We start from the raw sequence: 72,089 nt of genomic DNA on the forward strand, positions 1-72,089 counted from the left end.
AGTTCCCTGTAATTTTTCCAGAACCAAAATCTCATTTTTCATGCCATTTTCACCAAAACCGAGCTAGAAAACCCTAGACTCGTTTTACCGAAAAGCATACTTAGACTTCTCCAACGGATCTGAAATTTTGTGTGTGACTTTTATATGTTATAAAAAGCTTATCTGGAATTTTCCAGAAGTTTTCATGATGTTTAACTATTTTTCATCATTTTTAGCCAAAACCAAGCATTAAATTCACCAAATATTCATCCTTTGTCCAAAAATTACCAAATTTTCACAGATCTCATATTTTCATGTGTAGATCATCTCTGTGAAATTTCATGACCCAACTCTAAGTCTATCACAATCTGTCCAAATCATATAAACCATACGAAAAACCGAACTACCTTGTGTTTCTAGCTTTAGATCGCAAAGATCTTGCTTTCTAGCATTTGCTAGCAACTAGATATAACACCTACAAGCACAATAACACCACACCAAGCAAGTTAAACCCACAATCAAGCCAATTCTTTCATGGTTTCGGTTATGATATAGAAACAAAGATTTTAACCGTAAAAATTCGTGTTTGACTCTTTTAACTCCTTTCTTGGACCAAGATCCCTTGTATAACTTGTATACATCACTTGATCACGCAAGAATCGGTTCCATCTCGGGTTTTCACCCATTTTTCACTTGGAACCTCATTTTCTTGTAAAAACTCAAGATCATGGAATTGAAACTAGAATTTATGCATTTACAACATGCATTTACCTTGTGTTCTTGGTGTAAATCAAAGGAAAGTTGGATGAATGTTTGAAGGGTTGAGAGAATTGTGGAGTTGGGATGTTAGAAAAAAGAAAATGAAATGTTAATCCATATGCATGGACCGATCGGTCCTCATAATGGTGTGGGGTGGGGCCCACACCTCAAATCTTGGCCACACATTCGGATTGTGTAATCCGGATAATGTTGTGGATAATCTGGTTCAGTTCGTTTTTCGGTTAAACGTTTAATTCCGCTCAAAACGAGGCCAAAACGGTCGTATTTCGGCTTAAAAATAAAATTTCTATAAAACCGATTTAAAACTTTAAAAACTTAAACCATGACATTTATTTACTTGAAACATCATATTATTAATAATTGTGCATCTTTTTCGGCTTGATCGATCATCTCTTGCTTGGTTTGGTATAAAAGATTTCGTTTAACGTACCAACGTACCATTAAATCGAAATTCTTTTCTGTGCTTTATTTCACTTATCCCGAAGCTTTAATACTTCGTAAACATCACTAAACATTATATATTTCGTCTATAATGTAATCCCCGATTCATTCGGGTTTCAATAACCGTCAATCGGTTAACCGTACTTCCAATACGCTTAACTGTATAATCGAGTATAATTCGTACCGTGAATCATACATACTCGTATAAATTCATATATTCAATATTAAATGACACATAAATAGTATATACCGGCTAGGGTATACCTGAATTTGCCGGAATCGTTACACATTCATACACATAAGCATACATATCATACTTACTTTATACTTAGCGTTACAACCTGACAGTACGTGCAATATCCGAAGATCGTTCACGTACCGTCAAGCCATCATTCATACATATCACATCATTCACATAAGGCATACACTTATCTCTTAGGATAAGCGTATTAACAAACATATCGAGTATGCACACAGCCCCGAAAACATAACACATAAATGGGGCTAGAAACTCACCTGAACACGGTTACGTTCACCGTTAATCGTAATCCCTTTCTTCAGTTGTGCACGGCTGACTGTATAACAAGTATACATATCAATTAACTATCACTACTCATATCATCTTTCTAGTCTTAATTACTACCCACAACGAACGGGGGTCCGAGGGCAGCGCCCCTGGCAGCGGGGTCTAGGGGCGGCAGCCCCTAGCAGGGTCCAAGGGGCAGAGCCCCTGGCTGGGGTCAAGCTGCCAGGTCAGCTTGGAAAAATTTTATTTACATTAACTGTCTTAACACATTTTTCATTAGGTTTTTAATTTATTTTCTAATCGAACTTGACTTTAGGCGAAGTTAAATCTTAGGCGAACTTAGCTTTAGGCGAAGTTAAACCTTAGGCGAACTTAGCTTTAGGCGAATTTGTCATCAGGCGAACTTAGCTTTAGGCGAAGTTAACCTTAGGCGAACTTAGCTTTAGGCGAAGTTGTCATCAGGCGAACTTAGCTTTAGGCGAAGTTAACCTTAGGCGAACTTAGCTTTAGGCGAAGTTGTCATCAGGCGAACTTAGCTTTGCAGGCGAAGTTGTCATCAGGCGAACTTAGCTTTGCAGCGAAGTTGTCATCAGGCGAACTTAGCTTTGCAGGCGAAGTTCATCAGGCGAACTTAGCTTGCAGGCGAAGTTGTCCAGCTGCGGTACTGTTCGTTCTTAAATCCCTTAATCATCTTCGTTTCTTAACCAAATAACTCGATTTAGGTATCCACGGAATCGTCTTACCAGCGCCTACAAACCCCAACCATCCAATCGACCTAACATCGATGTTTAAAGGGTGCGATTTAGGCATATAGGTTACGGGTTCTTTTATCAATCGATTAACCCATCAAATCATAACCATTTTCAGTAAGTTTAGCTTTGTTGGATTCGTTTTTACCATACAAACACAGATCTATCATTTCTATACTAATCCAAACCTAAACGAACAAGTTCTCGATATAAACGTACCGTAAATGAGTCGAACTACGAACACGAGCTGGTCTTGTTGCTTTGGTTCGTCACGACGATCTAGCACCAACAAGCTCGGGTCCTCGCCTTTGGATCTTGGTTCGGGTCGTGTGTGTTTTGGAGTGCGTTAGAGAATAAGATGGAAATGAATGATGGTTTAGGGTTTAGGGGATATTTATATCCCTTAAAGCCCATGGACCTAAGGCCCATTCTCATTTAACCCATCTCAATTAATCTAAGTCCATGATCCGGTCTTCACTCGATATTAATTAATTAATAACGAGAAATCACTAAACGTAACTTTCTTTATTCAACATTATAAATTTTAGGATGTTACAAGTCTTCCCTCCTTAAAGAGGTTTCGTCCCCGAAACCTAACTATTACATAAACAGACTAGGGTAAAACTTGCGCATCTCATCCTCGGCCTCCCAAGTAGCATCTGATCCCTTGCGGTGTTTCCATATCACTTTTACCAAAGGTATAATCTTGTGACGAAGCTGCTTATCCTTGCGGTCAACGATCTCTATCGGTTGCTCGATGTAGTTTAATTGTTCATCAACCTCAATGTCCATCAATGGTACGTGAGACGTGTCATCAGCTAGACACTTCCTCAGATGAGAAACATGGAAGGTTGAATGAATTCCTTCTAACTCATCGGGTAAATCCAGTTTATAAGCTACTTCACCCACACGATCTACAATCTTGAACGGTCCAATGTACCTCGGACTCAACTTTCCTCTTTTCCTAAAACGGATAATCCCCTTCCAAGGCGAGACCTTGAGCATCACATAGTCACCAACGTTAAACTCAATTGGTCGTTGCCGCTTATCTGCATAAGACTTTTGTCTGTCTTGAGCGGCTTTCATTCTTGCTTTGATCTGATCGAACTTTGAAGACGTTTCTTGAACCACTTCTAGGCTTCCCATTTCTTTCTGACCAATCTCACCCCAACACACCGGGGTTCTACATCGTCTACCGTAAAGCATCTCAAGCGGTGGCATACCAATACTTGAATGGTAACTGTTGTTATAGGAGAACTCTGCCAGATGCAGATGATCATCCCAACTTCCACCAAAATCTAAAACACAAGCATGTAGCATATCCTCAAGGGTTTGGATCGTCCTTTCAGACTGTCCATCGGTTTGAGGATGATACGCCGTACCGATGTTCAACCTCGTCCCCATAGCTTCATGGAATTTCTTCCAGAACCTAGAAGTAAACCGTGTATCTCTATCAGACACGATTGATAACGGTACTCCATGCTTAGCCACAACCTCTTTAATGAACAAGTTTGCTAATGTTTCTGACGAGATAGCCTCTCGTATGGGCAGAAAGTGAGCACTCTTGGTCAAACGGTCCACAGTCACCCAGATGGTATCATGTTGCTTAGCTGTACGAGGTAGCTTAGTTATGAAATCCATGGTGATGTGTTCCCATTTCCACTCAGGTATCTCTAGCGGTTGCATCTTCCCATAAGGCTTTTGGTGTTCGGCTTTGACTTGTAAGCAAGTTAAGCACTTACTAACATAATCCACTACATCATTCTTCATTCCTGGCCACCAGTAATCTCTTTTCAAGTCTTGATACATCTTTGTAGCTCCAGGATGTATTGAGTACCTTGACTTATGAGCTTCATCTAAGATTCGACTTCTAAGATCACCATGGCGTGGGATCCACATACGGTCGAACCTAGTCTTAACTCCATGAGCGTTTTTCACTAACTCATCTTGCTGGCCATAAATCCTTTCTTTCTTTACTAACCCTTCATCTACTAACACCTCTGACTGCACCTTGATGATTTCTTCAAAAAGACTTGGGTTCATGATCAACTTGTAGGACTTCACTGTTGCAAGGACTTCCTCATTCTTACGACTTAGCGCATCAGCGACCACGTTAGCTTTACCGGGGTAATACTTAATCTCACAGTCGTAATCCTTTATCAATTCTAACCATCTTCTCTGCCTCATGCTCAATTCTTTCTGCTCGAAGAAGTACTTTAAACTCTTATGATCTGTATAGATAGTACACTTAGTACCGTACAGATAATGCCTCCATATCTTAAGAGCATGCACTACAGCTGCTAACTCCAAATCATGCGTCGGATAAGTACTCTCATGGACCTTCAACTGTCTAGACGCGTAAGCTATCACCTTCCCTCGTTGCATCAACACGCAACCTAACCCTTGATGCGAGGCATCAGCACAAACAACGAAATCCTCGTCACCATCGGGTAGAGCAAGGATTGGAGCTTGCGTGAGTCTCTTCTTTAATTCTTCAAAGGCTTCTTCTTGAAACTTTCCCCAACTGAATACTATCGACTTTCGGGTCATACCGGTCAGCGGTGCGGCTATCTTGGAGAAACCTTCGATGAACCTCCTATAGTAGCCAGCTAACCCTAGGAAGCTTCGTATATCAGTCGGATTCTGCGGAGTCTTCCAATTCGTTATCGCTTCAATCTTAGCTGGATCCACGGTAATCCCTTCAGGATTAATCACGTGACCTAAAAATTGCACTTCTCTTAACCAGAACGTGCACTTCGAAAACTTGGCATACAACTTCTCTTTCTTCAGAGTCTCCAATACCTCTCTCAGATGCTCAGCATGGTCAGACTCGTTCTTTGAATGAATCAATATATCGTCAATGAAGACGATAACCGACTTATCCAACATCGGCCGACACACCCTATTCATCATGTCCATAAATGCTGCAGGAGCATTTGTTAGACCGAATAACATTACGAGGAACTCGTAGTGTCCATACCGCGTTCGGAATGCTGTCTTAGGGATGTCTGCCCTTCACCTTCAGCTGATGGTAGCCTGATCTGAGATCTATTCGTGAGAACCAACTTGAACCTTGCAGTTGGTCAAACAGATCATCAATTCTTGGCAAAGGATATCTATTCTTTACCGTAAGCTTGTTCAACTCACGATAGTCTATGCACATTCTCATACTTCCATCCTTCTTTTTCACGAACAATACTGGTGCGCCCCACGGGGAAACACTTGGTCTTATGAAACCTTTGTCGAGGAGTTCTTGCAGTTGGGACATCAATTCTTTCATCTCGGACGGTGCTAGACGGTAAGGCGCCTTTGCGACAGGTTGGGCTCCTGGTATTAAATCTATCTGAAATTCTATCTCTCGCTCCGGTGGCAACCCCGGAAGATCCTCAGGGAATACTTCTGGGTAGTCGCGCACAATAGGAACGTCTTTCATTTCTTTCGTCTCGGCCGTAGCGTTGACGACATACGCCAGGTAGGCACAACACCCTCGCCTTAGCAAACCCTCGGCTTTTATCATCGAAATGACATTAAGCCCAGAACTTTCCGTATCACCATAAACTGTTACCCCACTACCATCCAAGGACTTTAACCTTATTATCCTACTCTTACATACTATCTGAGCCTCAAACTCAGACAACCAATCCATCCCCAAAACCACATCGAACCCTCCTAAGGTCATAACATACAAGGTAACAGGGAACTCATGTCCCTCCAATTCTATCCTACAGTTCTTAACCATTTTTGTTATTTTAACCGAAGTGTCACTAGCAGTTTCTACTATAAGAGTCTCAGACACTCGGCAACATTTCATTTTAGCTAGTTTACTAAATGGTGTGGCTACGAAACTTTTGTTTGCGCCCGAATCAAATAATACAGTAGCGGAAACACCGTTCACTAGAAACGTACCTGTGACAACATCCGGAATCTGCTTGGCTTGTTCTTGGGTCAGCATGTAGGCTCTAGTTCTTGGCCTAGCTTGATCGGCATCCTTCCTTCTACTACCTCCAGCTTCACTCTCGGTACACTCCCTAGCAAAATGACCTGTCTTACCACACTTGTAGCATGCAGGCTTAGAACTGCACTCATGAGCATAATGACCTGCCTTCCCACACTTGTAGCAAACATTCGACCCAAATCTACATTCTCCGGCATGTATCTTTCCACAATTATGACATGTATCCGAACCCTTTCCCCACCTACACTCACCACTGTGTGCCTTGCCACAAGTCTTGCACGACTTGTTCTCCCAAACTCTCGGCTGCTTGTTCTTAGGGTTCCACATCTGGGTACCGGGTCGTTTAGCAGGAGCGACCCATTTCTTCTCTTTCTTCTCGTCTCCCACCACCACATCATCTGCAGCCAAGTCTGCATAGACCATTTCTGCGAGTTCGACAGCAGAATCGAAAGTAGCAGGTTTACTTGTCCTGACTAACATGCGGACTCTCTGTGGTAATCCCCTTACGTAACACTTGATCCTTTTAGCCTCAGTGTTGACCATATCGGGCACCAACCTAGACATTCGATTGAACTCGGTGGTGTACTCACGATATGTCATTGTCCTAGCTTTCAAGTTTAGGAACTTCATCTCTGCCCTTTCAACCTCGGCGTCAGCACAGAACTTCATCATCACTAACTCCTTCAGATCATCCCACTTCATCTCTTTGATCTCTTCACGGGTCTTCCTCTGCTCCACACTCTCCCACCAATACATAGCCTCATCTTCAAATGATTGGGTGGCATAACCGACAGCTTGGTCAGGACGACACTCGCTGATTCGGATAATTTTGTCCATGGCGGTTATCCACTGAAGAGTAGCGATTGCGTCTCCTAAACCAGTCAGCTTAGGCGGGTCGCAACCTTTGAAGGACTTATAATTGCAACCGCCTCGGCCCCTCTTCCCATCATCAACTTTCACAGACCTCACCTCACTTGAATCACCCTTTTCCCTCTCATCATCTTTCCTACCATTACCACCTGCCCCTTCAACAGTTCTTTCACGGCTTCCAGCAGACCCTCCCAGAGTAATATTTTTCACAGCAGTGGCTACAGCTTGAACAATAGCTGCTTGAATTGCGGGATCCAGTTGAACTCCTTCATTGTTTTCCGGGTTTCTTCCAGCTGCGCTTCCTTCAGGTTCGGTGTTGGAAGCTGTCTCAACCGAAGGTTGCTGGACACGACGAGGCCTGCCGCGTCGTCCAGTGCGACCTCCAGCTCCAACAATGTCTCCATCTCCAGCCATCGTATTCTAAAAGGGAAAACACAAACATCATCACTCAAGGAACTATTTAGTACAAGGATAGCAAGGCTAACAGGTAATAACAGTGGCCAGCTGTGACTAGCTGATCACGTTGCTTTCCGTGTCCTATACACTTCCCTTTATGAGTCTATTTGTGCTGGTTCTACTTAAGCAGTTAGTCAAATCAAACAATCAATTATTCCTATCCCTGTCGTTCACATATCTTTTCTTTCTCATTAACATATATCATTTAATCATACAATTTACCTTTACTGATCTTGCTTGAGCGACACATGACATTCTTGGACTGTCATCTTCTTTCCTTTCTTACTTAAATCCCATTCTCTGTTCGAGTCTAAGCATGTAAGATGCTTAAATCTCTCGAACTTTGCTCTGATACCAACCTGTAAGGCCCCGTTACCGGTAGCCCTACTTTCGTGTTGGATTTACTCATAAACGCAGTTCTAAATATCAGAGTTAATTAAAACCTTCGCGGAATATAAAAGCTTTTATAAAACATTTCATAACAAAACACGTCTTGTCTTAAAACATCATTTTGTCTTTCAAAATAAACGAAACATTAAACTTAAACGTCTTGAGTCTTCCGATGCCAACCTCTTATTCAGTGCCACGTGTCTCCTCAAGCGAGCTGCCTCATCCTACTCACCTGCGTGCATACTAAAAGTCAGTTACGCTGAGTGAGTTCTAGTTAATCATACACTATACAATACACATAAACTCATATTCTTACATTCATACTTTCATACTTTCTTTTGTATTAACTTACTTTCATATCATACGTTATAAAGAGCATTACGCCCTACCTTCCTCGAGTATTATTAGGGCTCGGTACCCTCCTTCCTCGAGTATTATTAGGGCTCGGTACCCTCCTTTCTCGAGTATTATTAGGGCTCGGTACCCTCTTTCCTCGAGTATTATTAGGGCTCGGTCCCTCTTTCCTCGAATATTAGTAGGGTTCGGTTCCCTAGTTCTAGAATATTAGTAGGGTTCGATTCCCTCTTCGTTACCATACAACCATCATTTCCTTCTTTTATTAACTTTATCACATTCATACACATAAGCATACATATCATACTTACTTTATACTTAGCGTTACAACCTGACAGTACGTGCAATATCCGAAGATCGTTCACGTACCGTCAAGCCATCATTCATAAATATCACATCATTCACATAAGGCATACACTTATCTCTTAGGATAAGCGTATTAACAAACATATCGAGTATGCACACAGCCCCGAAAACATAACACATAAATGGGGCTAGAAACTCACTTGAACACGGTTACGTTCACCGTTAATCGTAATCCCTTTCTTCAGTTGTGCACGGCTGACTGTATAACAAGTATACATATCAATTAACTATCACTACTCATATCATCTTTCTAGTCTTAATTACTACCCACAACGAACGGGGGTCCGGGGGCAGCGCCCCTGGCAGCGGGGTCTAGGGGCGGCAGCCCCTAGCAGGGTCCAAGGGGCAGAGCCCCTGGCTGGGGTCGAGTCTGTAATGTAATTAGGTTTTTGTTAGGTTTTTGTTGGTACATAAATGTCAGTAGTTCATAGTCTAGCGTTTGTAATCGAGTATGTAATGTAATTATGTTTAAGTTTATGATTATGTATGTAAGCGAAGTTGTCAACAAGTTCGCTTAGGCGAACTTGTTGAACAAGCGAAGTTGTCGACAAGTTCGCCTAGGCGAACTTGTTCAACGAGCGAAGTTATAGACAACTTCGCCTGAGGCGAAGTTGTCGTGTATTTAAGTAACCTACGGGTTTACGGTTTAATAGTTAGTGTTTTGGTTATTAACGAGTGAGGAGTCAGTTGTTGAGTTCAGTGAACGTGTCGAGAGTCTGTAATAGACGTGTTTCAAGTTATAATACATAACGTGTTCGTTTGTATCGCGTGTGTTTGGTTTACGTATTCTACGCTCGTAACTACCTACGCAGGGATTCCGCACCTACGTAGTTAGCGATATCCCGTGTAAAATCCGTCCGGGAACCTACAATTGGTATCAGAGCATTGGCTCGATTGTGTGGTTCGGGATTTCACGCGGGTGTAGAAAACGTCTCGTTTGACCTATTCGCGGGACGCGTTTTCGTTGATATTGTGTTATACTCACCTTATACAGTCATATTCAAGCCGTTACACCGACCGGAAACTGTTAAATCGTCGAAAACAGATCTGAATATTTTCAGTGTTCTTCGGGCGAAGTTGCTGTTCTTCAGGCGAAGTTGCCGTAACTGGAAGTAGGGTTTCGGCGAAGATATAAGGTTAAGCGAAGTTATCCACAACTTCGCCTACCTCATAAGTTCGCCTAAGCGAAGTTATCCTCAACTTCGCTTACCTCCTAAGTTCGCTTACCTTAAGCGAAGTTATCCTTAACTTCGCCTATAGTACTGTTTGGAAGAATTTTTGTTTTTGTTTTTTTCAGGTTTTTCGTGTTTTCGAGAAGATGTCGCCGATTAACATCTCAGAGTTAGTCAAAATGGAAGTTGAAGCGGGGTCGGCTACTAAGGCCCCAAGGTTGATCAAAGGAACCGACTTTGTAGCGTGGAAAGATAGGTTCATTCAGTAAATTAAATACCAGGATGCAAAGATGTGGGTATGCATCCAGGATGGATATATTCCACCGACAATGGAATACGAAGGTAGGCATGTGATAAAGAAGTATAGCAAGATGGAGGAAGAAGAGAAGAAGATGTATGAGGCCGAGAGCAAGGCCCATGCTGCAATTACTATGGCTCTTCCTCAAGAGATTCTCCATACATTCCGGAAGTACACTTCTGCACGAGAGCTTTGGGATGCTCTTGAGAATAGATTCGAAGGGAACGTGGGTATTCGTGCCTCGAAGATTAAGCTGTTAAAGACCCAGTTCTCTGTCTTCAAGTATTTGAAGAACGAATCGCTCGATGATATTATCACCCGATATTATCATCTAATGACAGAGCTGAACAACTATTCTATTGCTTACAGAGAGGAGGAAATAGTTGAGAAGCTTCTCGATGCTCTCCCACCAAAGTGAGAAATGTACACTGTTCTAATGAGGGAAGACAAAGACTTTCCTAATTACGACTTGGAGACAGCAGTAAACAAGCTCAGAACCTTTGAGCTTAATATGGTTCGTAAAGAGACACCAACGGATCAGGTTCAAGACCCTGGTATGTATGGTGCCAAAGTTAACTCAGGCTCAAGTTCGAAGTCTGAATCTGCTGCTTACTACTCCAAAGGAGAGTCAGGTTCTAACTCTTCTCATGAAGGAAATGTGTCAGTAAACATGAACGGTGATGTTTGCTTTGTTGCTGGAGGATCAAGTGCTTCGAAACCTCAAGCATCCAAGAGTAGTTTCTCTCCCAGTGCTTCAAGCAATAACTACACTAAGATGCCAATGAGTGTCAAATCTGCTGAAGAGCAGTTTGCACTCTATGCATCTTTTATTGCTTCTTACGAGAACTACATATAAGGGAAGATTGTGGACCCTGCTGTTTTGGAAGAAGACTATGACCAGATCGATCCTGATGATCTGGAGGAGATGGATCTGCAGTGGCAGATGGCGATGATAGTCAGAAGAGTGAAGCGTTTCATGAAGAAGACTGGCAGAAAGTTCGTAGGTGGAAAGCCAGGATTTGATAAGTCAAGGGTGAGGTGTTACAGTTGTCAACGAAATGGACACTTTGCAAAGGAGTGCACTAATGCACGTGTAGAACGTAGTCAGGGGAGGACTGCACAGCAAAGTGGAAATAACAATGGGGATAATGCCATGATGTCTGATGCTGGTGAATACAACTGGAACATGTTCTCTGGAGAACTCTTTGAGCAGGCACACATGGCGAAGGTTGCAGCTGAAGAATGTATGAAAGCTGCTGAAAATGAAAAAGCTTTCATGGCTAATGACCAGAACTCCGAGGTATGTACTAAACTTATCTGTACTAAATGTGAGAACTTGTATGAACAGCTTGCTACAATTACTGATCAGTGTGTTAAGTTGGATGCCGAATTTAAAACCTTGAAAGAAGATCATCACTTCACAAAGACAAGAGAAAATAATTATAAAATAAAAATTAAAGCTTGTGAAAAAGACGTTAAAAGTTTAAAAACAAAATTAGCTGAGAAAATTGATGTGATCGATCTAAGCTACGAGGTTTTAGAAGAGAAAACCAAGTTAATCGCTGAGAAAGAAAAACAGATTGCTGATCACCAGGTAAAAGTGGTGGAACTAAATAGGAAACTGGAGCAATTCCGAAATTCCTCTGCTATTCTTGATCACCTCGTTAGTGATCAAGGTTCCTCACCTAAGAGGGGAGGAATCGGTTACCATGAAGTTCCACCACCTTATAACCATAATTATACTTTCAATTCTAGTGTTCATGAATCTGTTAATTTTGTAGCTGATCAGACAGGTCCTGCTAAGGAAACTGGTAAAGTACCGGAAGTTAGTAAAGGCGAAACATGTTCGCCTGTCTCAAAAGTTAAAATTTCTATTTCAAGTCCAGTCTCATCTGATTCGGATAAGTCATCCGAGCCGGGTAAGACAAAAGAGAAGGAAGTATTACCCACTAGTGGAGAAAAAGTTAAATCAACTAAAAGTAGTACTCCACTCAACCCATATGTCCCACCTTATGTGAGATGTACGGTTGGTAATACTGCCTCCACATCTAAAACATCTGCTGAAAAGAAAGCTGAATATAGGTGTTGTTTTAGATGTAATCAAATAGGGCACCTTGTTGCTGATTGCCCTCTGAAGCAGCGTTTCAGAGAGGTGAGGCCCTCGAAAACTGAGACTAAGGTTTTTGGTAATCGTTTAAATGTTAAAAATGAAAACCATTCAAATTTGAGAGCTAATACAGGTTTTCAAAGAAACACATCTCGTTTTTACACTAGTAATAACCAAACCAAATGCTATAATTCTTTTGATTCTCTTAATGTTCGTCGGTTTGGTTGGCCTCACTATCAGTCTCCAAGGAGGTATCTTGTTAGGACTCGTGGAAATTTTTCTAATGCTAACTTTGGTCAGCCAAGTTGTATGAGTTCTGTTAAGAAGGTTAATCGACCCAAGACCAAGAGGTCTTGGGTCCCCAAATTTTAATAATCTCTTTTGTTTGTGCAGGAACAGTTGAACAGGGCTTCCAATAATCTTTGGGTTGTGGACAGCGGCTGTTCCCGGCACATGACTGGTAACAAGGATTTGTTACAAGATTTAAAACCTGTTCAAGGAGCAAGAGTCAGTTTTGCCGGTGAGAGTGGAGGCAAAATAACAGGAAGGGGTACGGTAACTAACGGGAAGATGACGTTAGAAAATGTGAACTTTGTTGAAGAACTGAAGCACAATCTGCTGAGTGTGTCGCAGATTTGTGATAAAGATTATACCGTACACTTCACGAAGACTGATGCGATTGTGTTGAAGCCTGGTTTTCAAATACCAGAGGAGTGGATAGTAATGAAGGCTCCACGTGATCGACATACGTATATGATGGATTTAAGTTCAACTGAAATGTCAACGGAAGAATCGTGTCTTTTGACAAAAGCAAGCGAATCGGAATCTGAACTATGGCACAGAAGAAGGGGGCACATTCATCTTCGGAAGATGAACCATATTGTCAGACATGGGCTTGTGTTGGGTTTCCCTTAAAAAGTTTCAATTTTGAAGACAAATGTCTTGCGTGCAAAAAGGGAAAGCAGCACAAGAAGTCCCATCTCACCAAGAAAGTGAATTCAATTGCTAGTACACTAGAGCTGCTTCACATGGATCTCTTCGGTCCTGTGAATGTAAGAAGTCTAGGTGGTACAACTTATTGCTTGGTGATCACTGATGACTACTCACGATACTCGTGGGTATACTTCCTGAAATCAAAGGACGAAACGGCTCAAATGGTGAAGAATCTAATTACCAAAGTTGAGAACATTATGGATAAACGAGTGAATTTCATCAGAAGTGACAATGGTTCCGAGTTTAAAAATTTTGAAATGGAGATCTTCTGTCTGTCAAGAGGGATTGAACACCAATTCAGCGCTCCGTATACTCCGCAACAGAATGGAGTGGCTGAAAGGAAGAATAGAACTTTAATTGAGGGAGCCAGAACTATGCTGGCTGATTCGAAGCTTCCGGTGGTGTTCTGGGCTGAAGCTGTTTCTACAGCCTGCTATGTACTGAATAGAGTTTTAACGGTAAAAAGACTTAATAAAACATGCTACGAGCTTATGCATGGGAGAAAGCCCAATTTGTGTGGACTTGAAGCTTTCGGGTCCCCGTGTTCAATTTTAAAGGCACATTCAAAGTTTGGTGAAGCAGCCGTTGAAGGAATCTTAGTCGGCTATGAAGTTGGGACTCCCAACAGGCGTGTCTTTAATACAACGAACGGCAAGGTTGAGGTGGTATGTAACACCGACATTACGAGTTACAGATCGCCAAGACCGAGCATCGGACCTCCTGGGATTTTCGACTATGATAGGCTCTTCAAGTCTTTTAACATACCTGATTTGTTTTGTACAGAAGAAGAAGAACGTGTTGCTACGAAGATGATTCTAGATGAGGAGGAAAATTTGGCACATAGACAGCTATTTGATGATTGTCAACCTTCCTCATCAAATTCTATCGATTCCCCTGCTGTCTCTCCTGAAGAAGAGTTTATCAATCCTTTTCACTCTCAGCCAGAAACAACCATTGATGAGCTCTCTTCTAACTTAGAAGATAATTTGCATGTCGGTGCTGTTCCGACCACGAGAATTCACAAAGACCACCCTTTGGAGAATGTTATAGGTGATGTGTCCTCCGGTGTACAAACCAGAAGTAGCTTGAATGAGCACACCTGTGTTTATACGAGCATTAAGGAAACGGGTATAATGAACGAATGTTTGTACTCATGCTTTATTAGCCAGATTGAACCGAAAAATTATTAAATGGCTCTTAAGGACAGCTCGTGGGTCGAGGCCATGCAAGAAGAGTTGGCTCAATTTAAGAAGATGGAAGTTTAGACCTTGGTTGAAAAACCAAGGAATGTGCATGCGATAGGCACAAAATGGGTGTTTAAGTGCAAGAGAGATGAAAAGGGGATTATTATAAGAAACAAGGCGAGGCTGGTTGTTAAAGGTTTTAATCAGCAAGAGGGGATAGATTATAATGAAGTGTTCGCTCCGGTGGCCAGGTTGGAAGCGATAAGATTGTTTTTGGCGTTTGCTGCTTTTAAGAAGATGAAAGTGTTTCAGTTGGACGTGAAGAGTGCGTTCCTCAATGGGAAAGTTGATGAGGTTGTGTATGTTGAGCAACCTCCGGGTTTTCCTGACCCAGACTTTCCTGATCACGTGTACAAGTTGAGCAAGGCGCTGTATGGATTACATCAGGCACCTCGTGCCTGGTATTCAACGTTATCGGACTACTTGCTAGAGAATGGTTTTGAAAGGGGTTTGATTGACAGCACACTGTTTGTGAAGAGAGATGGAAGTGACTTCCTGCTAGTTCAAGTCTACGTGGATGACATCATATTTGCTGCATCAAGAGTCTCCATGTGTCAGGAATTTGAGGCCGTTATGAAGAAAATATTTGAGATGAGTGCTATGGGTGAACTAACGTTCTTTTTAGGATTGCAGGTTGATCAAAAGAAGGATGGGATGTTCATTCATCAAACAAAATATGTTCATGATGTCCTCAAGCGCTTCAAGATGGAGGACTCTTCTCCATTTGACACTCCAATTTACGTCAACCACAAGTTGGGAGCTGAAATAGACGGTGACGCAGATGTGGACCCAACTCAGTATCGGGCTATAATAGGTTCTTTGATGTATTTGACTGCTTCTAGGCTTGATATAATGTTTGCTGTTTGTCTTTGTGCTCGTTTTTAGGCAAACCCAAAGGAATCTCACATGAAGGGTGTGAAGAGGATTCTGTGGTATCTCAAAGGCAAGCCGAAGCTAGGGTTGTGGTACCCGAAGGGAGGAGACGTGGAACTGGTCGCTTATACGGATTCTGATTATGGAGGGTGCAATCAGAGTCGGAAGTCGACAACAGGAGGATGTCAGTTTCTCGGTGGAAGATTAGTTTCCTGGCAGTGCAAGAAACAGACATCAGTCGCAATCTCTACGTGCGAAGCTGAATATATGGCAGCATCCAACTGCTGCTCTCAGGTTTTGTGGATTCAGCAACAATTGCGCGACTATGGTCTGAATTTCTTACTCACTCCTATTTTTATTGATAACACTGCTGCCATCTCAGTAATTAACAATCCCGTGAAACATAGTAAAACTAAACATATTGACATTCGTCATCATTTCATACGGGATTGTGCTGAGAAGAAACTGATTAAGGTCGAAAAGGTCGATACGCTAGAAAATTTCGCTGATTTATTTACAAAAGCATTTGATAAATCCAGATTTCAAAACCTAATTGAGCTGAACGGGATGATCAATCCCGAGTAACCACGTTTTTTTGTGTTTATTAAAAAAAAAAAAAAAACGTCACTATTGCTTAAAATCAGTCGGTTACCTCAGTTTGATGGACATATTCTCGGATATGTTTTGGTCCTCGTTTCTACTTGTAGAGAATGAGGGTCGCCATTAACCAGATGACTGAAAGTGACCGGGGCGGTTATGATGTGTTTTCTTTCTGTCGTTGAAAATTAGTCGGTCATACTTAGTTAGAAGGACACATACTTGTATGTGGTCGGTCCAGTTGATCCATTGGATCTTCAGGATTGCCGTTTACCTGAAGACTTTGACGTGATCGGGGCGATTGAAGTCAAAATTTTTAAGGGAAATGAAATTGCTTTTCAAGTCTGTTACTTCGTAAGAAGTTAGTTAGCTATGTTGAACGGAAAATTGATCCAACCATGGAAAATGATAGATATACTAACTTTGTGTGCTTAACTAGTGAAGTTATTAGGCTTAAAAGGCTTTAGGACAATCATTGTATGTCATGGTAACTTTTGATGGTGCGTAAAAGTAGATGTGATACAAATTAAATTTTACTTGATTTTATGTGGAAACTCCTTAAGAGTTTTGCGTGTCTTCATGTATATCTTTCCGAATGATAGGCAGAAAAGTGATTACCCAGTCATACACGAACCCATGTGTGTTCTGATTCCCGTGAAGAAAGCGTTTCAAGACACTGCAGTGATCCAGATTCGGGACTTGCAGTTGTTTATTACTCTGAAGTCTATAAGTATGTTCGTTTAAAAAAAAAAATTTTTTTTTAGTACTTATGAAGTTATTGTAACATTTGAGAGTTCAAGATATCGAGACTTCTCAATCATGGAGTAAGAATGAGTACGGGAAGCAGAAAAAGAATACTTACAAGTTAATCAGACACTATGGGTCGAAGTCAATTCGGGGTGACTTGGGGAAAGCCAAATACGCTTTGAGGATAGATAGGAGGCATCAATATTTCTGAGTTGTTGCCCACTTAAATTTTAAGAATTAATTGAACCTAACTCGTATCACAGAAACGATGAAAACCATCTTAAGGCATATTACCTTCTTACAACCTGTCTCTATATGTCATAATACAGCTAAACACGAATCTATGTGACAGTCACGTAGTTAGTATGATTCCTGTTCGGATCTTTTCTAAAACGTAGCAGTCCCTATCGAGACTGAAATTTGATCCCTTATACTTTAAATTTATTACGTTTTTGTACTTAGATAGCTTTATGATTTTTTAACTGGTTACTTAGAATTGATCATGTTATTTATTTCTTAAAGGACAATTTTTAACTTAATTGACAACTGTTAAAATCTTAAGGGTTAAATTTTGAAATTTTAGGCGATGTTGTTGAACAGGCGAAGTTGTGAATAACTTCGCCTAGGCGAAGTTATCCGTAACTTCGCCTGTATAACAGAGCCTCTATATAAAGGATTTTAAGGGTCAAAACTGTTCACAGAAAATCCAGCGAACTTATCCGAAATTTCCGGTGAAGATATATATTTTACGGCGAACTTGTTTCGTTTCTGATTTCGATCCTTTTTCTCAGTTTCGTTCATAGATTCAAGGTGTGTGTTATCGATTAACTGTATACCCAAAGACAGTGATGCTTTTCATAGGTCGTTTTGAACGGTTTCGTGACCTCGGTCCGGTGACCTTTCAAAACCGCGATTTACAAACTTGTATTACGTGTGCATGGACGATCTTTTCATCTAACCATCCGTAATATCATGTGTTAGAGCCTCCTGGATCGTCAAACTTTGCCGAATCATCGGATTCCGGCTGTTAGAATCCTAACAGTCGCCGACACAGTTCAGGCGAAGTTAGGGTTTTCGGCGAAGTTATCCTCAACTTCGCCTGACGATTAATTTCGCCTGAGGCGAAGTTATCCGCAACTTCGCCTGAGGCTTAAGTTCGCCTAACCCTTATCTTCGCCTGAGGCGATGTTGTGAAGAGGCGAAGTTATCACTAACTTCGCCCAGACCTTTTTACTTAAAATTAATTAGACGAACTTAAAGATGAAGCGAAGTTGTTCCCAACTTCGCCTAACCTTTAACTTCGCCTATACAGGTTTGATCACAACTTCGCTCCTGGTAATCAAGCGAACTTGTGTACAACTTAATCGTTTATCTAACTTGGTTCGTTTAGTGCAGATATGGCTGCTGTTGGAGGTGCAGGAGGTGCAGGTGATGACGGTGATGATCAGAGACAATTCTTCCCAGCTCATAACCAGTTCATAACACTTGATCCAGATGCAAAGGGCGTGGAGGACTACAGGGAGATAATTACTTTTCTACTGCGCTCAAGGATTTATCATGCAATAACAACTACCCTGCCTATTTCGCTACCGAACATTGAAGACTTTTGGCAGACGGTAGAGTACGATTGCCGGGATGAGCCCCCGGTTATGCGAGCCACCGTAAACGGTCAAGTTGTTCGGTTTTCTTCTGAACATATACGGGTGGCGTTGCAGTTTGGTGAAGAGACGAGGGATGACCCAACGGAGTTTGTTGCACCATTCCGTGATGGGGCGTTCCTCAGGATGGGATATTCTGGTCTCTTAGGGGACACACAACGAAGGAAGGGATTCCTTTTAGATCAGTGGCGCTTCCTTATGCACGTCATGATCGTATGTATGTCAGGACGGAAGGCAGGCACTGATGGTATGGGTGCGACAATGCAGTCTGCTATGACTGCGTTGACTTATAATAAACGATATTCTTTCAGCCAGATGATCTTTTACGAGATCGATAGGCAACGAAGGGCTGTGGCGCGTGAGCGGTTTACAATGTATCCTCGATTCCTACAGATGATTTTCAATCATGTGGCTCCGACGTTGCCTCAACGACGCCCTATTCGATACGTGGAAAGTGTGACAAAACGTATTTTTGCACAGTGTCGCACTTCCAGCGCACGAAGCAAGCCTGAGATGCGTCCCAGGCATACTCCGCTCTTTGGGTATCTTATAAACCCGGAGTATGTGCCTGCGGCAGGGGACGCGTTCAGAGACCCAAGACCACAACAGGCGGCAGCACCCCAGGCTGTATCAGCTGCGCCTGCTGTATCTGCTGCTGTGACAGCTGCTGAGATTGATCTTGATGCCATGTTGGGAGGCCACGGAATGTTTGATATGGACCGAGTTGATCCTCAAGAGAATATTCAAGTCTCGGGTCCACAGGCTGACTTTGATGATGTGATGGAAGAGGCTAGACGGATGATGGTAACGCATGAGAGAACAGTTGGGAAACAAAAGAGAACTGTTGACGACGACGACGAGGAAGATGATGAAGAAGAAGCTGTGCAGCTGGTGAGAAAGCGTTCACGTAGGGAAACGACAGGTATGGGTGTAGGAGCTGGAGAGACTTCACGGTTGGTACGTTTTGCTCCACCTGCCTTGTCTGGTATGTCCTTTGTTCCTACCTCTGCGCAGGTATCGAGTACAAGCGCTACGGTTGTTCCCGTAGTGGCTACATCATCGGCTGACATTCCACCGATCACAGCCGTCCAGACGTCGTCTCCAGCAATTGTGTCTCTACCACCTCAAACGCTTACTCCAGCGGTGGTAGTAGCACGATTTGTCGAGTCTACGGTCACCACTACTGCAGGGTTATCGGGTACGGTACCACCTGCGGACACGCCCACTTCAGACTCGGAACGAATAGCTTCACTAGAGCAGATTGTAGTTGAGCAGTCCAAGACTATTCAAAGCCTAGTGGAAGCAAATCAATTGCAGGCATCCCTCCTGGCTGAGCACGGGAAAGTAATAGATGCCTTGAAGGTGTTCTTGGCATCTCAGGGGGAGATGAGCTGTAGAGGAGATGAGTTGAGGACCAAGCGCCGAAACGATCAAGACGATGATCCCAATGCACCGAAGGTGCAGGTGGTGAGTTGCCAAGAACTACTATAGCTCTTGGGGCTTCCACAGCTGAGGGGGAGTCTGCATCTGGTGATGATGTGGTAGCTGTTGGTGATGATGTGGATGTGGATTGTGAAACTGCTGAAGCGGTCATGGAGGATGAAGATGAGCAAGAGATCATGAGAGTGTATGATCCTATGCACTTAGTCAATCTGTCTCAAGCTGACTTGCAGGTACTACATGCTAAGAAGATTTTCTACATTCCTGCTTGGAAAGAGGAAGCTAAGAAGTACCAGAAGTTGGTTTCTGTATGTGTTAGACAGGGAGTGCATGCTTGAAGAGATGAAGAGAGAAGACGAGAGATTACAAGACACAAGCTTTGAAAATCAAGATATGAAGCTACTGCCAAGGGGGAGTCTGTTGGTACATAAATGTCAGTAGTTCATAGTCTAGCGTTTGTAATCGAGTCTGTAATGTAATTATGTTTAAGTTTATGATTATGTATGTAAGCGAAGTTGTCAACAAGTTCGCTTAGGCGAACTTGTTGAACAAGCGAAGTTGTCGACAAGTTCGCCTAGGCGAACTTGATCAACGAGCGAAGTTATAGACAACTTCGCCTGAGGCGAAGTTGTCGTGTATTTAAGTAACCTACGGGTTTACGGTTTAATAGTTAGTGTTTTGGTTATTAACGAGTGAGGAGTCAGTTGTTGAGTTCAGTGAACGTGTCGAGAGTCTGTAATAGACGTGTTTCAAGTTATAATACATAACGTGTTCGTTTGTATCGCGTGTGTTTGGTTTACGTATTCTACGCTCGTAACTACCTACGCAGGGATTCCGCACCTACGTAGTTAGCGATATCCCGTGTAAAATCCGTCCGGGAACCTACAATTGGTATCAGAGCATTGGCTCGATTGTGTGGTTCGGGATTTCACGCGGGTGTAGAAAACGTCTCGTTTGACCTATTCGCGGGACGCGTTTTCGTTGATATTGTGTTATACTCACCTTATACAGTCATATTCAAGCCGTTACACCGACCGGAAACTGTTAAATCGTCGAAAACAGATCTGAATATTTTCAGTGTTCTTCGGGCGAAGTTGCTGTTCTTCAGGCGAAGTTGCCGTAACTGGAAGTAGGGTTTCGGCGAAGATATAAGGTTAAGCGAAGTTATCCACAACTTCGCCTACCTCATAAGTTCGCCTAAGCGAAGTTATCCTCAACTTCGCTTACCTCCTAAGTTCGCTTACCTTAAGCGAAGTTATCCTTAACTTCGCCTATAGTACTGTTTGGAAGAATTTTTGTTTTTGTTTTTTTCAGGTTTTTCGTGTTTTCGAGAAGATGTCGCCGATTAACATCTCAGAGTTAGTCAAAATGGAAGTTGAAGCGGGGTCGGCTACTAAGGCCCCAAGGTTGATCAAAGGAACCGACTTTGTAGCGTGGAAAGATAGGTTCATTCAGTAAATTAAATACCAGGATGCAAAGATGTGGGTATGCATCCAGGATGGATATATTCCACCGACAATGGAATACGAAGGTAGGCATGTGATAAAGAAGTATAGCAAGATGGAGGAAGAAGAGAAGAAGATGTATGAGGCCGAGAGCAAGGCCCATGCTGCAATTACTATGGCTCTTCCTCAAGAGATTCTCCATACATTCCGGAAGTACACTTCTGCACGAGAGCTTTGGGATGCTCTTGAGAATAGATTCGAAGGGAACGTGGGTATTCGTGCCTCGAAGATTAAGCTGTTAAAGACCCAGTTCTCTGTCTTCAAGTATTTGAAGAACGAATCGCTCGATGATATTATCACCCGATATTATCATCTAATGACAGAGCTGAACAACTATTCTATTGCTTACAGAGAGGAGGAAATAGTTGAGAAGCTTCTCGATGCTCTCCCACCAAAGTGAGAAATGTACACTGTTCTAATGAGGGAAGACAAAGACTTTCCTAATTACGACTTGGAGACAGCAGTAAACAAGCTCAGAACCTTTGAGCTTAATATGGTTCGTAAAGAGACACCAACGGATCAGGTTCAAGACCCTGGTATGTATGGTGCCAAAGTTAACTCAGGCTCAAGTTCGAAGTCTGAATCTGCTGCTTACTACTCCAAAGGAGAGTCAGGTTCTAACTCTTCTCATGAAGGAAATGTGTCAGTAAACATGAACGGTGATGTTTGCTTTGTTGCTGGAGGATCAAGTGCTTCGAAACCTCAAGCATCCAAGAGTAGTTTCTCTCCCAGTGCTTCAAGCAATAACTACACTAAGATGCCAATGAGTGTCAAATCTGCTGAAGAGCAGTTTGCACTCTATGCATCTTTTATTGCTTCTTACGAGAACTACATATAAGGGAAGATTGTGGACCCTGCTGTTTTGGAAGAAGACTATGACCAGATCGATCCTGATGATCTGGAGGAGATGGATCTGCAGTGGCAGATGGCGATGATAGTCAGAAGAGTGAAGCGTTTCATGAAGAAGACTGGCAGAAAGTTCGTAGGTGGAAAGCCAGGATTTGATAAGTCAAGGGTGAGGTGTTACAGTTGTCAACGAAATGGACACTTTGCAAAGGAGTGCACTAATGCACGTGTAGAACGTAGTCAGGGGAGGACTGCACAGCAAAGTGGAAATAACAATGGGGATAATGCCATGATGTCTGATGCTGGTGAATACAACTGGAACATGTTCTCTGGAGAACTCTTTGAGCAGGCACACATGGCGAAGGTTGCAGCTGAAGAATGTATGAAAGCTGCTGAAAATGAAAAAGCTTTCATGGCTAATGACCAGAACTCCGAGGTATGTACTAAACTTATCTGTACTAAATGTGAGAACTTGTATGAACAGCTTGCTACAATTACTGATCAGTGTGTTAAGTTGGATGCCGAATTTAAAACCTTGAAAGAAGATCATCACTTCACAAAGACAAGAGAAAATAATTATAAAATAAAAATTAAAGCTTGTGAAAAAGACGTTAAAAGTTTAAAAACAAAATTAGCTGAGAAAATTGATGTGATCGATCTAAGCTACGAGGTTTTAGAAGAGAAAACCAAGTTAATCGCTGAGAAAGAAAAACAGATTGCTGATCACCAGGTAAAAGTGGTGGAACTAAATAGGAAACTGGAGCAATTCCGAAATTCCTCTGCTATTCTTGATCACCTCGTTAGTGATCAAGGTTCCTCACCTAAGAGGGGAGGAATCGGTTACCATGAAGTTCCACCACCTTATAACCATAATTATACTTTCAATTCTAGTGTTCATGAATCTGTTAATTTTGTAGCTGATCAGACAGGTCCTGCTAAGGAAACTGGTAAAGTACCGGAAGTTAGTAAAGGCGAAACATGTTCGCCTGTCTCAAAAGTTAAAATTTCTATTTCAAGTCCAGTCTCATCTGATTCGGATAAGTCATCCGAGCCGGGTAAGACAAAAGAGAAGGAAGTATTACCCACTAGTGGAGAAAAAGTTAAATCAACTAAAAGTAGTACTCCACTCAACCCATATGTCCCACCTTATGTGAGATGTACGGTTGGTAATACTGCCTCCACATCTAAAACATCTGCTGAAAAGAAAGCTGAATATAGGTGTTGTTTTAGATGTAATCAAATAGGGCACCTTGTTGCTGATTGCCCTCTGAAGCAGCGTTTCAGAGAGGTGAGGCCCTCGAAAACTGAGACTAAGGTTTTTGGTAATCGTTTAAATGTTAAAAATGAAAACCATTCAAATTTGAGAGCTAATACAGGTTTTCAAAGAAACACATCTCGTTTTTACACTAGTAATAACCAAACCAAATGCTATAATTCTTTTGATTCTCTTAATGTTCGTCGGTTTGGTTGGCCTCACTTTAAAATTTATAAATCAAAGTATTTAACTTTAAAATTTAACACTTTTTATCTCTAAAATCAAAATATTAACTTCTATAAAATTTTTATACGGGTTAACAGGTTAACCCATTTTTTGACAGGTCGGGTTCGGGTTGACCCATTTTTTAGAAGGGTCGGGTTCGGGTTGACCTATTAAAAAAACGGGTCGTGTCAACCGACACAAAACCTATATTTTATCGTGTCGGGTTCGTGTCGGGTTTCGGGTCGTGTCAGGAATTGACAGCCTTACTTAAAACAATTGAAACGTTAAGTGCTGAGACTTTATAATACACTCTTAAAAGTCTAAAAACACGTCAAGCACGTGCACACATGCATTCCAAAAAATTTGGCCTACTTTCTTTCGTTGGATTTCGGGCTTGGTGGTCAACTATGGAAATACAAACTACTTTTTTGCTGTCGTGCCTTATGAGACGGACACATTCTCAATGGAAACGCGAAATTTGTTTTTAGGAAACAATGCCTTAAGCGGCCTTCACGTCTACTACTATCTGATTGTTTGCATTTTCTTTGCTTCAATTATGTATTATATTGTAATTTCTTTTTGGGCAAATATTGTTACTAAAGACAAAACACCTTTTATGTTTGCTCATAAAAGTCTCTACTTTTTACATATAAAAAATCAACATACTTAATCTTTTTCACGTATAAGTTCCTTAACAATATTTTGCATATTAAAAACCATATACTATCTTATTTTGATCACAAAAGTCTATTAACTTGTTAAATTATATATATTTTAAATAATATATTACTAAACAAACTATACTACGAAATAATATTAAACTAAAGAGAAAACTGCGGTTTTCGTCCCTGTGGCTTGTCCAAATCTGCGATTTTAGTCCAATAGTTTCAAATTTGCGATTTCCGTCCCTATGGTTTCATTTCACTTGCAATTAAATCCTAACCCACTAACTCCGTTAAATCTACCTGGTTATGTCCATCTACTTGAGGGGCAATTTTGTCACTATACTCCCAAAAGAAACCCCAACCAGCCCTAAATACCTAATTCCCATACCCTATTTTCATATACGTGTGTTGGCCACTCTCCTCCACTCCTACCTCCACCGATCCCGATCTCCGTTCACCCACACAACCAGATCCGCACGCGCCTTATCCCAATCTCACGCGCCTAACCACTTCTACAACCGTGTAGTCAACCACTCCACTTCCGCCGCCGCCGCTCCGGCGAAACCACCTCTGACAACCGGCGGCGAAGGATCTTCCGCTCGAAAGATCACCGACGAGTTCACCGGCGCTGGAGCGATCGGACAGTGTGCCAGGTGATAGGTGCGGTGGTGGACGTGAGGTTTAGTGAAGGGTTGCCGCTGATTCTGACGGCGTTGGAGGTGTTGGATAACTCGATAAGGCTGGTGCTGGAAGTGGCTCAGCATTTGGGGGAGAATGTGGTTAGGACGATTGCTGTGGATGGGACTGAAGGTCTGGTTAGAGGTCAACGCGTGTTGAATACCGGGACTCCGATTACGGTTAGTGGTCAACGCGTGTTGAAATTGATTTAATCTGGTTGTTGATTGATTGTTTTAGATCTGGTTGTTTGTGTTTAGGGCTGGTTGGGGTTTCTTTTGGGAGTATAGTGACAAAATTGCCCCTCAAGCAGATGGACATAACCAGGTAGCTTTAACGGAGTTAGTGGGTTAGGATTTAATTGCAAGTGAAATGAAACTACATGGGCGAAAATCAAAAATTTGAAACTATTGGACTAAAATCGTAGATTTGGAGAAACCACAGGGACGAAAACCGCAGTTTACTCTAAACTAAATTACAATTTAAAATATCAAACTAAGTTATATTGCTGAATTACTCTTGTATCCCAACTCTATTTCTTCGCCTACTTTGTTTCCTGATAGTTGTTGGCACACCTTCGGCATCATTTCTGGCCGCCAACTTCCTCGACAATCATACTAAGGTGGTGGAGATGAATATGTGTGATTTTGGTCAAATCTTTGAGCATAACAGATTATGAAGCATTACCGATTGTGATTTGTGAAGCAAACATATTATGGTGATACGGTTTTTTTGATTATTGGTATGAAACAGGCGATGGGCAGGGCCATCTCTGAGAATACAAAAATAAAAGTGGGCCTGGGGCATGAAATGCAAAAGGCCCTAAAATACAAACTTAAAAACTCTTATATATATTTTAGACAAATTTGATAACGATAACAATACAACAAAACAAAAGCTTTGTTTTTATAGCAAGATGATCTAACTAAAAGACTTAAACAAATCTTCACGCTCTTCTCGCATTTTTGTAAGTAAATCCCTCGACTAACTCTTTGTAATCCTTGGAATCTAAACCATCGTTCTCAATAGCAATAAACACCAATTCGTTAAGTCATTCTTGAGACATTGATGATCGTAAATTGGTCTTAAACAACTTCAACTTTAAAAAACTTCATTCTGTTATTTCTGCCAATGCCCACTGTTACCGGAACAGTCAACAACATCATGATCGTCTTCATCAACATGTACATCTTCATGATGATGATCATCAACATGTGCATATTTTTCTTTAACATTAGAACTTTGAGGTTGCTCTTGGAAAAACACATGTGTCTTCGCATGCTTCTCTATTTGTGTATTTCTTAACTCGTCTTCTATTTTTATGTTTTTACGTTTTGAACTACCAGATAAGTGTTTAAATTTAGGAGGCATAATATCTAAAAAAGAAATATTAACATAACTAATTAATTATTTCTATCATGTATCAACTGATTACTCATTACTAAAAATAAGAAATTTTTTGAAATTAAAACTAAAACTTAAATTATTTAACAACTAAAACTTAAATAAAAGTTAACAAAGGCCTATTCATTGTTTAGCAGCCTCAACCTGGTCGATGGTTAATAAAAGATAAAAAGTGAATATAAGTTAATAACCTGTAATAGTAGCCGCCGGTCGTTAAAATCCCTACTGCTAAACACTCGTCGGTCGCTGGTCGTCGGCCAGAATGTCTCAAGGCGTTCGCCGTGCGGAAGTCCGATGGTCGAATAGGAGCAGACGACCTGCCGCTACTCCTGGTATGCTAAAACCCTTGGGCCTGTCAACCTTACACATATAAAAAAATTTTAAAATTTCTATGGGCCCTAAAAGGGGAGTGGGCCTGGGGCCTGAGCCCTCCCTGCCCTCCCCTTGGGCCGGGCCTGGCGATGGGGCTACTCGTTTTAAACAATGAGTTCATATTTTGTTCAATATATTATTTGTTTCAGGCGATAAGAGGCCAGAGATGATGACCGGCAAGAAAATAGGTTGCCGGAAACATTGTTGAATGTGTGGCCAGTATTGAACAGGGAAATTGGGCCTTGGGGTAATTTAATGTGTGTAGGGGGTCAAGTTAAAATAAGAAGTATAATCTTTGTAGGGAGGATAACAAGTAATCTGGACCATTAATTTTGAATTTGAAGAGTTAAGATTAGTTCGAGGAAAAATTAGGTATAAAACAAGGGAAATGACCAAAAAAGAAGAACACATAATTGTTGACTTTCTCTCTACACATGCAAGGCATATGCCAATTCCTCTATCGTTTTAAAGCGTCCATAATTTTTTGATACGACATCTTTTTTTTTAAAGAAAAATCACCTTAATAACAAGAAGTTTTTATCTTTAATATGAGTGCCATATTGTTATACAAAAATTAAAAAAAGTTAGTGGGTTTTTTTATGCATTGTTTTATAGGTATGACCATTGTGTTTTACCAAATTTGTTTTACTAAATTGTGTTATACAATTATGAATTATGTTTTATCAACTATGTTTTGTATTCACTTTATTTACCAACACAACACATGGAGGAATTCTTTCATTGATCATAACTTTTAAAAACACAATTGCGGCTTTATAGCATATTGTGTTTTTCCAAAAACACAATTTGTTTTGTTAAACAAAAAACAAAATAATGAATTAAATAACATAAAAATGAATCTTTACACACTGAATAACTCACAGTTGTGTTTAATAAAAGAACAATAAGTTCACGTAGACCTAAAAGGTTAAAAACACAATTGTGTTTTATGAGGTTAACAAATTTGAAAACTAAAACACAACACACTGTCATGGTGATCTTCCGATCAGTAAGGTATGTTTCGACGACCCCTAATTCAGCTTATGTTCGAATCTACTATTTGAAGCTATGGCTATAGTGGTATAGTGGTGATTTCAGGTGAGGGTGGCCACCGGTGACAAAAAGAAACTCGTTTTCCAGTGACGAAAAGAACTCATTTTTCCGGTGATGGATATGTAGAGAGAGAGAGACAAATCTCGTTTCTTCATTTGAAATGAGTCCGGCAGCTACGGTGCGGCGTCGGTGGTGGCGAACTGGTTTTTGTTGGCGGTGGGTGTGGGGTGATGGCTGTGGAATGTTGGTTGTTTTTGAGATTCAGGGGTTTTGAAATTAGGAGTTGGATTTGGTGAAGATGATGGTGGCTGTAAAGTGGGCTTTTTTAAAATTTATGTAATGGACCAAAATACTCTTTTTCTTAGCCTTCTTACACAAGTGATACTTCTTATTTGAACCTAACTCTATATAGGGAAGGGATATTTTGAGAACCTTGTTGAGTTTTAAGAGCTTAAAAACTTCATTTTTGACCACACATTAATTATGTAACATTCATTATTTTCAAACCCGAAACCCGACCCGGTGTAGTTTTTGATGTGATTAGAAACTTTTTTAATCAATGAAATGTTGTATGTCTATGTTTTAATCATGTTATTGGTCATTAATATTAAAGTTATATCATATTTACTATGCTAACATATTCGCAAGTTTTGTTGAATCGAAAATTGTTACCTCACATCGTTACTTATACTGTGTTATGTATTTAAAGCGTTTGGAAATCCGTATAACCTAACTCGATATTTGGAGTCCCTAATAAGTTATATATATGTATTTTCCCTTTCATAATAAGTTATCACTCATAACTCATAAGTGTGTTTCTTTCATTTTATAACACGATAAATTGTTACATGTACCTTTAAACATGTAACTAGCCTTAGTACTATATCTAATTAATTATTGTAGAAAATGTTCCTTCCCTTACATTAAAAATACAATATAATCCAATCCAGAATACCCTCAAAACCGTTCACCCCACCCCCTTTCCCCTTCTCCAAGTTTTACAACTTTTTACAAAAACAAAATTTCCTAAGTTAGCCCCTTCAAATCTTGTTATTTATAAGAGACTATCATCCCCTCTATTTCTCTTGTACCATTTTTATTCTTCTTTGAAATTCAAAGAAGAATTTATCTTCTCCCTCCATCTCTCTCTCTCTCTCATCTTCATCTTTTTCATTTTTCTTATTGTTACTATTTTGTCAGAAATTAAGATAATCAAGTTGTTGTGTAACACTAGTTATACTATCTTTAAGGTTCTTTTATTCTTGTTTATCTTCTTCATTTACATGGTTGCAAAGCCATCATATATTCATGTCAAGGACCCCACATAATCTATACACCATGGTGTGTGTTGTGGAGGAGACAAAGAACTAAAGGTTGGAAGATGATCTTCAATGGCCACACCTTAACAAAATTCTTACATTCCTTGTAACTTTATGTTTTAATTTGATTTTCTCTTATAACATAACCATAAGGGTTTGATGATACATATTCTTTATATGATGTGTTCATCACCCAATGAATGACTTATAATTTATTTCCATCAAAACCATTTCAAAATATAAATGACATTACTAATTGTAATGATTCAGAATTAACAGAATTCTTGGACAACAAGGGTTGAGCCATAACTTTGTCATGACAAATTGAAATGGAGCAAGACCAAAGCCTATGACTAAATTCATTGAGTTTTGGTTCTAATGACATTTTATTTGCACCTTAATTCATTTTTATGACTGAATAGTGGTCAAACTAAAATTAGTGCACAGATCTATACCATTTTAAAAGATTGGCTATTTTAGCCAATCTCAGGTCCGAATATGACCAAACTTAATAAATGAAAGTTGTTCCTAACACATTGGTTTGGCTGACTGGAGTTTTCATTTATAATTTTTGGGAATTGTTTTATATTTTTAATAGTTTATCTTTGCTATGACAGCAAGCTGTCCAAATTCTGTTTTCACCCTTCTTTTCTTTTTTCAAGTACAAGTTCTCATATCATCTTACCATTATAATCCTTAGTTAATTATTCGTTAAAACTAAAACTAGCCTTATTACTTTTATCCTACACATTAGGACATTCAAACGCTTAACCAAGACCTTAACCTTTCAGCCCACCAAATTCAATGTGAGTTTACATACCCCATTTTTTTCATCTTTTATATATTTTTGGGGTAGCATGTATACCTTATGTATTATTCAAATTTTATTACCACAACTATTCAAAACACAATTCAGTTTATGTTTACGTGTGATTATTGCATGCTCTATGATTATGCTCTATGTGCTTAAATGTTTATTTTATTGTTTGGTGGTTTGGTATCTCATCCTCATCTATTTTCTCATCTAGTATGATCATACATTTACCCAAGTACGTTGATTTTGTATCAATAGAAACGGGTCCACATCTATTTAATTGTTTGCATTTTCATAAAAATTGTAACGCTCATCATTGACATATGAATTGTGATTTTATCTATATATATCTAAACTCAAACTTATGTATTCTCACCAACATTCATTGACAAACTCTATTTTTATGCATGCTACAGGTTCAAGTATTTGATGTATTCAAGATCGAAGATAGTTAGTTGGCCTTAGGATATTTATTCAAAATGTGTATTTGATTCGACTATTGTAATTGTGTACTTGTTTTGATTTTAATGAATTAAATAATTATTGTCACTTTAATTAATGTCTTTTGAGCTACTGTCCGATCAATACGTTACGCCCAGCATGTTCCGCCGCTTTTAGGGGTGAGAATCTCGCGGGTCACACCCGCCAAAACCGTGTACCCGTCCCGCCAAACCCATTTTACAAACCCGCATTCAATATACGGTCCGGGTAACGGTTATGATTTTCGTTGCAAAACGGGAAACGGTCCGGGTCGGGTCGTACCCACCGGAACAAGGTTGGAACCGTCATACCTGTGAAGATCAAGAGGCGCTGAAATCAGTTTTCAAAATGCTAAAACGTCGGAACCAATTCCAAAAAATCTGGACCTTCCTAAATCAATAAATCATAATCCCTCTTCCATTATATTGCTCGGGTTTGAGACGGTTGTCGGCTGCTAAGTGTTAACCTTCTTGCAAAGAATTGTGATACTCATCATTCTTCTCATCCTGACTTCTTTTCTCAAATTAATCTTTATCGAATGGCAGATGTTGACTATGAGGTATGTGCTATATGTGCAATTCTTGTATTATATTATTATCTATTTTGCTAATGACTTATGGTATGTAACGTCCGTAAATTTCCGATAAAAGGTATAACCTTATAGTGTTGTGTGCACCTCCCGGGCTTGACCCGGCATTCTTCCGAGAGCTTCTTGCCACCCTCGTAAACGTATCTTACTTAACTCTTCTTACAAGTTCACCCATTGTTAAAGTAGAGGGACCAGAATGTTATATTGTTATTATAGTTTCTAAAAAAAAAATTTAACCCTAACCCAACCCTAGGTCCGATCGGCGCAACCCACACCCCCCTTCTCTCTCGTTTTGCATACAAATCAACCACCATCCAGCCTCCCGAGGTTCGTTCCAAGTCAGTACCATATTGTTTCAACTCTTTGTCACCTTAATTTATCCTTATGGCGCGTTTATTCGTCGAAAAACGATTGTTTTTAGGCTTACCGGGTGGCTGTCCAATTGAGCATTTCCGGGACTGTTTTGGTTGAGGTTTTTGCACCAAAATCTTCCTAGGTATGCCTAGTATAACATACTTAAAAATCATGTTCATTGGTGTTCGTTAGATTGGTCAACTAGTTGTACTTTGATTGTTAGTGTTCGGTTGACTAGAATTGTAGTTTGGTGCGTTTAATGCGAGGGTTGAAGTGACTAACGACCAATTCAGCTCGGGGATACTCGGTTTGATGTACAGGCTGTTGAAAAATCATTTTTATAAGTTATGGGGCTGAATTGGTTGTCGGTTGCTCCAACGGGTCGGTACAACGCGCAATTGCGTTTATTGAATAGTTGGTGCGTTGTACTTGCGAGTTACCGACCCATTTGACTCGTGTAGCGTCGTGTGGACTTGTTGGCTGTGATTTTATCATATTGGGTCCACACGGGGCTGAGTTGGATGTTAACGACCTAAACGACCCTTAAACGCGCGTATTGGTATCACCGGGTGCTTCCGGGGGTAATTTGGGAATTTTTTATTCCCGGGAGTATCTAAGGGTTGTTTTGGTGAGTGTGAGGCCTCAGGGGCTGTTATGAATGAGTTTGATGAGGTCGAGGCTTTATATAACTCGAACCATGTTAGAACGTCTCGTAGGATAAACGAGTCCTTTCAATGCCGTTAGTGATGTTTGTATGTAAACCGACAGGCGTTTGAGTTTTGGGGATACTTAGGGGTCCTCTAGCTCATGCTGAATTCGTGCCTTGTGTCAGGTGAGTTCATGATGCCCCTTTTTAATCTTTTTACGTTTTGGGCTAGCATACACACCGTATTACAATTTTACCCGATTTTACTTGTTACAACTATTTGGATGGTATTACATAGCCTCTTTCGTATATGTGGATTTATGAAAATATGTGTGATTTATATTTTATGCCTTAGGATATTTTAGACTCGTTTATGGTCTTATATTTCTTAAGGTTATATATATTATTTATGGTCTAGGCTCGAGGATACTATTAGGCCTAATATTGATTCCTAGATTATCCATTATTTATGGATTGAATGTGATGATATGGTTTGGTTGAATGTTTGAATTAGATGTTTATAAGTGTGTATGTGAATGTGTATGTGTTGGTAAACTGTGACCGGGTCAAATATATTACTCGGGGAAGACCCGGGGTGAGGAGGCCCGTGTTGCATGTTTATGTCCCGGCGGGTCAAATGTATTACTTCAGGATGACCCGGGGTGAGGGGGCCCGCCGTTCTGCTAAAACGTGGTCGGGTCAAATATATTACTTGGGGAAGACCCGGGGTGAGGAGGCCCGTATCACGTGTTTAGGTATGTTAGACCGTGACCGAGTCAAATATATTACTTAGGGATGACCCGGGGTGAGGAGGCTCGTGTTGCGTGATTTTTGGTTTTGTTAAACCGCGACCGGGTCAAATATATTACTCGGGGAAGACCCGAGGTGAGGAGGCCCGTGTTGCGTGTTTGATCAAGAAAAGATACTTATTATTTTATTCATTTATGATTTGATTAAGAAGAGTTATTTATGATTTTATGGACTTATGATTTGACCAAGGAAAATTATATAACTGATTACTCATGATTTTCCCCTACATTTTATACTCATGGAATTTAAATTGTTTGATGAATGTTGTTTATGAAAACTTGAACTCACTCAGCTTTAGCTGACTTTGTGTGTATGTTAGATTGATTTTCAGGTTAAGGATTGGAGGTTATTGCTTGGACGTGCTGGAGACTACTCAGAAGGTTGAAGGCATTTCTGGTCGAGGATTTCAAATAAAGCAGATATTTTATTTATATTTGATTTTGGACACTTGTACTCGTGTTTGGGATTTTTAAATACTTACACTTTTTCCGCTATTATTTACTCTGAACTTGTTTTAAATAAAAACGAATCGTTTGGTTTTAAATTTTTGTGAAATTGTGGATGTGATTACCAACTGTAGGATTCCCGGGATTCGGGGTCTTACATGGTACATCATTCGTAGAAACTTTAGTATATGATCAGATATACAAACCACAAATAATATTATCTATTTTGCCTTTGATTGTTGGTACACCATTCTTGTATTATATTATCTATTTTGCTAATGATTTATGGTACATCATAAAGAAGTCTATTGAAACTTTTTTGTAATGCAAACCACAAACAGTAACAATGTAAAAGTGTATTTAATAGACTTATGATAGTGCAATTATTCATTGTATTTAACAGAAACTTTTTGTAATGATTTATTGTGTGTTTAGACTGTCACAATTATTCATTTTTTTTAGTAGTGCAAACATTTATGATATTTTACATGTTGATATTTTAATTGTTTGTTGATGAGAAATAAGATATTTTAACTGTTTGTCGTAGATGGATTCACAAGAGCCACAACAAATATCGAGTGACGACAATCATAGTGGAAGTATATCAGAGAAAGGAAAAAAACTAGTGAAAAAGAAAAAAACCACTCGTTAAACGACAAGGCAAAAAAAGAAAGAACTCTTCTTATGTTTGGAACCATTTTGAGGAATTATATATTGATGGGCTTAGGAAACGAAAGTACAATTACTGCAAGAAAGTTTTATATGTAGACTCCGAATCAAGTGGCACATCTTCATTAGGTAAGCATATTCCTAGGTGTCCCAAAAATCCTGTTAACATGCTAGATCAAAGTACCATAGTTACAAAAAAAGGTGATAATGGGCAGGGTACTTTGAAAACATGGAAGTTCGATCTCGTAAAATTTAGGAAGTTATTGATCAAAATGATCATTGTGGAAGAACTTCCATTTTCTTTTGTCGAACATGAAGGTTTTAGGGAATTAATGGAAGCCATTTGTCCGAGTTTTAATGTCCCCTCCAGGTGGATGGTAGCCCGTGATATTATTGACTATTATTTAGATGAAAAACAAAAGTTAAAAGAATTTTTTGTTAAAAGCAAACAAAGGGTGTCTTTTACAACGGACGTGTGGACTTCAAACCAGCGTGTCAACTACATGTGTTTGACAACACATTTTATTGATTATAATTGGGTTTATCATAAGAGAATAATCAACTTTAAACCAATAGATAGTCATAAGGGTGAGAATATCGCAACGGCTATCGAGGAATGTCTAGATGAGTGGGAAATAGAACGAGTAATGAAAAGTAGGTTACGAAATTTATTCCGTAAAGGTAAGTATCTAAATGTCCGATGTCTAGTCCACATAATCAACCTAATTGTGCAAGACGGGTTGAAAGCACAAGATCATATTATCGATTGTATTCGCAATGCGGTCAAATATGTTAGGCAATCGCTTGCTAGGCTTTCAAATTTTAAAGCGTGTGCTAGTGAAAAAAAAAAGTAGACTCGAAAGCTCTGTTATCCCTAGATGTTTCCACTAGGTTGAACGGCACCTATGACATGTTAGAAATGGCTATTAAATTTGATAAGGCATTTGATTTGTATGCTCGTAAGGATCCTAATTTTCAGATTGAGTTAGGTGACATTCCTGATGGTCATCATTGGGATTTGCTCTAATAATAGCAAATTTGCTAGAAGTATTCAAACATAAAACGGTTGATGTTTCTTGTTCAACATATGTGATGGCTCATGAGTTATATGATGAGGTTATGGACATTGAGGATACCTTAGATGAGATGTTTAAAAAAAGTAACGATCACTTTGAATTTATGAAGATGGTTTCTTTGATGAAACATAAATTTCTTAAGTATTGTGGTGATAAAGATAAGAAAAATATGTTGTTTGACTTTGTGGTTATTCTAGATCCACAAATGAAGCTTGACATGATACAATACGGTTGCCAAAAAGTTGTTGATTTAATGGAAGATTTGACTGAAGAAAAATATAAAGAAATGGTGGCTAATCTGGTTGATGAGGTGAAAGCCGAGATGCAATTATTGATAACTGAGTATGAGATTTTGTATCAAATTGGCGCAAGCAATCTTATAAGGACAGAAAATACACCTAAAGAAGTTCGGTCAAGTAACTGTTCTTGGAAGGCTAAATTTGAAAAATTTCGGGGTTTCGGAAACAAGTCAGAATTTGAAAAATATCTTGTGTATGGTGTTGAACCCTCAGAAGATAATTTTGATATCTTACAAAGGTGGAAGGTAAATTCGGCTCGATATCCGACCCTTTCTAAGATGGCTAAAGGTAATATTAACAAATCTTGTGTTTTTAATTTTATAAATAAGTATTTATTAATTTGGTTTCTCTTTCAGGTATCTTTGTTGTTCCTGTTTCAACGGTTACTTCAGAGTCGGCTTTCAGCACCGGCGGACGCGTGGTCGACCCTTATTGTTAGGTCCCATCTCCGGTAACCCTACTTTGGTGTTGGATTTACTCATAAACACAGTTCTAAAATCAGAGTTAATTAAAAACTTTTCGCGGAATACTTAATATTAAACATTCTTACATAACATAAGTACTTGTCTTAACAAAATACATTAAGTCTTAAACAATAACATAAACGACACGTGAATCTTCCGTCTTCGATGCCAGTCTCCATCCATTTGCCACGTGTCCCACCTCAAGCAACATGCCTCATCCTACTCACCTGCGTGCATACTAAAAGTCAACTACGCTGAGTGAGTTCTAGTTAATCAATTAACATACATTACATTCATACCATACTCATACGTGTCCGGAGATACGTATTTATACCTTATTTACTATCACTTCTTTCGTACATACTTTACATATATGCATAAGTTCTTACATACTTTCTTTCATGAAACCCTATGGTATACCATAAGCTATTCTATCTTAAACATCACAGATATTATAAGGGTCTGGTCCCTTCTGTCTCGAATAACCATACCTTTATCATGCGTGCATACTTTACATATCTTCTAGTTATAAATATATATACGTACTTGTTCATACAATCATTATGTAACAATACATTCAATACACAATCATACACGTATCATACACTTACCAATCAAGTAAGTGTATTATCTACTACATAGGAGTACGCACACAGCCCCGGAAACATAACATATATAGGGGCTAGAACTCACTTGGAGTCGGTTTCTCTCGCTGTTAATGGTAACGCCCTTCCTTAGGACCCGATTCTACTCTTTTTATGGGTTTTGAGTTGTACCAACTTTGTATACCCGTGTTTCTCATAGTCCAGACGTCACCTTTTTTGTTCTATAATACACCCGTGAGGCTAAAACTCACCAAGTTCATGTTTTTCTGACATTTCACAACCCAATTTATCATTACATCGGTTTGCATGTCGATTCTAACCATAAAACTTAACCCTTTGGCCGAAGCTTACCTTTTTGCTCCGGGTTCGGTTCAGATCTGGACAACCCCGAAGATCTGGACGTTTTCTTGATGTTTGAGATACTCGAACACCAAGATATCCCTTGCTTTAGCCCGGATTCGGATTTGGGTCTTGAGAGAAAATGTGTGTGTTCTTGAGTGTGTGTGTGTGGTGGAAGGGAAGAAGGTGGTGAAAGGAAGGAAGGGTTGGATTTATATAGGGGACTATGGGCCCCACAACCCACTCACACTTCTAATTCCATTTATTATCCAAACATTAACACACCAAATTAAGTTAACGACACACAGTTAATTATAGAACTTTCTGTTATTTATAATTCTCAGAAAAGCGGATGTTACACTTATAGGAGTTCATTATCCCTTAATATAGTGGAGGCGTTAATTTGTACCCAAGACTGGAAACGAAAGGGACGAAAAGAGATTAACGAGTTTGAGGATTTAGTGAAAGACGAGGAGTTTGCAAAAGGTAACTATTCATATTTAGTTAATCATGTTCGACTAGTATTTGTTTCCAACTAATATTTTCCTACTCTTTTTAGATGTTTTTGAGAGAATCGGTAAGATGAAGATCGAATGAAAATTAAAGAGACCCGTTGGTGGATTATTTAAGTATTTTTGGGAAAAGATGAAACTGGATTGCCTTTTGTTTTGTTTGGATTGCTTTTTTGTTTTGTAAGGATGAATGATTTGGATTTTTGAAGTTTGGATGAATGGATTTGTACTTTATATTATTTGTTTTAATTATTTTGGATGAATTTCTACAGCCTTATTATTTTTGTTTGTATGAATATGCAGCTTATTATTTTTGTGCAGCATGCAAAAAAGTTATGCAGTATCATTCGGGTTTGCAGCCTATTATTTGTTTTGGATGATTTTGTAGTTGTGTTTTGGATAAATGCTTATGCTTCAAATGGGCCAAGAATTTGCAGGTGTGTTTTGGAAAATTGTTTTTGAATATATGGTCTATAAACTTATTAATGCTTCCATTTCAAATGGGTCATTTGCAAACCGGTTATCATGGTGAACATGCTTACAACCCGTTTCCAAACCCGCATTAAACCTGGACCGGCCCGTATCTAAACGGTCCGGTTCCATGTTTTAAAATCCCGTCTAAACGGTTCCGGTTCCGGTCTGGGTTGGTCCTGGTCGTACCCGTTGCACACCCCTGGCCACTTTTGGTCGGGGTGTGACAAATTAAATAGATTAGATTATGTGGTTGAGATTAAATATGATTAAAAAATTATGGGGAGATTTCTTTTGAGAACCACTTTGAGTTTTAAGAACTTGAAAGAACTCAACGTAACAATTTTTTTACACATACGTAATATATGTGGGTTATATATACATAAAAGAATTACAGAATTTTTTACACACCGAGTCGACTTATTACATATGTGTAACGGACGTTTAAAATTGTGTAATCACTGTACATCTTTATTCTCTCTCCAACTTTAATTTTTTAATCACATTTAATCTCAACAACATAATCTAATCTATTTAATTAAATGTGCAGTCAAGAATGAAGTTCTTAAGTTCTTAAAACTCAACAAGTTTATTAAAATATCCCTCCCTTATTATATATAGGGCATGTTTCTTTTAAGAACCACTTTGAGTTTTAAGATCTCGAAAGAACTCAATGTAACAATTTTTTTTTTTGAATTTTTTTTACATATATGTAATATACGTAGGTTACATGTACGTAGAAAAATTACAGCATTTTTTACGCACTAAGTCGACTTTTTACATAGCTGTAACGGACTTTTAAATTAGTGTAATCATTTTACATCTTTATTCTCTCTCCTAATTAATTTTTTAATCATATTTAATCTCAACAACATACTCTAACCAATTTAATTAAATGCGTGGTTAAGAATGAGGTTCTTAAAGTTCTTAAAACTCAACAAGGTTCTCAAATTATCCTTCATATATATATATATATATATATATATATATATATATATATATATATAGTTGGGATCCAGAGAGAACTCCTCTTAAAGAGAAAACTAATAAAAATTTATTTTTAACTTTTGTTAAAAACATATTTTATGATTTTTTTTCTTTCCTTCTTCTAATAAGATGATATTGTTCCTCAAAAAACGGTTGATGTAGTGCAAATATGCACTAATGTGTATTGCATATGTACAATAGTGTTTTATTACATATAATAATACAACACAATTGCATTATACAATACACACTATCAAATATATGCAAATACAACACTAATAATTGTATGCAACACACACTATCGCATATACGTAATACAAAACTAATGCACATATGCACTATATCGATTTTTTTTATGTATAATATAACACTATTACATGTATACAGTACAAACAATTGCATATACGTATTCAACACTATTCCACATACCAAAATACACACTAGTGCACATATGCACAAAAAGTCGATGTATTGCATATGTGCACTACAACGAGTTTTTATTATTATTATTTTTTTTATTTTTAGATTTTTTTCTAGTGAAGAATCACAACAAATCAGAAAGCTAAAAGAAAAAACAATTTAAATATATTTTTTTTTAAAAAATTAAAAATATTTCTTTAATAGTTCTCTAGTTCTCTCTCCAAGAAGGAGTTCTTTCTTGATCCTCTTCATATATATATATATAGAGAGGTTTGGTTAAAATAAAAACTCATTTAAGTTGTGAAAACTCTATAAACTCATTCTCAACCACATTTTTTAATTAAAGTTTGAATTTTGTGGTATACAATTAAAGTTAATAAAAAATGTAAACATAAATATAGCTTTTTCTCTCTCCTAAAAACATATATAAAAGTTAGTAAAAAAAAGTTAAAAATAGTAAAACAAATTTTTTTTTTTATGATTTTGGGTATGAAGTGAGCCGACTTGGTCAACCGATCAATAATCATCCAAATGCTATCATTGCGGCTTTGAGTAGTGGGGAGTTTAGTAATGAAATCCATGCCTATGTCTTCCCATTTCCAAACGGGGATCGGAGGTTGCTCAAGCAAGCCAAATGGATTTTGATATTCGGCTTTAACCTTAGAACAAGTGAGACATTTGGATACATATACCGCAATATCCTTCTTCATTCTTGGCCACCAAAACATGGGACGAAGATCGGCAAACATTTCATCCGCACTGGGATGAATAGAGTATCATGACTTATGAGCTTCATCGAGGATGAACATGCGAAGACCGTCACGATTGGGAACCCATAAAGGTTCAAATATTAAAGTAAACCGTTACGTTTGGTTTCAAGTTGGAGTTCAGCGCCACACGAAATCTCGTCGTATAATAATCAAACAAGTAATCAAGATTCAATCAATCAAACAAAGCAAATCACACCCGGGAATCCAATCAATCAAACAACAATCTCATGCAACTTAACTGATAAATATCATGTGTCAACTACAGACTAACTAACCTTTTAAACCTTAGGCATCCACGCTCGCTAACACACGACACTAGTTATCAAACGGTCCCTGCCAGTGTGACTCAACTAAGGGCAAACATATGCTTTCTCACAATTAACAGATCAAAACAATCCTATAAGCAATTATCATAGCAACCGGCATACTAATCGTTCTGATCGAAATAAACCTAAACTGATATTGTGCACAATAATACTAGACATCAATACTCATAGATTAACATCAAAATAATTGCAATCAATCGTTCTAGTACAAGAGAAAATAACGGAAATATTACAAACAATATATCCCGGGTATGACTCGAAGGGTCTAGCCACGTCTCAACATCTCTCGGTCTTCGATTATGATGATTTGGATCATATCTATGGACTCTAGATGAATGGAAATGATGATCGGCTGCTATTCTCCTTGGAAACTGCTCTGAAAACTCGATGATAGCGTCTAGGGTCGTCCAAATGTGATTTATAAAAGAAACCCTAACTTTCACGATTCTGGGACCATCGCGTAGCGCGATGGTCTCCTATCCTGGTCCATCACGCTACGCGATGGAGCAAAAGTCAACGCTTGGTCATAATTTATTGGGCATCGCGTAACACGATGCCCTGTCTTCCACACCCATCATGCTACACGATGGGTCTCTTCACTCAGCCGGTCCAAATAAATTCCTCGGTTCGCGTGCTGGACATCCCGGGTCTTCATTACGTGCTCGTACATGTCCAAATTAAGCGCGTTAAGTACCTGTTACCTGAAACACAATAACAACGTATAAAGTACCAAAGTTCCTAAACTAAACGAGTAAAACGAGTAAGTTAACATACTAATATATGTACAAATAAACCGAACATCACATCCCCACGCTTATCTTTTGCTTGCCCTCAAGCAAGACTCTAAAGTAAACATTAACCGCCATCATAGGTCACTCAATTATCACCATTAATACTAGCAAGGTTTAAGGTCATACCCAGTTTCCCAGACTGACACTTTCTAGATTGACAGCCCACAAATAAAGTTAATGTTACAATAAAACCATTGAATCACCCAGACAAGTGTACTTTGTTTCCGGTTAGGGCATACACGTTCACACCCCTCACACTATCAACACTCCTCTCGGTTTAGTACCTGGACTAGCAAAAGATGTGCTAGTATATGTTTCTGCCCTCAAAATACCTAATATGAGTTACAACTTAATATGCTTGCAGGTCAGTCTTATCTCCATCCATTTACCACCGGTTGCATAAAGACTCGGACTAAGGTTTTGCTGAGGCTTAGGGTTGGGCACGGATTAGGCTTATTTAGTGACTCAGGTGGATGAAACCCAGTTAAACAAACCAATATACGGACTCACGAATACAAACAAACTAAATACACAATCAACTGCTATTTACATACTCGACTGCTAATAACAACTGAAATACTAAACTGATAACTTCTTTTTGTCTTTTTGCTGATTTTTTGATTTTTTTTTTGCATCAACAACTGATAATTACAACTCAGAACTTTACAACTTTACAACTTGTCTGATTAAGTACAACTCGATATATATACGACTCGATAACGAACTGGATTTCATCAGACGGGTTAAAATAAAATAAAGGCCAAGGCTGCAATGGTGTGTAATGTTCAGTTTAGAAAACGAAAAAGGATAAGGTCCAAACGGGCTCCTAGGGGATAATGTCGGGTAAGGAATTTATTTAGTGAGGAAACTATGTACTGAACGGGTTTTCTAAAGTCCTAATCTCCCTACAGGTGGTGGCATTAAGATCTTGAAAAGCATGTGACAAGCAAGTTCTAATTCTGTAAAACATATCGGTTTCCTTAAATAAATGACAAGACATGTTTTATATATACTATATAATATGTGTATTAAGTATAGGGGCTAATCTCACAATATGCCTGGAAATAAAGGCTGCCGATATGAAACATGTATGCCCGTCACCTTGACTCGTTATTCCCGCCTAAACGATTCCATTTTCAACTTCTCATTTTAAAAACATTTGTCAGGAAAACTATCGAGAAGCTGAAAAACCAACCATGACAAAAAACCTCTAACTTGACATTAATAGCAATAAGTGACAGTTAATAACTTAGGTTTCTGAATACTCTTCAAGGTACTATCGGGCTAAAATTTTCAATTTTCCCCCATCCCCACACTTGAGGTTGACATTGTCCTCAATGTTAAATTAATAAAATAATTAATAAACATTTGGGGAACAGGGTTGAACTGACAATTTGACTACTTAAAAACTCGGGGAACAAATGTGATGGGCTTAAGCAACAAATATACAATTACATTTCAAAAAAAACTAAAATATAAAAATAACAAAATAGTTTATGAAACCAAAATCACATGATAATAATGACAATGCAATGCTAAACTCGGCCCACGAATCTCAACATATTCGTGACACACATCTCCACAACTGACCAATACCGACTAATCACATCTGCATAAATCTCGAGACATGTATAAGCAACCACTCACAAATATAAAGATTTAGGTCTTTCGAGAATTAATATTATTATAATATAAAAATCATTACCGAGCCGAGTTAGTCACTTTCATAAAAATTTTGTTAACCAGTTAAAAAATATAATAAAAGACCTAACTCACTTTCATAGGAATCACGGTTGCTTATCCTTGACCTTAAGGATTGGTTTCTATATTTTATTAAATTTTGATCTGTTTAGTTTATCGTTCTTGAATTCTAAAGTTTTCACATGAGGTCTTATTATATTTTAAACCCACACAATGGTACGGATTACGCGTCGACACGTAATTATCCAAGCCCTCGCATGGAAGACATAATAAGTACGTTGTGTGCAACAACTCGAAACCTGGAATGATTTTGAAAGACGGGACAAATGAAATATGATAACGACATGGTGGATACGCCGCTGGTACATCCTATATATAAGTGACATTGTCATATTTCCCATTTATGGCGTCTTTTGGGTCATTCAAAGATCGACATTATTGTTTTTGTAAAATTGTTTTAAACAGCTCCTTGTATTAGCTGTTTTATTTTAAAATTTTATTTTAATTTTAATTTCGGGACGAAATTTTCAAAAGTTGTGAATCCTGTATCATTCGTTAATTTTCAAACCCGAAAACCCAACCCATTTTAAATTTTCGGTTTTGTTTTATATATATATATATATATATATATATATATATATATATATATATATAATATTGTAATGATATCCAAAGTTTCGTTTCTTGTGCTTTATGTGACATTTGTTTTTTATTTATTTTGTATACGTATTCGTTAAATCGACCCGGGCTATCGTTTCAATGTATTATTGATCATCCTTTAATATTAATATAATTTTCTAGGTGATTCACGAGTATCGTTTGTTCGTTTTTCATACGTTTTGTTCGATCATCGAAACTTCGGGATTTAAGGTTTCTATTTTAAATAATCTACAAACTATCCGGTTAAAATGTAAAAAATTTTCAAGTATTTAAACTTTTATTACACTTTTATAATTTATCAAAGTACAAGGTTTGTTTGGTAATTTATATTTAAATTATGTTTAATATAACTTTAAAGATAAGGGGCTTAAAGTGTAAATGTTTCAAAATATAATATAATATATATAAAAAATATATTCCAGCCATCTCCATCCCGTCATCCCCGTTTTTCCGGCGGCGGGAATTCCGGCCACCGCTAACTAAAACTCCATAAAATTCGGGCGAACCCCAAAACTCCATAAAACTCGCGTATTAATTCAATTAAATCCCGTAATGAGCATTGACACTAATGGCAAGGCGTAATCTTCGTCCAAAACGCATGAAAACGACTTATAATGAGTATATTAATTCCGGGTAACCGCCGAATTATACCAAAAATCCATTAACTGTAATTAATTGTTATACGTTCAATTAAACCCTATAAATAGGCGCAAACAATCGTCTAAGCTTGTACCACACCTCAACTCAATCTAATATACACTCAAAAATCTCTAATTTGTTCATTCAAAACCGTCTCCGGCCAAGTCCTTGTTCTCCATCGTTTCATCATCAAATCAAGTAAGTAATATATGCATTGTACTCGTCTTGAGCCGTAGAATAAAACCCCTAAGCTAATTTGGTTGTACATCAAACGGATTTAGAACCTAGGGTTTTATAATGTAGGAGATGATCTAGTAATATAATATATACATATATATATATATATTTATCTATTTCCAATTTTAAATGAAAAGCAAGACTAGGTCAATTGGTTAAGCCGTGCATGTGTGGGATGGGAGACACGGGTTCGAACCGGGTCTGTCTCATTAAACTTTTGGTTTATTTTTCTTTTTCATATCTTATTTATTATTATTATTATTGGTTTTCTAAAACCAAAACAAAGAAATTAAAACCATAATAAATTAAATAAAATTTTTTTATAAAATATATTTTTCATTTTCCGAAAAACCAAAATTTTATAATCGTTAACCCGTTAATTTAAATTAGTTTGTTAACCCGTTACATAGTTAAACTCTTTTCTTTCGATCCGTTAACTTATATTTCGTCAACCAAAACCCACTAACTCTACAATTTGCTAGTTTTTATTTTCATTAAACCGTTAGTAACTTTAATTAATTTACTCATTTTGTTATAAACCCGACTAATATTATATTAATAATTAGTTATCTTGGCATCGTAAAAATAAGCTTTTACCTTCCAAATCTCACTTAATAAATGTTTTGAATCTCATTACTTTGGTCATTAGAATAAATCGTCATAACTTTAAAACTCGTTAATATTAACTCACCCGTTAAACTTTAGTTCGGTAATATTAATTCGTTAATTCGTCAAACATTAAATCATTAGCTTATAATTCATTAAACCATTAAAGGTAGCTTTATGCTTTGTTAGCTTTTAATTTCTTTCACCTTAATTCGTTAACATAAATATTATTCGAGACATGATTACCAATTAAAATCCGTTAAAATCTTAAACACTATAATACCATAAAATGCTAATAAAATACATTAAAATAATATAATACCCCGTTAACCAAATATTTATAACTTTATCAATCCCGTTGGTTAGATTTTGTTCTTGTTTTTATTTATAGTTCGAGAAGTTCAATTGTTTCGGATTCTTTAAAGTACTTTCGGTTGCTTTGGTTTCATTATTGTGCTTACGGTTTATATTTCAAGTTATCTTCGATTTCGAGGTGAGTTTCTCACAACCCTTTTTAACGTTTTCATATTTTGGGGTAGCATATGTATCTATTACAATTCAAGTATTATGATTTCGATTACAAACTACAATTCACTATATGGACTTGTGTGTTACTTGATTACTTGCTCGAATTTACTTGCACGTGGTGGCCTCAATAAGTATGATCATACGCCCCCCTTTGCACTCAGGTCCATTTGTATCGAGTGGAAAAGGGCCTCATTATCCGAGTACGTTGGTTGCTACCAACTGGAAATGACATTACTTGCGCGATTACGCGAGTACGTTGGTTGATACCAACTGGAAAGGACTTTACTTGCTCGTTTATCACTTGTCCTGAACTCACCAGCTATGTTCATAGCTGACTTTATTTTATACATATGTTACAGGTGTAAAGATACGAGAATGAAAGTTAGAAGACACATAGCATGCCTATAAGATATTCAAAGAACAACTTATCATTTATTTATGTATTGTTTCAACTTGTATTACTTGATAAACTTGTGTTACATGATGATTTAAATGAAACAATATTATTATGGTCACCTAATAGTGTCACGTGTGTTTGAGCAATCTGTACGTCACACTCATGCGTTTCCGCTTTAGCCGGGGTGTTACAAAAAGTACCTTACGGTCATGTAAATGTAGTCTTTTCCTGATCTTCAGGATGAATAGCTATTTGGTAATAACCCGAATAACCGTCTAAAAAAACAATAGAATTTTTGACCTGATAGCGTTTCCACAATCTGATCGATAAATGGAAGCGGAAAGTGACCTTTCGATGTTTCCCCGTTCAGTTTTCGATAATCAATGCAAATACGCCACCCAGTTACCGGCCGGGTGGCAACCTCGTTACCTTAGTCTTCCTTGACGACTTGGATTCCCGCCTTCTTAGGGACTGTTTAAGTCGGGCTCACACATGTGCTGTCTTAAATGGCAAAACTAATTCCACCATCGAGCCACTTTAGCACCTCCTTCTTTCCAACTTCCCGCATGTTCGAGTTCAACCGTCTTTGTGCATCATGCGCGGGTTTCACATCCGGATCTGTCAAAATTTTGTGCATAACAATCAAGGGACTAATCCCTTTCAGATCCGCGATGGTCCACCCGATGGCCTCCTTATTCGCAACCAGCACCTTCAGCAAAGCAGATTCCGGTTCCAAAGACAAGTTAGAAGCTATAATAACAGGCAATGTATCATTCTTACCCCAAAACGCGTATTTCACATGCCTCGGTAGCTCCTTCAGCTTGACTTTTGGTGCTTCCTGTAAAGATGGTTTCAACCCGGTATCAATCTTTTCGGGAAGCGGTTCCACCTGAACTGACCACGGGGTCGATTTCCCCGTAAAGCTGCAACCTCCAGCGTTTTCTCTTCCTCTTCCAGCTGCTTATCAGTCTCCACCTGTAATCTGTCAAACATAAAACACGTCTCTGTTGTACCATCCATGTCCACGACCGAGTCATATAACGGAATGCAATCGTCAATAATGTCCGCCATAAAGCATTCATCATCAACCGGAGCATTATTTACATGTGTGAAAACATTAAGTGTAAGCTTATGGTTACCAAATGCCAAGTCTACAGTACCGGTTCGACAATCGATTTTGGCATTTGCGGTGGCCAAAAATGGCATACCAAGGATAACCGTAGGCTGTTTGGTTCTCTCACCCGAAACATAATCGAGAACCAAAAAGTCAATTGGAAAGTAAAAATCTTCCACCTTGACGATCACGTCATGTAACATTCCCCGAGGAAGTTTCAGTGTCTGGTCCGTGAGAACAACCGTAGTCGCGGCTGCCTGAAGCGGACCGAAATCATACTAATCATACAGACTTCCCGGGAGGATGCTAATGCTAGCTCCAAGATCTAGGAGTGCCCGTGTCATTTTAAAATCACCCACCTGAATGGATATAATGGGTGTTCCCGGATCTTGTAACTTAGGTGGATGAGCACCCGAAAGAATTGCACTCACATTATCTGTTAAATCAATCTGTTTAGGGATCTTTCGGTTTTGTTTTTATCTGCACAAATCTTTCAAGTACTTCGCATAGGTGGGAACTTGTTTTATGGCATCTAAAAGAGGAATGTTAATTTTAACCTGTCTAAACGTTTCCCACATTTCTTCCTGCTGTGGGCCCCGTTTAGATGCCATATTCGCCTTTGATGGCGACAACAAGGCATCGGGATAGGGGACGGTTTTAGCCTTCCCCTTGTCCTTAGCATTGTTCTTGTCATCCTTCAGAACCTGTTCGTTTATTTTAATTTCACTTTTATTATTTTCAATTAAAACCAGTTCTGGTTCGTCGTCACTGACGACTGTTTCATCAATATCCTCCACCACCCCATCAACCCGAGATGGTGGAACCCAACCTTATTATCATACTTTTTCCCATTTTTTAAAATACTTACCTGATTGACATGCTTCATCAAACTCGAACTCGAACTGAAGTGTTGCGGGTTCACTGTGGTATAACTCGGTAACTAACCCGCGGTTTTCTGTAACTTTGCCATGTCTGCTGCGAACTGACTATCTGTTTCGACATTGCTTCTGATGACTTATCCCTCAACTCGAACTGTTTCTGCATTTCTTTCTGATTATCTGTCAAAAGTTTTAGCAACGCATCGAGTTTTGAATGAACTGACTCGTCTAAATTTCCCGAACTACCCTTCTGCTAGTCCTGATTCTGATTACTCGAGGAACTGTTACCCTGGTAACCATCTCTGTTATATCCCCGACTGTTACTCTGACTGTTCGAATCACCCTGTCGGTAGCTGTTATGCTATTGGTTTTGACTAGACCCTTGAAAAATCGGATTCGACTAACTCGACGCGTTCCTGTATCTGAAATTCGGGTGATTCCTTAAGCCTGGGTGATATGTATTTGAATTGAACCCTTGGCCCTTAGAATCCCCGTACGCGTAACTGACTTCCTCCTTGTCCGGGTACTCGTCATCATATCAAACCCGGGGCAATTTTCTGTCTTATGCCCCAACTCGCCACAATCTGCACAAACCGGGAATTTCACCCCGACCTTACCAACCTCTTTCTTTTTCTCTTTTCGATAACCCGCGAGTTCTCGTTCCAACTATGCAATTCTGTCTGACTCGCTTGAGGCTGATTTAACCGATCTGGTGACCCCAACTTTTCGTCTTCGTTCAGCAGCTGCTTCTGACTTGGAATCCTCACACATAAACTCAAGAAAATCCGAATCGTCCTCTTCGGGTTGATTCAATAACATACAATTACACGGTGATTTCAAATATTTTCTGTCTTCATAAGTCAACCCATCAACAAAGCACTTAACCAACTCCCACAACTTAATCTGATGGCACGAGCACTTCCTAATCATCTCCTTATAACGAGTAAAGGCCTCATGAAATAACTCACCCGGTAACTTTGAAAAATGTCAAATCTCCATCCAGGCCTCGTTAGTCTTCGACTGCGAATAGTACTCGTTAAGGAAAACCTGCTGCATCTCAACCCAGCTCTCAATACTGTGCATCAGTAGCGAGTTGAACCAGTGTTTTGCTTTGTCTTTTAGTGAGAACTAGAACAACTGCAACCGAACCTCATCCTGATCGTATGTACCATCACCAATAGGCCCGCAAATAGCTGAAAATCTGACAAGTGTGAATACGGGTCTTCCGATCCTAGTCCGTGAAAATGTGGAACTATGTTGATGTAGGACGGACGGGATTTAAATGTCGGTTGTCCCAGCTTATGAACCTGTGGGACAATAGGTGAGGCACCATCTGAAAAATCCGGTATGAACCGACTGTTAACACCATGAACCGGAGGCCCATAATTCCATCGTCTGGCCCTCGGTTCCTCAAAACCTCCCTAGTTAACCTGAATCGGTTGTCTTCGTTCCTCCTGATATCTTCCAATACGACCTCTATCTTGATCTCTCCTCCACCTGTTACCTCTCACCCTAACCGGTTCCTCAACCTCTACAACCTCTTCAACATGCAAACCCGCATCTTCATTTCTCGGTTCAAACCCGTCATTTCTTCTAATTCTCCAATCATCCCCATTGCTGCCTTCATGCCTCGGTTCTTGTTCCTCATCATATCCCTCTTCTTCGTCTTCGGTGTGAATACTGACATGATCGAAATCCCGTAATATCGGCTGTCGGTGACTAGGGGTGTTGTTCGGGGCTGATGGTCCGGGTCTGTCAAAGTTTCGGTTTCAGTTTCTGGATTGACGGGCTGAATTTTGTGGTTGTGTATTGGTGTTTATTGGTGGTGGTAGGTCGTTATTAGGTGGATTTTGATTATTTGGTTGGTTGGGTTCGGGTTGGAAAACTTCGGGTGGTGGGTTTTGGTTTTGATTCCGGTTCTAGTTCTGACCTTCCATGTCTGACTGTCTGATCTGAGCTCGGTTCTGCCGAGCTAACCGTTTGATTTCTGGCTCGTAAATCAACGAATAATTCCTTCCTGAATGGCGCGTATGCATAAACCTGTTACCTGCACAAACAACACACCCCGCGTAAAATGGGAAAATAAAACTAAACTAAAATTAAAAACAAAAACTAAATTAAATTAATTTAAACAAAGAAATCACTTAACACAAAAACACTAAGCGCACTAACTTTCCGGCAATTGCGCCATTTTGATGCTAGACTGTCGCTATCTAGTCAAAAACAATTAAATCACTGTCCTAATAACCTAAGTAAGCTAGGTTAAGTAGGGTGTCGAACCACGAGAAGTATGTGATCAGTGTAATGTGAAACTAATTCCTAACATTATGAAGTGAACTATTTCAGAGTGTTGATCACACTAGCAAACAATTTGGTTTTATAATAATCAAACAAGTAATCAAGATTCAATCAATCAAACAAAGCAAATCACACCCGGGAATCCAAGTAAGCAATCAAACAGCAATCTCATGCAACTTAACAGATAAACTATCCTGTGTCAACTACAGACTGACTAACCGGTTAAACCTTAGGCATCCACGCTCGCTAACACACGGCACTGGTTATCAAACGGTCCCTGCCAAAGTGACTCAACTAAGGGAAAACGTATGCTTCCTCACAATTAACAGGTCAAAACAATCCTATAAGCAATTATCATAGAAACTGGCACACTAATCGTTCTGATCGAAATAAACCTAAAATGACGTTGTGCACAATAATACTAGACATCAATTGTCACACCCCGACTAGCACAATGCGGAAGCGTAAAACGGGAATGTAACAGACACCTCTGGTATCAACACATTGTTTATAAAGAAACATTACAAACTAATTTACAATATATTACATTTCTCTGTGCTATCATTGTTTTACAGTCTAGGTGGTGCAAACAAAACTAATTCGTTAACTAAACGTTCTTACTACTAACACCCTTGCTTCTATTCACATAGCATCGACCACACACTTCAAGCAAGTAACAGATCACCCAATTACTCCGATTTAGGTACACCTGAAAAGCAGTTTAAAACGGGTCAACTACAAGAGTTGGTGAGTTTCACGAGTTTCAAGAAATCAGTAATGAGTATTCACAAGTCAGCACTTGTAATCATGAAATAAGTATGTATGTATGTGATGTAATTATGCTAAGCTACAGTGAAGCCTGGACTGTTTGTGCTGCGTGCCTCCATTTCCCACGCTCAATCAACCACTGTGGCCCCTTTCCGCCCACAACATGCCCCGGTAGCTATGTCTAACACTACATAGCTGGTTCGTAAAAATTATGGTCATGTGCAAACGGTTTTGGTGTCTCGGCAAACCGTGCCGGCTCCGTTTGGGTTTGTCAAACCAATAGTACTATTCACAAGCCACCGGCTCGAAGTTAATCACTGTGATCGTGGGGACTTTCGTGTGTTAGCACTTAGATAATTCACATCATCACATGTTTCAGATAAGTACATAGATATAAGCAAACATGCTTTTCACCCCAAAAGTTCGTAAAACAGTTTAAAAGTGGGGTCATGAAACTCACGGTTTAGTCGATAATCAGTACTGTATCAGGTCGTGGTTCGTTTGGTCTGCTATCAGTAGTTCCAATAATCAATATTATAATAATATTAATATTTTAATATTATTATAATCTCAATACTAAACTGTGCTGTATAACTAATCTAGGTGTAGCTGGAATGCCCAGAAAGTGGCGATAAGCTTAGGTTGTTATGTTGTTCAGTGTCTAATACTTAAAACCGAACTTGGCTCAGACTCCCGTTTTCCCAGCTAGGCCAAGTTGCTCGTTTACGCGTTCAGAAAACAGTTATGGGAAAATAAGCTTGGGTAAATGTATTGGTTAATAACATGATTAAGTTATCAAGAAAGATTACACACTGGGGTCCCGGATTAGCCACGGGGCCCGTTTCTGTTTATTCAGTTTGATTTGAGAAGAAACGCGCACAATCCCCCCGGATTATCCAGGTTTCTCATAGAAAAGTTCATTTTCACTTAATTAGTCCAAACATATGATTTTTGATCATTCTTGGTGTTTTGATATTCCCGCAGGTTCACTAGTCGCGAACTTGCCGATTGTTATAAAAACTGAATTTGTTTAATATTCAGATTAGCATAATTAATTAACCGTTAATTATTAAATTATGAAAATTTAACCACTTATCAATTAAAATATGTATATTTTTATAAAAATATTTCTGGAATTTATTTACTGATTTATTAATTTATAAAATTTCATTTTATCAGCTATATTTCGCCTGAAAATCGTCCGTTTACCCCAAACAATTTCCAAAAATTCCAAAAAAGTTCCTGAATACTCAAATCATGTCCCAACACAACCTGTATCAATTCTAGAATGTAAAAAGCTCGTGCAATATTCTTTTCGGCCCAAATTCGGCTGTAAAAATTCACACGAACGCAAATATACAAAACACCTTTAAACTTCTCCAAATGATCCCAAAAATCATATGTGATTAAAATACATCAAATCTGAGTTCTCAGAAAAATTTCATAATTTTTGAAGTATTTTAGCTATTTTTCCCAAATAAACGTCCTAATTCGGTAATAAATTCGCCAAATATTCTCGATTGGTCGAAAAAATACCAAATTTGAACAGGGACTCATTGACATGGTCCCTGATGTCCCTGAAAAATTTCAAGTCCTAAAAATATGCACATCACAACCTTAACCTAAATAGCCCGTAAGCGATTGTTTCGGCATTACCTTTTAATCAAGTTTTCAGGTTCTTGTGCTTCTAAGCAGGATAGGTACAAGTCCTATATCACAAACCAAGAAATATTTCATCAACATAACAGCCCTTAACTTAGGGTTTCGGCTAGTGCACAAAAACGAACTTTTGAACCGTAAAATCGTCGTTTCAACCCTTTAATCCGTGTTTATGGCCAAAAAAACTATCAAAACAGGTTCCTTACCATGTGTATGATCAAAACATGTTTATGGACCATTTTTAGGATTTTTACACGGTTAGGAATGATTTTTAGTAACCAAGACATGTTTTTATGGTATTAAACAAGTTCAAAAGCTACTTATTTAAGCTCCTTACCTTAGGTTTTGAAGTTTTTCTGGCTGGAGCAGAGTTTGTATCCAGAGTTTTCAAGAAAATGAGGTTAAAATATCTTGTATCTAGTTTAAATATGAAAGAACTAAAAGGGGGGGGGGGTTTGCTGTTGCGATCGGGATATATATAGGCCCACCTTGGTCCCATTTTGGCCCAAGTTTCTGATTTCTCAAGCCCAAACACGAAAAGCCCGGTCCAAATTTAGTTCGGGTTCGGTTTTTGGCGCGAAAAACTTATCGGGTGCATTAAACAGCGCGAAAACGAGTGTTTTTCGGCTAGTTTTGTGTAAAATTATAAAAACATACTATATGTTTGTAAAAATCAAAAATATTTTCACGAATCACTTAAAACATTTCAAATAAGTGTTTGGTAAGTCTTTTTCGGCTTAACGGATGATACAATGCTTGGTTTGTAACTATCTTTTGCGTTTAAATCTATTGCGGGTGGTTAAACGAGCATGTTTTCGTTTAACTTGTTTGCTATCAAACTAAGATCATATTTCTAATATTTTAGCTTATATAGATCGTATATCACTTATAGATGCCCCCCCGAGATATCTGGGTCATAACCCGACCCGTTCGGTTAATCGTTCGTTTGTTACGCAAAAGGCGTTTATTTGCTTAATCGGTAATTACGTACTGAGGTGTACCTTGTTTTGGCTCAAATGTCACATTCTCCCCCCGTTAGAAAATTTCGTCCCCGAAATTTGATTATTCAACTTTTTCTTTGTTTGGAAACAGGTGCGGGTATTTCTTTTTGAATTCGGATTTCCGCTCCCACGTGAATTCGGGTCCCCTTTGTGAATTCCACCAAACTTTTACTAGAGAGATTTTGTTGTGTCTTAATTGTTTTATTTTTCCCTCTAATATTTCCACCGGTTCTTCAACGAAATTCAGTTTTTCGTTTATGTTTAAGTCTTTTAATGGCACGATTTCGGTTTCATCAGTAAGACACTTTTTCAGGTTCGAAATATGAATGACATCGTGAATAGAACTCAACTCCACAGGAAGTTTCAGTCGGTAAGCTACCGGACCTATCTTAGAAATGACTTCATATGGCACAATGTATCGCGGGGCTAGTTTACCGGTTTTTCCGAATCGAATGACGCCTTTCCACGGGGATACTTTCAGAAAAACTCTGTCGCCTATTTCAAAGGATAACGGCTTTCTACGAACATCAGCATAGCTTTTCTGTCGATCTCGGGCAATTTTCAATTTGTTTGTGATTTTACGGATTTTGTCGGTGGTTTCTTGAATCAAGTCAGATCGTGTAATTTGGGTATCTCCAACCTCAGTCCAACACAAGGGTGATCTACATTTCCGTCCGTACAGCGCTTCATACGGTGCCGCTTGAATGCTACTGTGATAGCTATTGTTGTACGAAAATTCGACCAGTGGAAGATGTTGATCCCAGTTTCCACCAAAGTCTAGTACACAAGCGCGAAGCAAATCTTCTAAGGTTTGAATGGTTCGCTCAGATTGACCGTCGGTTTGGGGATGGTAGGCGGTACTTAGGTCAATTCGGGTTCCCAAAGCTTCTTGTACGGCTTGCCAAAAGCGAGAGGTGAAATGGCTATCGCGATCAGAAATAATTGAAACGGGTACGCCGTGTCGGGATACGATTTCATTGATGTAGATATGAGCAAGTTTTTCGGTTGTGAACGTGGTTCGGATTGGAAGGAAGTGTGCGGATTTGGTTAGTCGGTCAACTATTACCCATATTGCATCGTTTCCTCTGGAGGTTTTTGGGAGATGTGTTACAAAATCCATGGTAATCTGTTCCCATTTCCATTGTGGTATTTCCGGTTGGTGCAACATTCCCAAAGGTTTTTGATATTCAGCCTTAACTCTCGCACACGTTAAACATTTACTGACGTACGTGGCTATATCCTTCTTCACACCGGGCCACCAATAATACTCCTTCAAGTCCTTGTACATCTTATCCGTTCCAAGATAAATGGAGTATTTGGATTTGTGGGCTTCGTCCATGATCAAGTCACGCAGATTGCTGAAAGTGGGAATCCAAACTCGGTTTTTATAGTATAGAATTTCGCCAGTTCTTTCTTCAAAATTTTTTTCGGTTCCATGCAAGTTTTCATTTTCCAAGTGATCTCCTTTCAGAGCTTCGTTTTGAGCAATACGAATTTGCTTGGTGAGGCTGGTTTGGACGATCATTCCAAGTGCTCGGACCCATAGTGGTTTGATCCTGTCTTTTCTACTCAAGGAATCTGCCACTATATTAGCCTTGCCCGGGTGGTATCGAATCTCACAGTCGTAATCATTCAACAATTCTACCCATCTTCTCTGCCTCATATTTAGTTCTTTCTGGTCGAAAATATGTTGTAGGCTTTTGTGGTCGGTGTATACTGTACACTTGGTGCCATACAAATAGTGCCTCCAGATCTTGAGTGCAAAAATAACCGCACCCAGTTCCAAGTCATGGGTGGTATAATTCTTCTCGTGCACCTTTAATTGTCGAGAAGCGTATGCTATGAATTTGTTTCTTTGCATAAGTACGCACCCTAAACCTTTCCGGGACGCATCACAATAAACTACCAGATCATCAGTTCCCTCTGGAAGACTCAGTATCGGGGCTTGGCATAATTTCTGTTTCAGCAATTGAAAAGCCGCTTCTTGATCTTCTCCCCACACATAAGCGCGATCTTTTTGAGTCAAAAGAGTTAAAGGTTGGGCTATGCTGGAAAAATTAGCAATAAAGCGTCGGTAATACCCAGCTAAACCCAAAAATTGGCGGATCTCTTTCGGTGACTTTGGGGCTTGCCAATTTTTGATGGCTTCAATCTTACTCAGGTCTACATGGATACCGTGTCGATTAACAATGTGTCCTAGAAATTGTACTTCTTGTAGCCAAAATTCACATTTTGACAGCTTGGCATACAACCTTTCCTGCTTCAACAGATCCAAGATAGTTCGTAAATGCTGCTCGTGTTCCTCCTTGGTTTTCGAATATATCAAAATGTCATCAATAAACACGATAACGAATTTGTCGAGGTACGGTTTACAAACTCGATTCATAAAGTCCATGAAAACTGCGGGAGCATTAGTCAGTCCGAACGGCATAACTAAGAATTCGTAGTGGCCATAACGAGTTCGGAACGCCGTTTTAGACACGTCTTCCTCTTGAATCTTAACTTGATGGTAACCGGATCGAAGGTCAATTTTCGAGAAATAGTTTGCCCCTTGGAGTTGGTCAAACAAGTCATCTATTCGTGGAAGAGGGTATCGGTTCTTGATGGTAACTTTGTTTAATTCCCGGTAATCGGTGCACATTCTAAAACTTCCATCTTTCTTCTTTACGAACAATACCGGTGCTCCCCAAGGAGAATAACTAGGACGAATGAAACCCTTATCTAACAATTCCTGTAACTAGTTGGATAGTTCTTGCATTTCAGAGGGTGCCAATCGATAAGGTGCCTTAGCAATAGGGGCTGATCCTGGAATTAAGTCTATGCGGAATTCAACCTGTCGGTTCGGTGGTAATCCGGGTAAATCGTCAGGAAAGACATCGGGGTATTCACGTACAACGGGAATTTTTTCTATGCGTTTCTCATCAGGATTCTTTATAGTCACGTTTGCCAGGAATGCAATACAACCTTGGCGTAAACATTTCAACACTTTGAGATGAGACACGAGAGGTAACATCGAACAAGACTTATCTCCTTGTACTACAATCATTTCACCATTCGGAAGTGGAATTTTAACCGTCTTGTCGTTACACACAATCTCCGCCTTATACTTGGTTAACCAGTCCATGCCAACGATTACATCAAAACTTCCTAACTCTACCGGGAGTAGGTCAATAAGGAATGGGTGGTCATTAAGAATAATGGAACAGTTTTGGATTATTTGGTTGACAGTTATAGAGTTACCGTTAGCAAGCTCTATAGTATAGGGATTTGTTAGTTCACTAACTGGCATATTACGCAGGGACATAAAACTAGTGGAAACAAAGCTTCTATCGGCACCAGTATCAAATAATACAAAAGCATATTGATCAGAAACAACAAATGCATCTGTTACCACGTTCGGGTCTTGTCGTGCTTCTCCTGACCCAATAACAAACGCGCGTCCCCGAGACGCACCTGAAGTCGATGCTTGGTTTCAACCGGTGACTGCTCCTCGATTCAGCTTGGGGCAGTCCCTTCTAAAGTGTTCCGTGCTCCCACATTCAAAACAAGCATGGCGATTCACTACAGTTGAGTTTTGCTGAGCTGGTTGCTGACGGATTGGTTGTGGTCTCGGTAGTTGGGAACGACGGGTTTGGGTTGTCTGGGCTGGTCGGTTTACAATCTCCATACCGATTCGGCAATTAGGACCACCATTGTGTCCAGTCCTTCCACACCTTTGACATATTATCGGTCTACACTCACCCACATGATGAAAATTACATTTATCACATTTAGGCCATGGTCCCTTGTACCTATCTCGTTTCACTCCAGAACTGCTCATGACATAATTTTGTATTGTCGGGTGTGCACGTTTATTTGCTGGCCTTCCTTGTGACCCTGATCCATAATTAGTTCGCTTCATACCCGATGATTCCCCGGCTATTCTCAACACTCCGCTCCTTACCAAGTCGAAAGTTACGATGCCGGCATGAGTCACGGCATTCTCGATTGAAGTGTGACCCACAGAGTTCACCAAACTCCTCACTTCCGGGGCTAAACCCCAAATATAACGTTCAACTCGTTTATTTTCAGGAGTTACTAACCACGGTACTAAGCGAGCCAATTCATTGAAGCGGTTCGTGTATCCCAAATGATCCGCTCCTCTCATCTCCAAACTCCAAAGTTCGTGTTCTAATCTTTGAATTTCGTTCCTTGGGCAGAAATGTTCCAACATCAGTGTTTTGAGTTCAGCCCATGTCATGTGATTCACCGTATCTTGACCTTTTATCTGTACCGTAGTGTTCCACCACATTAATGCGTGATCAGTGAAAGTAGAAGCAACATACTTGACTATGTTTTCCGGTGGACAATTACTGATATTGAGAACAGATTCAGTTTTCTCAATCCACTTGATTAATCCGTTTGGCCCTTCAGTGCCTTTGAAATCAATCGTTTTACAGGCCATAAAGTTTTTGATCGAATATTCCCTTCGAGGGGGATTAGGGTGGTTATTATCATTGCTTGGGTTCGGTGGGGGATTATTTGCATTGGTAGGGGTATTTGTATTAGGTGGGGGATTGTTATTTGTAATTGTTTCATTTTTGGTTGGGGGAGCATTATTGTTTTGTTGTTGATTTGTTTGCATATTTGCGTTTACACCGGCAGTTACTTGTGTTACGATAAGTGGGATTACTGCGTGCATTTGCCGAGCAATCATCTCGGCTATTTCTGCCTCAGTCATAGGGTTTGCTTTCTTTGGGGCCATTCTATAATGATAAACAATATAAGCCAATTAGTACTAATTCCAGTCTACGACACTATGTAATAATAATCACAATAAATGTTGTGTAGGTAAACCAAATAACATACTAACATTTCACAAATTGTTCTGTACATTGATAGTAAAAGGTATACAGACTTAGCCTGATAAAGGCCAGTGCTTGCATGTATATATCAAAATATGTCACTAAGTGACTGTTAGACTTAACCCTATAAGGGTCAGTGCTTGTAATAATGTACAAAGTTGTGCCCCATATTAACATAACATACTACTATATACATACATGGGGTATCAAAAGATCATGTACACATAGTTGTAATATTCCGCATCTATCCATACAGGTGATAGGCTAACCACAAACATAAAAATAACAGCTCCGTAATCACCCAGTAACAGTTCCACAGCCGAACTGTCACCCTATCCAAACAATAGTGGTGGTAGGCATCTGACTGCTGCAAGTTCTGTCACACCCTCAAAATCCACTAACGGAGTTTTACCGTCAGAGGGTGTGAACTAACAGGATCGGAATCATTAGTTATAATCAAACCATAAAAACGTTTAAATGAAAATAAGTGCGGAAGTGTAAAAAAAACCAAAAGATAAAAGTTGTGTCACGCAGGACGACTTAAAACCCAATGATAACAGCTTAAAATAAGTTTGCATAATTAAAAGTGTTTCAAGCAATGCATGATCCTAAACCGCGCGCCCGCCTCGGCTACCTAAGAACAACATACTAAAAGTGTCAACACGGGGTTGGTGAGTTCACAAGTTTATATAAAATAAAGCGTTTAGCGTTTGCGTTCAGCGTTTTGCGTTCAGCGTTTTGCGTTAAGCGTTTTGCGTTACCAGATAGTGTTATGTCAATTATATATCTATAGGTAGCTAGCCTATAAAACAAGTATTACTAAGTGTTCGACACCGAAGCTGACTGTTTATCATTTGCCTTGCCACCAGGTCTATCCCGACCATGGTATGTGTTTAGCCAAGATTACACCCACTCGACCTCCAGCCGAGTTTAGCGTTGGGTGGGGTATGTCAAACCCAGTAGTACTACTCAACAATTACTCGCTATTATCCAATATTAAACGGTTCGATGTGAATGAAGGACTTTAGTTATTGCGTTTGCCACTTAGTCTTTACAAGTGATATATAATCTATATTAACAAAATCTTAAAAGCGTTTTCGGAGTATGTTATCTCCCCCAAGTGAAAAGCGTTTGAAAACAGTTTAAAAGGGGTAAGTGAACTCACTGTTTGCGAAGTATTCCCAAAATAATTCACCAAGATGCGCGTCACAGAAAAACTCTCTCTAGCGTTCTAAAACAACAAAGAGATTTTTTTCTAAGTGTCGGAATATTATCGAGTCTCTAGACCCGGCACATAATACCTATGCACACAACATGTTTCGGGTTTCGTTAGTGAATCGTGTGTGACTTTAACAAGTGTATTTGTGATATATTACATGTGTGAGCAATTATTTACGTGTCATGTATTCATAATGTACATCACTAGCAATTACTCCCCGTAAGGGCAATTTGCTCAACACATAACAATTAACTAGCAATTATTCCCCATGAGGGCAATTTGGTCAAATCATGACAATCAATTAGTAATTATTCCCCGCAAGGGCATTTTGGTCAAAACACGACAATTAATTAGCAATCATTCCCCTCAAGGACAATTTGGTCAAAACATGATAATAAATTAGCAATCACGTTGTTTCATGCAACTTTCACAAAATTCAGCAACTAGTTTCTTAACGACAGAATTCTACTTGAAAAACTAGTCTATCCCACCGATCATAGCATCACAATTAATTTACCAAAAATCATCACAAAAGCATATATTTCTTAGGTTTCCAGAACATATTTTATTATATTTTTATTCCATTAGGTTTCTCACAATAATCAAATCATTACAGCAAACTCATAACAGTCAAATTCATGCGCAACAGAATGTTATTTGAAATTCCCGATAAACGAAAAATCCAATAATTGCAAGACCACTTGGGTTAGGTTCCTAAGTCAACAAGTCAACTTTCAGAAGTGGAACCAACCCAATTGGACTCGTAGTTCATGAGATATAACATTTACAAAACAACCTAACAGCAGGTCTAACAACTCAGCTTTGCACAACGTTTTTGTAAAATCATAAAGGTTAACTTTTACACGTTCAAAAATTGCAAATTTACATTCTTTAGAAACTAGACTCAACCTAGTTTACTGTAGTATCAATTATCTCAACCAATTTTCACATTTACACCCCGTTACAGTCAATTGAACATCAACAACACAATCTGTCCAGAAACTGTTTGCATCCAAACTCAACATATTAACCATCTATGGACCACAAATCATTCATATAACATTCTAGACACTATAACCACTATCCATGCATATCAATTACACCATACACACATGGTTAGGGTTTTATTTGATCTCAAACTCAAAGACACAACAATTAACATGCAATAGCACCAATACTAGCTATCAATTCAACAATCAATACATCTTTCAATCAAAACAAGACACATGAACACCATCACATATAAAAATCAGACCTAGGGTTTATAATTAACCCATTAAAATCGAAATTAAGCATAGAGGATGCATAGGATAGTTGTTTATACCTTCCTAACACCTTAATCTTCAATCAAACTTGAACAATCATGATTGTATGTGTGTATATGAGGCCGATCGCAAGGGGGGGCTTAGAGCTGCCGTCGGGTTTGGGAGGGAGAGAAAGAGTGTTAGGATTTTAGTTTATGTTATTATTTATAATAACATGTTACACTTTAGTCCCTCAACTTCCAAATGTTACTTTTCTAGCTTACATAACTAGTTCTAGCACATTGAGTTAACGTTTATACCATGTTATCACATAACACATAAGTCTAACACATAATTATCACATAATTATTGTTTTGACGTTTTTCGTTTATTCACCAATCGTTTGCGTCAACTCGTTTGCGTTTCGGTGCAATTCCCGAAAGACTACACATGTAGTAAGTGTTAAGCGTCATTTAAACCCTAGTTTAAATGTAATAAGGTGTGCGTTATAGATTCAGTGATCTTTAAGTTTGAATTGACGGAGTTGAGTTAACGGAGTTAACCTGAAATTGACGATTGTCACATCATTCCCATGTTAAAGAATTTTCGTCCCGAAAATTTGAGTCAAGTCGTGATGAGTGTCTGAAAAAGTAAGAAAAATTTTCAGTTTGTCATACCATCCCCTAGTAGAAAGAAATTTCATCCCGAAATTTAATTCATACCTCCGGTGATTTCTGACGGTTTGTCGGGTTTTGCGGTTTCCGGTGTTTGGTCAGCCCTTCAAAAAGGTGGGGATACTTTTTCATCATTTGATCCTCGCGTTCCCACGTGAACTCCGGTCCACGTCTCGAGTTCCAACGAACCTTAACGATTGGAATTTTGCTGTGCTTGAGTGTTTTGGTATCCCAGTCCAAAATTTCAACTGGTTCTTCAATGAAGCGTAGCTGTTCATCAATTTGCAGTTCGTCCAAAGGGACTACTTGGGTTTCATTGGATAAGCATTTCTTCAAATTGGATACGTGGAAAACATTGTGTACACTGCTGAGTTCCGCTGGTAAGTCCAGTCGGTACGCCACCGGACCAACGTGTTCCGTTATCCGGTAAGGACCAACATATCGTGGGTTGAGTTTGTTTCGCTTTCCAAAGCGAACCACACCTTTCCAAGGTGAGACTTTGAGTAACACTCGATCGTTCACTTGAAATTCGAGAGGTTTTCGGCGCTTGTCGGCGTAACTCTTTTGGCGATCTCGTGCTGCCGCCATGCGGTTTCGGATTTGAACAATCTTTTCCGAAGTTTCAAGTACTAGTTCTGGACCAGTGATTTGGCTGTCACCCACCTCTGCCCAGCAGAGTGGTGATCGACACTTCCGTCCGTACAGTGCTTCAAACGGCGCTGCTTTAATACTTGCGTGGTAGCTGTTATTATACGAAAACTCTACCAAAGGTAAGTGAGGTTCCCAACTCTTTCCGAAATCCAATACGCATGTACCCAACATGTCCTCTAAGGTCTGAATAGTTCGTTCACTTTGCCCATCCGTCTGAGGATGGTAGGCTGTGCTCATATCAAGGCGTGTGCCTAGGGCACTCTGTAGCGACTTCCAAAAGTGCGAAGTGAAACGGGAATCTCAATCAGAAATGATTGAGACAGGCACTCCGTGTCTAGACACTACTTCCTTCATGTAGACGCGAGTCAGTCTTTCCATTTTGTCCGATTCCTTAATTGCTAAGAAGTGTGCAGACTTAGTCAACCGGTCCACGATCACCCAAATGGTATCGCATCCCGTCGGTGTCTTAGGTAAACCCGTGATAAAATCCATTGAGATGTGTTCCCATTTCCACATTGGGAGTTCCGGTTGTTGCAGTAGACCAGATGGTTTCTGGTATTCTATTTTGACTCTGGCACAAGTCAAGCATTTGCTCATGTAGGTGGCATGTCGGCTTTCATGTTTGGCCACCAGTAAAGTGCCTTTATGTCATGATACATTTTATCTGAGCCAGGGTGGATAGAATATCGGGACTTGTGTGCTTCGTCCATCACCAGAGTTCTCAACTCTCCGTATCGTGGAACCCAAATCCGGTTCTCAAAATATCGGACCCCGTCCGATTTGGTTTCAAGTTGCTTGTTCATGCCCCGCATGAGTTCTGATGGAAGATTATCATCTTTCAAAGCTTCAAGTTGTGCATCGCGAATCTGATCGGGTAAGCTGACATGAATCGTGAGTTGCAATGCTCACACTCGCCTGGGTTTATCGGTTTCTTTTCTACTGAGGGCATCAGTCACTACATTGGCCTTGCCAGGGTGGTACTTGATGGCACAATCATAATCTTTAAGCAACTCGACCCAACGACGCTGTCGCATGTTCAGCTCCTTCTGATCGTAGATATGCTGGAGACTCTTGTGGTCAGTGTAAATGGTAAACTTGGTACCGTACAAGTAATGCCTCCATATCTTAAGGGCAAACACCACAGCTCCGAGTTCCAAATCATGGGTCGTGTAGTTCTTCTCTTGAACCGTAGTTGTCGAGAGGCATAAGCTATAACTTCTCGAGTTGCATCAGCACACAACCGAGACCTTGCATCGATGCATCACAGTGTACCTCGAAATTTTCCGTTCCCTCGGGGAGGGCTAGAATAGGGGCGCTATAGAGTTTGGTTTTCAACAGTTGAAAAGCGGATTCTTGCGCGTCACCCCAATTGTACTTAGTGCCTTTGTGAGTCAAAGCGGTGAGGGGTTGAGCAATCTTTGAAAATCTCTCGATGAAACGTCGGTAGTAGCCGGCCAGTCCTAGGAATTGCCGCACCTCAGTCGGAGTCTTAGGTGCTTCCCAGTTTTTGATGGTCTCTACCTTATCGGGATCGACATGGATACCATTCTCGTTGATCACATGTCCTAAAAAGTGAACCTCGCGAAGCCAAAACTCACATTTCGAGAGTTTAGCATACAGTTGTTCCTTCTTCAATAATTCCAAAATTACCCTTAAGTGTTCCTCATAGTCAGCCTTGTTCTTGGAGTAGACCAGGATATCGTCAATAAACACAATCACAAACTTGTCGAGGTACGCCTTGCACACTCGATTCATGAGATCCATAAATACGGCTGGTGCGTTAGTTAAGCCAAAAGGCATAACCGAAAACTCGTAGTGACCATACCGTTTTCTGAAAGCCGTCTTTGAGATATCTTCTTCGCGCACTCTTAGTTGGTGGTAACCGGATCGTAGATCGATCTTCGAGTAGTAACTCGATCCTTGGAGCTGGTCAAACAGATCTCAATTCGGGGTAAAGGATAACGGTTCTTGACCGTCACCTTGTTCAACTCCCGGTAGTCGATGCACATGCGGAAAGTCCCGTCCTTCTTTCTGACAAATAAGACAGGGGCTCCCCATGGCGATGAGCTAGGTCGGATAAAACCCTTATCCAACAAATCTTGTAACTGCGTGGACAGCTCCTGAAGCTCCGCCGGTGCGAGCCGATACGGGGCTTGTGCTATGGGTGCTGCACCGGGTGTCAACTCGATTTGGAATTCGACTTGACGAATAGGAGGGAGTCCAGGCAAATCCTCCGGGAAAACTTCCGGAAAATCTCGCACAATCGGTATATCTTCAATTCGCTTCTCCTCCGCGGGTTTCTCAACAATCTGCGCCAAAATTGCCGGATGACCCTTTCGTAGATACTTCTGCGCCTTCAAGAGGGTAATGACGCTGGTGGTCATGCCGCATCTCTCACCTCGGATCGAAATGATCTCGCCGGAAAGGGTAGTAATGTGGACTATCTTATCGTGACATATAATCTCCACTCGGTTCTCGGATAACCAGTCCATGCCGACAACGGCATCGAAACTACTAAGCGTAAAAGGAATAAGGTCGATATCAAAAACATGACCTGACAGTTTCAACTTGCATCCCGCAAGTACATGAGTCGTTACTATAGTCTTACCGTCAGCTAATTCAACCGGAAACTTAGCATCTAACGGGGTTGGAGTTAAGTCTAAGAGTTGGCTAAAGGCTTTCGACATAAAACTCCTATTAGCTCCAGTGTCAAACAATACAGAAGCAAAACAATCGTTCACAGGGAACTTACCAGTCACCACGTACGGATCATTGCGGGCTTGACCCGACCCAATAACAAAAGCTCTTCCTTTACCATTGTTTCCACCACCACTGCCACTTCCATTACCTCCATTGTTGTCGTTCTGTTTCAGCTTAGGGCAGTCCTTCTTAAAATGGCCCTCTTGACCACATTCGAAACATCCCTTAGTCGTCATGGGTGGTTTAGGAGCACCCTTTGCCGCAAGCTCTCCTCTACATTCCTTTGCCTGGTGACCCATTTTTCCACATCTCTGACATTTGACACGGTCACACGGGCCAGCATGATGGTAATTACACCTGTTGCACTTCGGATATCTCCCAGCATATCCGCTCGAACCCTGCCCGCTACCGCTTACAGTAGTGGTGTTGCTGAGGGGGGTTCGAGGATGAGGATCTAGTAATGTCAAATTTTCTCTTCCCGCTGCTCGGGTTGCTGTTGTTGTTGTTGTCAGTGCTCGGGTTGTCACGGGCTTTAGTGGTTGAACCCTAGGTGGTAGCGCACCTTGGGTCACTGCTTGATCCGTCAGTTTGTGAGCTAACTGGATCACTTGTTGTATCGTGGCTGGTCTGGAAGACGTCACCATGCCCTGAATCTGCGGTGCTAACCCATCAATATAAATTTCAATCCTCTTACTCGGCGGATCTACCATCCGCGGACACATCACAGCTAACTCGTGAGAACGGGTAGTGTAGGCTTCGATTTCCGAACCCACCATCTTCAATGACCAAAATTCTGACTCCAACTTTGCAATCTCCTCTCTCGGACAGTACTCTTCTCGCATCATGTTTTTGAACTCCTCCCAGTTCATCGCGTTAGCCAGTTCCAATCCAAGGATCTGTACGTTCGAATTCCACCAAGTGAGGGCAGAATCTTCAAGTGTTCCAGCAGCAAATTTGACCCTACTGGCAGGGGGACAATTACACATCTCAAATGCCGATTCGGCCTTCTCAGCCCAACGCAGGAAGCCTATAGCTCTCTCAGTGCCCTTAACGTACTGGGCTTGCAGTAAAGGTAATTCTTGAAGGTACACGTTCCAATTGGACCTCCAGCTTGGTTCTGAACATGTGCGGCTAGAGTTTGTATCCAGAGTTTTCAAGAAAATGAGGTTAAAATATCTTGTATCTAGTTTAAATATGAAAGAACTAAAAGGGGGGGTTGCTGTTGCGATCGGGATATATATGGGCCCACCTTGGGCCCATTTTGGCCCAAGTTTCTGATTTCTCAAGCCCAAAAACGAAAAGCCCGGTCCAAATTTAGTTCGGGTTCGGTTTTTGGCGTGAAAAACTTATCGGGTGCATTAAACAGCGCGAAAACGAGTGTTTTTCGGCTAGTTTTGTGTAAAATTATAAAAACATACTATATGTTTGTAAAAATCAAAAATATTTTCATGGAACACTTAAAACATTTCAAATAAGTGTTTGGTAAGTCTTTTTCGGCTTAACGGATGATACAATGCTTGGTTTGTAACTATCTTTTGCGTTTAAATCTGTAGCGGGTGGTTAAACGAGCATGTTTTCGTTTAACTTGTTTGCTATCAAACTAAGATCATATTTCTAATATTTTAGCTTATATAGATCATATATCACTTATAGATGGCCCTCCGAGATATCTGGGTCATAACCCGACCCGTTGGTTAATCGTTTGTTTGTTACGCAAAAGGCGTTTATTTGCTTAATCGGTAATTACGTACTGATGTGTACCTTGTTTTGGCTCAAATGTCACAACCCTTCAGCCACAGAAATTTATTGAAGTTCATTGACTAGGGTATATGCATGAATGATTTTACAGTTCACAACTTACCCGGAAAGTGAGTGATTCAACCGAAAAGTGGAGTCAAAGATCGTTGTAATAGCAAAGTCAACCTCCAAAGCTTGTTTATTCAAGTATAATGGCTAAAACGAAGAAGATTATGATGGACAGGAGAGAGTGACAGCTGGGAATGATAATTTAGGGTTTATGGAAATTTGTGGCAGATGATATAAGTCTTGTTTATATAGAATACACAAAAACGAACCATATTTAATTAGTTTACTCGTTTAAGAAACTGAATCAAGTTTTAATGACCAAATCAATATTATAAGCAGTAAAATTCGTTCTTGAGGAAGGGGTGTATATGGACAAGTATTTAGTCTACGTGAGATTTCTTGGTGCTTAAAACACACGATATGGTCCAAAAATAAATGATTTCGTGCTAAAAACGAAGTAGGAAGGTATAACAAACTATAGGATCTGCACAGGTGTCTCACGGCGGTGCGCGGCCACCATAGGGGGTAGCCACCGCACGGCGCCCCGGGTCCAAGGTGAAACATATTTGTTATTTGTCAATTTTAGTTGTAAGGCCTCGTTCCTGGTAACCCTACTTTGATGTTGGATTTACTCATAAACACAGTTCTAAAATCAGAGTAAATTAAAAACTTCGCGGAATGATTAAAAACTTCAAAAATCATATTACAAAACATTCATTCTTGTCTTAACATACAAATTGTCTTTTCATAAGTAATTAATTAAAACAATCATAACACTTCATCATGGATGCCAGTCTCTTCAGTCCATGCCCTGTGTCCCTCCTTAAGCCAACTGCCTCAACCTATTTGCCTGCGTGCATACTAAAAGTCAGCTACGCTGAGTGAGTTCTAGTTAATCAATTTACATACAATACATTCATACCCTTACTCATACGCGTCCGAAGATACGTATTCATACCTTAGTTTTCTATTATTTTCACACACACACACACACACACACACACACATATATATATATATATATATATATATATATATATATATATATATATATATATATCTTATATACATGCATACGTACTTACATACTTACTTTAATAAACCCTATGGTATACCATAAGCTATTCTACATTAAACATCACAGATATTGTAAGGGTCTGGTCCCTATCACTACAGATATTATAAGGGTCTGGTCCCTACTGCCTCGAATAACCATACATTTATCATACGTGCATATTTTACCTATCTCATGTATATAATAATATATATATATACATGCTCATTTATACTATCATTATATAGTAATAACATCCAATACATAGTCATACACGTATCATACACGTATCAATTAAGTAAATATATTAACTATTACATAGGAGTATGCACACAGCCCCGAAAACATTTCAAAGAGAAATGGGGCTAGAACTCACCTGGAGTCGATTTCTCTCGCCGTTAATGGTAATTCCCTTCTTTAGTTGTGCACGGCTAACTGTACAATACATTACGCGGGTCAATTATCTATTACCACAACTTTCTACATCTAAATTTATGAAACCCTCAACTAACGGGGGTCTGAGGGCAGCGCCCCTGGTAGCGGGGTCTAGGGGCGGCAGCCCCTAACAGGGTCCAAGGGGCAGCGCCCCTGGCTGGGGTTGAGCTTATACAATTTCGCATGGAAGAATTTCGCTTCACATGGAACTGTTTCGCTTCGCATGGGAGCGTTTCGCTTCACATGAGAGTGTTTCGCTTCGCATGGCTGAGCGAAGCGAAACGCCTGTTTCGCTTCTCAAGGCTGAGCGATGCGAAACGCCTTCCTTTCTTCGTTTTTACCATTTTAAAGCCATTTTACTTCGTGGTTCTTCCTCAGGACCTGATTTTTACTTCTTCCCAACTTTCGACACATTCTGACCCCATGCACCTGATCCTGAACCCATCTCTCAAAGTCTAAACACCACCTTTTTATCATAAAGTGCACCCAAGAGGTTATAACTTACCAAGTTTATATTTTTTTTCTTACATTTTACAACCCGATCTATCATTATATCTGTTTGCATGACGATTCTAACCATAAAACTTAACCATTTAAACCGAAACCCACCTTTTGCTTCGAGTTCGAGTTCAGATCTGGACAATACGTATATCTGTACGTGATTCTTGTTGCATGACGATGTTAAACACAAGATGCCACCCTTCTTTGGCTTGGATTTTAAATCCGAGTGCTAGAGAGAGAGAGTATGTGTGTGTTTCTTGAGTGTGTGTGTGTTTGTGTGTTTGGATGAGAAAAGAAAAGAAAGGAAGAAGTAGTTGGGTATATATAGAGGGGGGTCTCATGGGTCCCACCACCCATTCCCAATTCTTACTCCAAATATTATCCAAATACTTAACACACGACTAACTTAACGACACACAGTTAAAAACAAACTCTCTATTATGTATTATTTAACAAAAGTTGGATGTTACATAAGTCCTTGTACTTCCTAAACTGGTTATTTCTTTATTATTTTAAAGTTTAAACAAAGAATGAACAACTTTAAGAACATGAAGAGTATAAAATGAAAATATAGATCTTAAATATTTATAATTGTTTGATTTTATAAATAATGAGGATCCGAATAATGTTCCCGAATCGTGTTAAATACAAACGAATACGAGTATGGAAATCTGAGATGTTACAAGTCGCGAACAATCGGGATGTCGGAAAGTTGCTTTTATTCACAGGCCTTTGTGGTGACATGGGCTTAGAAAGCGGCATACTTCTTGCGTAAATAACATTGGGCTTCGATGCATGACATGAGATTTATCTTCGAAAAGGGTCTTTCTCCGGGAATGTTTAGAATCACGCCCCCTTTGATAGGGATACGAATAAGTTTCTTGAAACATAGAATTTCGGCATGGTGAAGATGGAGCCAATCTATACCAACTATGACGTCGAAGCTACCCATTTGCATTGGAATAAGATCAATGGAGAACTTTTACCTATTAAGCGTGAGCGTACAATTACGGACAACGGAGTCAACAATGATCGAACTACCATTAGCTATTTCTATCGTGAAGGGTTTTGGCAATTTACTAAGGGGCACATCAAGTATGTATTCAAAATCAGAGGAAATTAACTTCATATCGGCTCCCGAATCAAATAATACCAATGGCTGGTGCTTATCGTTCACCACATCATTCGAGTTTTGGGCTTGATGAGCATTGATGGCGAAAGATCGCCCTTGTGTTCCTTGAGATACTTGGGTTTGAGAAGTCGAAGCTTGAGGGGTTGGAGCTTGATAGGTTTGCATGACCATGGGTTGGGCTTGAGGAGTTGGAGGATCCATGAGTTGGGGTACTTGGGGTTGGTAAGTTTGCACTTGTTAGGCTTAGGAGGAGTAGTAGGGTTGTGTGCAGCATAGGCTTGGAGGGCTTGAGCGAGTCGAGGACACGCGTTACGGTGGTGATTTAGGTCACCGCAATTGTAACAAGCCCTAACGGGGTTAATGATTGGAGCACGAGGAACGACTCGGTTGGCTTGGTTCGATGCTGCGAATTACGGTGGAGCGACTTGCACATGGGGTGCTTCTCGACAATATTGGATGAGGTGGCCAAACTAGTGGGAATTGTTGCACACCTGGCAAGTGGATTGGGCCGGATGGTGGCATTGGCAAGTGTTGCAATACGGGTGTGGGCCGGTGTATGGTTTCTTGTTTGGAGGGGCTTGATGGGCTTGCGATTAGGCTATGACATAGTTTTGTGAGTTGGGCTTTCTTTTGTTGTTGCGGTAATGGGATGAGTTATGGTTGATGTTGTGTTTCGAGGATTCGGGCTTGGATTCTTTAGCGGGCTCGGATGCGAGCTTGCCATTGGGCGTTTGAAACTCTTTTGTGTCAAGGTCCCGACCTTAACGTGGTTCTCAGTGAGGGCCGGCTAGGGTAATGGCATTATGAAGGACCTTCATATCACGACTTAGGACAGAATCTTGAATTTGCATCGGCAAACCCGAGATGTACTTGTCAATGGCACATTCCAAAGGAGTGACCATGTGCGGGATGAGGAGGCTCAACTCGTGGAACCGATCGTTGTAAGTGGTATTATCACCACTTTCTTGTTTCAAGTCCAGAACTCCTCTTCCAACTTACGAAATTCATATTTTGGGCAAAACCTTTCCAACATGAGCTTCTTGAGGTCATCCCATGGAAACTTCAGGCCCCAAGAGAGTACTCTAAACTATTACTCCAAGTAAGAGCACTCATTTGAAACGCTTGAGGCATAAATGGTATTGTTGTCTTCCAGACACGCACAATGGAGTAATACGCTTTCCATGTGCTCAAACCATTAAAGGAGGATGGTTGCACCCTCGGCTCCAAGGTAATTGGTCGGGTTAGCATTCGTGAATTGCTTGAAAGAGCAAGCATTTGGGTTTGGGTTCACGGGAGCTATAGCAGCAGCATTCACGGTTTGGAGCTGAGAAATGAGTGTTGGGAGGGTTTCCACGATTCCCTTCGCAATGCGAGAAGACATGCTACGGCTAGAACTGACGATGCGACGGTTACGGTTGAGGAGGCGGGAAGACATACCGCAAAGAGAAAATGTGTAAAATTTCATGAGACTCAGGTGAATATTGTAAGTATATGAGTTTGCGTAAATTGATACTTGTGAATTTTATTAACAATTTGAGGTTGAGATTATGGTTGAGGTTGAGAATTTCATCACTTATGAAACTTGATTATACAAGGTTTTATCATCTTTAAACATTTTGAGGAAAAATAATAATAACGTAACATAAAATGAGATTTATGGATTCATATGTTGGTTAGGACTTCATGGACCACCATGGTTCCTTCCTACCAAAAATTTGTTCTGTGAAATATCCATGTGTTACCATGGGTTGGTTTAACAAAATTGATGAAAATAGAGTTATGGGGGGTGTTGAGGTATATGGTTGAAGTAGTTCAGGAACCACCTCGTACTCGTATACTTCACCCATCCATTCAACTAAAACACAATACGGAAAACCGAGTTTAGCCACAAATCACCATGAATTCGGTTATAAATTGAGGGTGTGATCATCACATAACAACGATTGATACAATGAGGGTAGTAGATTCGTGAATGATTGGTGTGATATGCTTTGGCCTAATAGGTTTCACACCCTCACCAAACCCTCCAGGAAGGCAACCGGGGCTCGTGGTTGATTGAGATTTATGCTCATTGTACTTCCTTAGGCTCGCAAGCCTTTGTGTCAAGGGTTCGGTGAACCAGTGTGTCCCCTTCCTGTTACTACATATTCGTCACAAGAAT

The 72,089-nt window shown here is 39.6% G+C and overlaps 1 protein-coding gene across 1 annotated transcript; it reads left to right on the plus strand.

The window, feature by feature from the left end:
- Positions 1–35,214: 35,214 nt before the first annotated feature.
- Positions 35,215–35,936, plus strand: LOC143582562 (zinc finger BED domain-containing protein RICESLEEPER 1-like). Its single transcript, XM_077065092.1, has 2 exons — positions 35,215–35,785; positions 35,854–35,936. Exons 1-2 carry the CDS (start codon positions 35,215–35,217, stop codon positions 35,934–35,936), a joined length of 654 nt encoding a protein of 217 aa, XP_076921207.1.
- Positions 35,937–72,089: the final 36,153 nt, after the last annotated feature.

Source organism: Bidens hawaiensis, unplaced genomic scaffold (genome assembly GCF_021521415.1).
Source record: "Bidens hawaiensis isolate Kalapana, Puna unplaced genomic scaffold, B.hawaiensis_p1.1 tig00031786_1, whole genome shotgun sequence".
Lineage (NCBI taxonomy): Eukaryota > Viridiplantae > Streptophyta > Magnoliopsida > Asterales > Asteraceae > Bidens > Bidens hawaiensis.

What these genes read in the sequence shown, in the direction of transcription:
- LOC143582562 (XM_077065092.1), top strand. Translation starts at nt 35,215, where the DNA reads ATGGCTCATGAGTTATATGATGAGGTTATGGACATTGAGGATACCTTA. An exon ending in CCTTTCTAAGATGGCTAAAG is followed by an intron (nt 35,786 to 35,853) that starts GTAATATTAACA and finishes TTTCTCTTTCAG; the next exon opens with GTATCTTTGTTGTTCCTGTT.